We start from the raw sequence: 72,089 nt of genomic DNA on the forward strand, positions 1-72,089 counted from the left end.
TTATTTCACTCTTCGATTCGGTCTTTAGCTGGACAATTCGTATTCTTTTCGTTACTGAAACTAGTTTCGAAAAAGTATTATTCGCACGCCCCTACTTCGGCTGAATAATCATCTTTCCCGCCACGCTGGCTAAATTTCTCCGATCACACACGTTCTCAAAACGAAGACGTATGCAAGCGCACCGGATACAGATTTCCTTTCGGTTCACGGAACGTTCTACGAGCGTCAAGGAGAGCGCGGAAATGACGGCGACGGTCGCCGCCTTCTTGGCATTCTATGTTCGCGTGTTGCGTAGTCCCGCCCGCCGACTGGCATGCACGAGCGACTATGTGGGACGCACTTATCTCTGTCGTCCCGTCGACTCCGGCCTAAGCCGGCTACGTTATGGAGCGCGGTGGAGAGCTTCTATGTGCTACCGGTGCTATCACCCGAAGGCCGCGCGGCTGAATGACACGTCGTCAGAACGTGAGTATTCATGACGTAACCACAACACGCTCTGACGGTGTTTCGCGTGCGGTTTCCCTATACATCGACTTTGGTTTCACTTCGTACGTGCCGCGAGCGACTACATCGACGTCCGCAAGTGTGTGAACGTTGCACGTGTGGTTTCGCGCGGCCGCCGTTCCTGTGTATCAACACTTCTGCTGCTGCGAACTGTCCGGCGTACCCCTGGTACAGCCAAGGAGCCGAAGATGAACTGAAAATTTTAAAGCTCATGGAGGTTGTGCAAAGCTGTGCTTCGCGTGTTATGGACCGGTGCAAATTTTCAGTCGATAACGACCTAATCAAAATGTGAAGTCGACTCTCACCCGTCCACTTATCTTATCTCTGCCGCCGGTGGCTTCGTATATACCCGCGAGTTCGATACCGAGGGCATCGCGAGCAAATAGGCTGTGCAACGCCTGAAGTGGGGTCGGTGCATCGCGTCCCACAGAGGTGCGAAAAACACCAAATGCGCTTGCCGACAGCGAGGAGGCTTTTCCGCGTCGACTTTTTTGTCTGCGCGCTGCTGATGGCGCACCTCTTCTCGTCTGAGGCGCACAACTGGAGCGCAGTGAATGCCACTTGCCCGCAGAAGCTGGAGCGATGTGAATGCATCGTCAAAGGACAGGGGGCACTGACCTCCTGCAGGAGTATCGACCGACCCCAGGAACTGGACGCTGACATGGCCCAGTTGGAGGGCGTCATACACAAAAGACTCACTTTTGACCGTGTCCAAATCACCGTGCTCCCTGCAAGATGGTTCACCAACCACACTATGACCGAGTTGTCGATCAAGAACTGCCCGCTAAGCGACATCGACGAGGCAGCCGTCAGCAGCATAGACAGGCTGTCCCGCGTGCTCATGGAGAACGTTCACCTGGAGACTCTACCTCGCGGTCTGTCCGCGGCGAGGCGCTTGCGACTGCTCCGGATACGAAACAGTGGAATCAAATACCTACAAGGCGTGCTGACTTTGCCTGAACTGACGAAGCTCGATCTCAGGTACAATGCGATTGAGGTGATAGATGAGGAATACCTGTCGGGTGTGCCAAACCTCCAGCACTTGCTGCTGGCGAGCAACAGGATCCAGTACGTGTCACCCATACTTTTCAAGGCAACAAGAATGTTGAAGACCGTAGAATTTCGTGCCAACAACATCACCGCAGTCAGGGCCATGTTCGACAACCTGCGTTACTTAGAGGTAAGACGTTTATCTTATGGTTGCTAACGGATGCCATTAAAAAAAAAAGGAACATCAGTGCAGAATCTGCCGAATGACGTATATAAAGCACCAAACCAAATGCGTGATTTGTTGCCGAAACAAGATAAGATTTTTTGAATTTTGTAACGGAAAGGTTATTTTTATTTAAAAAGTCAGGCGACACAGATTCAATGTTGACATGTACCGTATAACTGAAGTGAACTGCTCATTAAGACTTGAAATGGGTGTATCCGTCGCATGCTCAAACATACCCTGCAGATGACATATATCGATAAAGACAACACAAAAAAACGTGCATCACTCTTCGACGTGAACCATTACCACTGAGACCTTGCCAAGCCCAACGTACCGTAACAACCGTGAATGGGAGATAAGGGGCCAGCAAATGAGAGTGTTTTGGCGGGCTAAGTTGTTTTCGTGCTGTTTTTATTGTGAAAGCAGGATTCGAGCATTCAGCGTAGCGTGGTCCGGTAGTTACGCTTTATACCACGTGACTACTGACGTCATACCAGCGCGAGAGCTGGGCTACCAAGTCGGCTGTTCACCGTAGCCTGGCTCGTAGCCACGCCGGGCGTTTCGCACTTCTCCCACTAGGTGCGCTGTAGTCTAACAGGTGGTGTGACGTCATAAGCGAGGCGAAGATGGGCTACCAAGTCGGCTCTTCAGCGTAGCGTGGCTCGTAGCCACGCCGAGCGTTTCGCGCTTCTCCCACTAGGTGCGCTGTGGTCTAACAGGTGATGTCGTCTTCCAATGGAGACACTTCGCCTCTCTTCTTTCTTCGGTAAGTAGAGGAAGGGAGGCTGCGCTGTATAAAGCATGCCATTTCAGCGCTTGTAAGACAAGTTCGTCATGCTGTCTGAGAAGCAGAGGAAGAAGGCGGCTCGCCAGTGTGAAGCCAGGAAGCGACAGCGAGCTACGGAGAAAGAGGAACAACGTGAAGAGCGTCAAGCCAGACGTCGTGCTCAATATGCGGCTCGGCGAATGCGTGCTTCCTATCCGGCCACCGAAGCAGAACAAGACGTACGGGGGTGGGACTTAATGTCTGCTCTGAATGGTGAGGACTCTGTATCTACATGCTTATCAAGGTCCTCTCTAACCAGTGCGGAGCGCAAGAATGCAACTAGACGGTTACAACGTGCTCAAGAAAGTGAAGAGGAACAGCAATGAAAGGAATGACGTACCCAAGGATATTGATTTCGCAATCTCCTAGGCTTAACTAAGCCACTGTGAATTTTTTATCCGCAGCAAATGAAGCTGCGAGCGCTCATCTTAGTCAAGTCACAAGGTGTTCCCTCGCCACTTTACTCATACCCGCCCGTGCGTACACATTCATTTGCTGATTCTTTATCATCGCTTCTGGGAAAGATGGTTATGCACCGCTCTTGAATTCTCAGTGGTAACGCTTGAACCTACTTTTTGTATACTCCACTGATTTTAACGTAAGAACTGTGATTTTGCCTTGTCAGATGCTTTTCCCTATATGCCCCAGCTGTCGAAGGTATAGGCTGCGTGAAAAAACGACAACCGCGCCCCAGGTGGCAGGTTTGTAAGTACATAGGGAGAGGATGCGTCCGATCCAGCTGCTCCCGTACTTCCATCGGCAATCGCGCGTGGTTAATCGATCCCTTTTCTCTATGTCACTTACATTGTGGTACATGCAGTATTCGTTGCCGACGCTCTAGGAAACAGTTCGGGCATCTGTGCCGAAGACCGGGATCCGCCTTTTGCGCGAGTTTTCTGCGCATGCGCGAAGTCCCAGCGGTGACTGATGGAAACACATTTGGCAGCGTCGACGGCGTTTCTCGTCGCCGCCAGTGCACGGGGGCTGGCGGCACGGTTACCATCACAGGCTTGGCAAAGCGATGCCAACCACATCTGCCGCGTATACGGTTGCCACTCTTGAGGCGTGCCGGGATGCAAGACGCGGTTTTTCAGGTTTCCTTCGGCGAGCCGCGACCAACAACGAAGTGAAGCTTGAATTAGGGCACTAAAACTCAAGATGTAAATGGGCGGCCTTAGCAACCGACTGCGCACTCTTGACTGTGCGAAAATCACTTCGTTACAGGTATGTATGCATCTAAAGGGAATGTGCATAATGAAAAGTACCTACTGGAATTTGCACCAAGCCTGTAACCCACCAGTAACAGCAGCGATGGGGATTTGTTCGGTGCGTGTTTGGTTTATGTGCGAAGGGGCCGGGTAGCGCATATGTCCCAGGCAGCTATGTGCGCTAGACCGTAATATTTAGCATGTTTTATCGCGACTGCCGCCTGACTAAAAAAGAAAAAAATACGACGTTTGTTGTTATGCACCACAGTTCGCGAGTGAGTGGTTGAGCTGGTCATAAGGCTGGCGAATGGCGGTTCATCACAACAAAAGCCGTATTTTTTTTTTATTGTTAGCCAGGACTCAGGTGGCAGTCAGGATAAAACATGCTAAATATTACGGTTTAGCAACACAGCCGCCTGTGATATATCTGGCCCTTTCGCACATAAAGAAAACAAACGACAAAGTACATCACCATCAGGCCCCGTCGCGCATGAAGCAAACACGCACCGAACAAATCCTCATTGCATGCTACCACTGATGCGTTACAGGCTGGGTACAAACTTCTGTAGGTACTTTTCATCATGCATATTTCCTTTAGATGCATACATACCTGTAGCGTCTGTTTTTGCTGCTCGGAGCATATGACGCACTTGACACTCTTGCACGACGCACAATGTTGTTTTTTTACCTTACAAGCTTGCCTTCATGCCAAAGCATGCAGATTTTGTTTCTTCGCTGTACACAATCAGCTGCTGTTCGTTAGGGAGCTTGAAAGTCGTCGTCGTCGTCCTGCCGTCTGCAACGGCAAGGAAACCGCCCGGCAGAAATGAGTCTCCTGGAGGGTTCGTGCTTGTTCACTTGCAGTGTGGATCGAGCGCTCTAGGCGTAGAACAGCGTTGGTTCCTGACCGACATGCGCATCCGATATGTAGGAGATAAGCATGTGTCACCAGGTCCTTGATTCCGCAGAAATTGCTTCGGAGGCAGAAAGGTTGTGCATCCTTTCATAACAGAATGACCATTCTCTGTGGATCGAGAACCTTTTCACCACTGCGACCACATCCGTTTCGGGGCAGAAATCGCCAAAAAATGACGCGCGTTTACTGCAGGATTCTGTTGTGCATTCCGGCCGGGATAATACCCTGTTAAGGGAGTGTGTTTAAGTACCTCTCTGCCAAGCTTCGTAGATAAAATCCTATAGCTGCACGCTTATAGATGACGCGAGGAGGAAGCGACGCCCATTGCACCATGACGGCGCCGCGGTGACCGCATTGTGCTCGGTAACTCAAGACGCCCTGCTCATATGCGCCGCTCGTAAGTCACAGAAGACGATTCCACCTAGCTCTCCAGCATCAACAAACCCCTGGCTGCTTTGCCCTTTGATATTCCTCTCTATCTCTACCTCCGCGCTCTCCTTTTGATTTTTTTTTTTACAATAAATTTAAGTCTGTCGTGAATCTGCACGCTGAGAGCGTCTCCTTCTGTCACGTCGAACGCAGCCCGTGTCATGGCCCGCGCTACACGCTCTTACCATACCAAGACAGTATATGCGTGCGTTATGAGTGGATTGTGAAAACGCTGAAGCATTCCCCCACACTGCGTGAACATGATACTGCAATTACTCTCACAAATTTCCGCCCCTAAGGCAAAAAAGGAGGGAGCATTCGCTTTTTACCAGCATTGGAATGGCCATTTCGCATGGTGTGCTTTAGTGTCGTCTGCTACACTGCCGTCCATTGTGCTTCTCGCCGCTCCCGCATGATGGCGCCACATACTCGCGCAAAAGGTGGTTTGTTTGTGGCCAGCTTGGCACACAGCACGACTGAAAGTAGTACAGTGCTGGGAATTTTTGTGGCGTATAATTTTGCGTCACTTTCATTGGTGTTGAGTGCTCACTCGACTCCAGCAAAGTACCGCGGACTTGGAAGGTCGCTAACATTTTTTCTATGCACAAATCAGGCAACAAACTGATAATTTCTAACTATAGACCAATTTAATTGATATCTACCTGCTGTAAACTGCTGTAACATGTCATTCATAAGCGCATTATTGAATACTTAGTTAACAACGACATCCTTTCAGAGCATCAGTATGGTTTTCGTGCAGGGTTTTCTATTGTTAATCAGTTAATTCAATTCACGCATAATATTGCCACCTCTCTTAACAATTGTGAGCAGGTCGACGCGATTTTCATTGACTATTCTAAAGCTTTCGACAAGGTATGCCGCCAAAAACTTATCTCCAAACAACTTCGTGCCATTTTTACAGGCTCTTAAGGTGATAAATTACTCGAATGGATAATAGATTGCTTGCACCTCAGGATTCAGTTTGTTATGCTACAATCAAGAAAATACATTACCGGTTCACATTTCCTCGGGTGTTCCACAGGATTCCGTTCCGGGTCCCCTTTTACTCATAATATATATATATATATATATATATATATATATATATATATATATATATATATATATATATATATATATATATATATCAACGATGTCATTCAAATTGTTTCCAACACTCCTGTTAAGCTTCGTTTTGTACGCTGATGATTGTGTTCTGTATTCCAATGTTATAATGTCAATGATCAGGCTCTACTAAATAATGTGTTTTCTTCGTTTTTTTACGACTGAGTAAAACTTGGCAAATGGAGATTAATTTTCAGAAAACGGTGACAGTGGCCTTTACAAATGAAAAACAACCATTACACTTCAAGTATGGCAATGCAGAACACACATTAGAAATCGTCCACGAATTCAGGTACAGGGCCATCCACTTCTAGCTATAACACGGTCACTGCTTTCAAAGCAACATTGCGTCGCACGCAGACGCATATCGATGTAAAACGATATAAGCACAGAGGGAGCCGGACGTGTTGCTTCACATGGCCTGCCACTTAGCTTCCTTGCGCGGCCGGGTCGGACGCAATGACGATTAGAAAGCAGGGACCTCGTTATAGCTTAAGTGGACGTGGCTGTACCTTGTCGTAGTGTTCTCCCCGAATCTAAAATGGCATAAGCATGTTGATAATTTATGCGCAAAATTATTACAAAAATTAGGCTACCTGTGAAGAACTTTAAAAGGCGCTACTATAGAATGCAAACTAACAGCTTATAAATCCCTGGTCAGGCCGCTTCTTGAATACGCGTCAGTCGTGTGGTCACCTCACCTTGTGCATGACAAAGATAAACTTACCAGATTAATTTTTAACTGGTACGATCACAACTTTTCCCCTTCACAACATTACCATGTCTTATCATAATTCCCTTGAGCATCAACAAAAATGTGACCGGCTTGTAATGCTACACATAATTGTGCACAATCAGTTTCTCTAGCTGCCCCCATTTCAGTCACTAGTCGTTCTGCATGTGTGCCCGCCGGACGGAACCCATGAACATCACACCATTCAGATCTTTCCTCGATTGTCAGAAATTTTCTTTTTTCCCGCACACAGTCGGGGTGTGTAATTCACTTGATGGTGCGTTGCGACAGCTTCCACCGGCGCAATTCGTTAAACAAGTGCCTTTTCATGTGTTATGGTTTCCTTTTTTTATATGTAAACCACTCCTGCTATGTCTCGAACCTGAGACAGCAGTATCTGTAAATAAATTAAATATTGTCACGTAGTGGTGACAAGGCCGTAGACACCAAAAGAAGACATAGGCTTGATGGTACTGAAATTAACTCTTTATTGGGCTGACTTGCGCCCGCAAAAGAACTAAGCAATTCGGCGGCGGCGATAGCAAAGAGAAGTTTATTTGGTACATTGAGCATACAATTGAAACGCATCGTGGGCACGATATTTGTACAGTAGTCATTACACGCTATTCACTATGCTCAAACAAAGGATAATAATGACCACAGCCAAAGCTGTTCGTAGGACTTCTCTTCTCTTGAGGAAAATAAAACTCAGATGGCTCATCAAGGTGTGGAAATTCTATCCCCTAAAAAAGAAAGAGCAGTTTATCATGGCGACCGATTACAAAATATAAAGGCGCAATATAAGTGTGAGCACTGCGCTTACTCAAAGCCTCGTGTACAAGCTTAAGAAACGGGATACGAGGCTCGCAAGCTAGTACAGCAAGGCAGGCAACTGCAGCCTGTTACCCTGTACAACAAAAAAAAAAACGCGTATGTAAACGCCGCAGAAACCGCGCCTCACCATCTCTTTCTAGCTGATCAGACAAGTACTTCCAGATGATGAGGCGCAGGTTCCGCAGTGCTGGGTACATTGCGCGAGCAGGAGTCCGACGTGCCTCAGCGAGGCAGCGACGGCGCCACAATACATACATGGTGGCGGCGACAACTAAACGTGGAAAAAGGCCACGCTGGCGTCTTGTGCCAGGGCCTACGCGAACTCTAAACATGCGCTGCACGAGGCGCCACATCGTGCGTGCAACAACGCATTCAAAGGAAACATTCTGTAACGATTCTACACCACCACAATTGGCGCATCTATCGTTGGGTACCACGCCCCACCTGGCGAGGCGCTGGCGCGTGGGAAGGACTCCCCAGCGCCTGTTCCACTCAAAATCTACAACATCATTAGGCATTCGGTGTGTCGCCCATGCCCGCCATTTGGAAATGGTTGTCATCCGGGCTTCGTCCGGTGTAAGGCGTGCACACGCGATTTGTTCGCTAGATGGGTGGCGTGTCTGTGAGGCTCGCATCAGGTAAATCGGCGTCTAACGCCTCCTTCATTCCCGCAACAGCGCGATAGAAAGGGGATGGCCTCTCCGCTTGGGGGCCTACATGCCTTCCAGGGCTGAAAACACGACTTTCCGTGCTTAACCAGTAGAAGAGTAGTGAGCGTCCTGGGTACGACTCCCTTGTGAGAAGGGAATCCACTAACCTCACTACCAGCACCCGCGACACAGTAGGGATGCACGGCAGTCCAAACCCCGCGGTTTGTCGGCAACGTTAACAAGTGACGGGCAACCAACGCTGTCCGGCCGTCCCACACAAAGGCGCCTACAAGGGACGCGAGGCGGCCCGCTGTACGGCGCGGAATTACTGCGACGCGAGCAACATAAAAAGCGAAAGCGCACACACGAGTTTTCACAACCGTGGCTTTTGCCCTTAGTGAGAGGCTGAAAAGCACGGCCTACGAGAGAGCACATGTTGCTCGCAACACAACTTCTTCCCAAGTATGGGAAGAAACTCCACTTGTTTCAAACAGTATCCCCAACACACGAGCTGCGGCCACAAAGTTCCCCGCTACAGGCAGTGGATCCCTGAAAGACCCAAAACGTTGCGCATGGCTTTTGCTGGGGTTGAGCTGTGCACCTGACAGCAGGGCGTATTGGTACTCGGAAGCTCTCGCTGTCCCAAACAAAAACACAGTTATTATCCGCATACGCGGAAACCACAAGCGTTTCCTGTCCTACCATTGGGAAGCCCCGGATTCTTTTGTCGGCGACTACTTTTCGCAGAAAAGGATCCAGAACAAGCACGAAAAGGGCCGCTGAGAGCGGACACCCTTGTCTTATCCCTCGTGTTACCGAAAAACTGCCTGCGATAGTGCCATAGAGGACGAGTTTTCTGGTTAAATCATTATATAGAGATGTTTTGAGCTGTACAAAATCAGTCGGTAAGCCAAAGCAACTATGTGAAAACACGACTTTCCGTGCTTAACCAGTAGAAGAGTAGTGAGTGAAAGGGTAGGAGTCCTTTTTTAGTCCTTGGTGAGTACAGCCAGCACACACGGCTTTCTCCTGAAAATGTTAGTAACAAATCAAGAAACCGAATGAAATTGTGCGTGGCTAATTCATGAGTGAATTTTAAATGGGTTGAGCAGTGCCTAAAAGCACTCAAAATATCTTCTACTGCATCTAGATAACAATCGTTTGGTCCAACGTTTAAAAGAACTAAAAGATCATCAACATATCTCACTATTCGCAAAACACGCGCGTCGTCCAGAAAGCTCGGAAGGGTACGGTCAAACTTGGATAAAAATATATTGAAAAGCACTGGTGCAACGTATGCTCCAATGCAAATTCCATTCTTCTGAACAAACAAATTGCTGTTAAATTCAACAAGAGTCGAATATAAATACATTGCAAGGAGCTCTAAAAAACTTTGGCTTGAAATTCCACACCTTGTTTGAAAGGACACTTCACTAGACTCGTTAATAAGTTCTCTCACCGCATGAAACAGTTCGTCGTGAGGAATCGAGTAGAAAAAGCCCTCGATGTCCACTGAAAAGCCCATGTTGACTCCTAAAAGATCTTGCTGGAGTTCTTCGATGAGAGCTGTAGAATTCCTGGTCCCAAGAGGGTCCTCTGGGATAAGGCTATTCAGATGTTGTTGGAGATACTGCCTTTTGCCACGAGCCTTCGCTAACTATGGCCTATTACATTTGGCGCTCGTGTGCTCATCCAACCTCTGACGCCAGTTTTTACGTACGGCTCGCGGTCCCATCGGTAGCGTTGGCCTGGCGGCTCCGTGGCTCAGCGGACGGCATCAACGGTCCCAGCAAAGACGAGGCGTCTTCTAACGAAACAAGCTCTACTACAACATCATGAGGGACGGGCAGAGAAGCGGACCCGGAGAGAATAGACACACTCACACAGCTGGTGCCTAGCGTCACATCTGCGACGCCTCCAAAGTAGTCTCTGTCGCAGCGGAGTCTGCCGCTGCTTTTTATAGGCTTGTCAGTTGAGAGGGAAAGGGAGAGCCCTGCAAGTTCGAACAAGACGAGATGACTCAATCGTAGGTGGCGCGACCGCATCTCCTCCACCTCCTGCAGACAGGCAAGGGCGACGCACTCTCCCTCGAGCGTCGGGCTTGGCCAGCGTTTGGGCACACACGCACACATACTCGGCGCGGGGCACGAACATGCCGAGACGCGCCCGCGGGAGGAAGCGTTGGGCGGCCCACTGGACGGCGCCGAAATGGCCGAAACGCTCGCTGCTTTGCCCGTTGCTACGCGGTGGCCGCGTCAGCTGTGACACTTGTCGGTGGCAAAACGTAATAGGCCCTAAACTGCACCTCTGGCTTATGCATCTTCGCCGAAAATAAAATCGTCAACGAATCGGCAGGGCATTTTTTCATGGATTTCTGTAGGTGGTTCAGATTCACTTCTTGCAGCAGCTTCTCAACAGCGGACCCCGCTTTTGTCGGCTTATTCAAAGCGCGAACAAAATGCGTCCTCACGGATGCTGCATATTTTTCATCGTACTGCCCCATGAGCAGCACTGCAAATTGACCTTCTTTGTCCGATTGTAGAAGAGCTAGGAAGAGCTAGGTGACCTAGATCGCCGCAGACAAGACGGTACAACCCGGCGCTGGTCATGGACGAAATCTTCAACGGCTGGAGGCCGTTCGCCGTAGCGAGGCCGCGGAGAATCAGCGGAAAACCCTTCGAGACCCAGTCGACGGTAGGGACAGCGCCAATAGACATGACCCGGTTCGCCGCAGTGAAAACATAACGACCGTTGGTCGGGGGTACGCCACTCGTCTGCTTTCCGTGTAGACGGTCGGGAATCTATGACGTACTGGATCACGGGGGCTGCTGTTTTCGGCACAGCTACGTTCGCAGGAATCAGGGACGGCGACAAGGGCGGAGAGTATTGAAGAACCTTGGCGTATGTGGGGCGGTGTCACTCAGGTGGCGTAAGAGGAGGAGCAGGGCGAGGTTCACCGCTTGGAAACGGAGGCCGGAGCGCTTGCTGCACCTCGTCGAGGACAACGCTCGCATTGGAGGTAGGAGCTGGTTGAGGTGTGCCGTACATCAGTCGGATTTCGTCGCGCACAATCAAAGTTACAAGCTCTCGTAGCGCCGATGTGTCCATGCAATGCGATGGGAACTCGGCAAAGACGGAGGTGGCGTGAACGGTGCGATCATGTGCCGAAGCTCCCTGCTGAAGCACTTTCTTTATAGTGGATGTTTCCGCAAGGAATTCTGTGACAGTTTTCGGCGGGCTGCGCACCAGGCCAGCAAAAAGCTGCTCTTTGACGCCACGCATGAGGTAGAGCAGCTTTTTGTACTCGGACATCGTAGGATCCGCACGCTTAAAGAGGCGCGTCATGTCTTCGATATACGCCGCGAGGGTTTTGTTAGGCATTTGGACCCGTAATTGGTGAGCGCGTTCGGCCCGTTCGCGGCGATCTGAGCTACCGTACGTTGCCGCAAGATGACGCTTGAACTCATTTCAAGGAGCTAGCTGCTCTTCATTGTTCTCGAACCACATCCGAGCGCCATCCTCAAGGCTGAAGTAGACATTTTGAAGCAGGGCGGCGTCATCCCAGAGGTTGAATGTAGCTACCCTTTCGTAGTGCTGCAATCTGTCGTCGACGTCTTCGTAAGTGTCCCCGTGAAAGGTATTTGGGACGCGGGGGTTCTCCAACGTCACGTAGGTGGGGGTTGCGCCAGGCATCGCGACGACGTCGTGGCTGCCGGTAGTCATGCCCGATGGGGACAACTGAGGTGGTAGGCCACGTTGCCTGCGGCTGGTGCGGTGAACAGGCGTTTTCTCGAATATATGACCAGCACTCCTGCTTAGCGTAGGGGTACGGGACATCAGACCTCACCTCCACCAGATTTGTCAAGGTGTTGGCGACTGGGGCTAGCTTAACAGAGCCGGTACGGGTGGGATTCCACGGTCCGAGTTTTAGGTACGTTGTTGTTGTTGTTGTTGTTCTCCTCTAATTTGGTGGCACATACCCAAGAATTGGGGTGCAGAGATATTAGGTTTTGAGATGTATAACTACATCGCAAAAAAATAAATATAAATAATTGCTAGGGAATAGAGAAGGAAATGTAAATATGAAAAACCAAAATAAAAAAGGGTAATTACTAACGTGCGCAGTAGAAGAATACTAAGATTTATATGTACAGATTAAAAATTCAAAGTATATAAGCAAGGTAGACGTTTTGTTTCTATTAAGAAGTTTTGAATGGCGTTAAAAACAGGCCTGTGGCTGTACCCAAGCATGGTGGCACCGAACAATAATAAAATCTGGCTGCTCAAATTAAGACCCAGCTGTTGTAACCGCTTCTTCGAATACCGTTTTCTCATCATGGTAAAACGGCGGCAAAATAGCAAGAAGTGATCTATTTTTTCCTGTTCCCCGCAGAACGCGCAGTCGGGAGAAAGCGCCAAACTAGACCTGTGCATATAGATATTTAGGGGCGGAATACGACAGCGTAGCCTGGTTAGAGAGACCTTAGTCTGCCTTGATTGACATGATTTCCTATTCCAGGAATACTTGAGATGCAGGTAGTCGTCCGATGATAAAACAGCTCCAGACTGCGTGCTTAATAAGGAACGCCTACGAAATCGTGCTGCTGTTAAGTACGCTGTTGCCGTGAGGATGGGCAACACAGGGCCATTCAGAGATTCTTTAGCTAGTCTATCAGCAACCTCATTGGCTGTCACATTACTGTGGCCTGGTACCCACACTATATGTATGAGGCAAAGATGTGAGGGGAGCAATGAAAGAAAGGTGTTTAATATTGGCGAATCCATATTCGAAGAAAGCGACAAGCACAAGGAATAAGAGTCTGTAATTACAGCCACTGTTGAGTATGGTGGGTCTAGTTTGCGCAGAGCAAGCACCACCGCCAGAAACTCAGCCTGGAAAATTGGGGTAAAATCCGGAAGACGGATTGAAAAAGCCCAGTCTAAAAGAGGACAGTATATTCCAACGCCGGCCTTTTCATGAAATTGAGATGCATCAGTTGCTATTATTATGCTAACGGGAAGACTTTGTAAATTATCTTATAATAATCCGTTTAATATCTGAGGTGATAAGTGTTTTGTATAATTTGGGAAAATGTCATCATAGACAATTTGAACCGAAGATGAACTTACTTTTGTTGGAAGGATGTTAGAAAGGACTACGTGCAAAGGTTGTAACAGTTTTTGCACTATAGTATTACCTGCGGGGTATGAAACCGAGGCCATCAGACTCCAAAAAAGGAGTCTGGCTCGCAACAAAAAATTGATAGGGAGCGGTGTAATTGTGATTCGTATATTTTTAGATACGTCTGGACAGTCAAGAATTGTAATCTAGCTATAACAACGGTGGTATTCTGGCTTCAAGGTATAATACATTGTTCGCCACAAATTTGGGGAGCCGAAGGCATAATCTAAGCGCTTCCCGCTCTAAAAGAACAAGTGGACGAATTTTGTAAGCAGGTGAACCAGAAAACAACACAGATCCGAATTCTATAATTGGTTGGACATACATAACATAAATCATTAAAAGAGCGTCTCGCCGCATCCCAGACCTTGGATTGCTTAACCTGCGCGACATACCCACAGCACGAGCCCCTTGCGCTGCAACATGTTCAATGTGATCCCTCCATGCCAGATCGTGATCGTAAATCACCCCTAGATACTTCAAAGTCTTAACTTGAGGCATCATTTCCTGCTTAAATGTTAGAGAAAGATTTACCGGATCCTGAATTTGGAAAACAAGGAAAGCGCACTTTTTTACGTTTAATGTCAATCTTAAGTCACATAACCAATTCTGAAGGGAGCTTAGGTACGATTGCAGGCGCCTATTGAGGGATTGAATGTCAGGTGCAGCCGTAAAGAACGCGATGTCATCAGCATAGACATACGTGCGAACGTCTTGATGAGTGGGAATAGAACTCATTAAAATGTTGAAGAGCACGAGCGAGAGAACTGCCCTTTGAGGAACACCTCTGGTTTGTTGATATCTGCCAGAATGCACACCATTCAATGAACGGTAAAATTGCCTGTTTTGTAGGAATGTAGATATTCACTGAAATAAATATTGTGGAAAACGTAGAGTTTCTAATCTGTGCAATAAAATTCGGCACTCACTATCATAAGCCTTCTCTATATGAAGAGTCACCCATGCAGCATGCATTTTTTTTTTTTTGCGCCGCGCAAGAAGAATTCGACTCTCAAGGTCGGTATGAGCATTCCATATTGAACATTTTGCGCGAAATCCGATCTGACAGGGACTAAGAATATGTTTTTGTTCCACAAACTCGGTAATCTGTTGGAGTACGACCCTTTCAATTAATTTTACCAAGTTTGATGTTAATGATATTAATCTGATATTGTCCAAAGTATAGCCACCACCATTATGTTTCAGTAAAGGAATCACTTTGAATAGCGTCCAGTCACCAGGCATCCAAGAATGAATAATTGAGTAATTTACCAACTCTAGCAAGGAATTTGGAGACACCTCAAAGAGGATCTTTAACATTTTTGACGTTACTCCATCAGGGCCAGGCGCAGCAGCTAGCAATGTCATTACAATCGAAGAAAGCTGAGAAAATGTAATTTTAGGGACATCCTTAACCGTATCTACTGGGCCTACAAACATAGGTGATTTTGGAAGTGTTGACAATAAACGCTTTTCTAAACCTTTAGCAATGTTTTCTACTGTTTTAAGAGCTTCTTTAGGAGTCGAAACACATGAGGGTAAGTTTTCTGAGACAGAAATTTTTTTCCGTGATTTTAAAAACCCGATAAATGCACGTCGGTTATTAGATTGTGAAAGGTAATTGAAATGCTCAGTATCATAATTACCTTTCGCTTGTGCGACTGCGTGTTTAAATGTAGCTGCAAAACATTTATATTCATGCCAATTTTTGGGGCACTGGTGGTGAAGGAGCCTCTTCCATGCAGCCTTACAGAGGGGGTCCAACCAGTCCAAGCTGTTGAACCGAATGTCGAGCGTTAACTCGTTAACTCAAACAGTGGGAGCGTGGGAATCATGCGGCACTCACCGGGTCTAGATCGCGCTGGAACTACAGAGGGTCGCAGACTTGGCATACGTATATCCGAATGGATTGAGTGTAAGGTCTGGGGGGGAATCGTGCGGTGGCGGTCTTGCTTATGGCGAGTTTACGGGCGTTGGCGATGGTGTTCAACCCGGCTGAGCCTAGTTTACTGAGCAGAACCTCGATTAAGCATCGTCATACACGGTTGGGTGAGGTTTAATTCCTCCATGGCTGTCTGCGAACGCAAAAGAAACGCAGGCGGTGCGCTAGTTTCAGCGCACGACTTCTCCACGGCTCGCTGTGGACCTCAAGGACACCGTAGCTGGCCCTAGACGACACGAAGGTGTCGAGGGCATTTGAAGCGGTAGGTCCCAAGAGGCGAGCCAGGTGGGCAGCGCTGGCGGCAGAGGGGAAGCTATAGGCTGTGAAATAGAAGGCTGTGTTGCACTGTGTGAGGTAACGTTGTATATTTGGGGAGATGCGTACCGGTACGAATAAGTTTGCCAGACGTGTGAAAGAGAAGCAGCAGCAGCTTTCGATAAAATAGAAGAAGAAGGAGGGAGCGCCACAGGCTCCTCGCGCCGCACACGAGGTCAAGTCCCGGCTTTCGGATGACCTTCACGAGTGGCAGCAGATGAGATAACGCTCTAAAATATCTAAATTTTGCCGCAGTACAAGGCGGTCGGACATATACTCAAATAAAAGGCAGTAATAACGAGGCTATAGCGTCCATGGCTGAATTCATTTGTAAGCACCCCAGTTTCAACGTCTCTTGGCTTGCTTTTTTTTTTTTTAATATTACCCTTCAAGCCTCTCTCTCATACGCCTCGATTCGCAGACCTGAACAGTATTTTTTAACAACTTTTGTGGTTAAAGAAGAACAATGCAATAAAAAATACGTTAGGTGGACCAAATTATATCTAAGCCTGCGTAGATATCTCATCCAGTGAGCAAATAACCGCCAGTTAAAATGTGACTGTGAAGGCGCTTAGCACTACCTAAGGCATAAGGCGGCTGCTACCTGAGCGCAATATTTGGTTTCCTGTACCGGCCACAAGGAGATCCCAGTGAATTAAAGCACTCTCCGACTCATTCAGTCTTTTCCACCCGTGTAAACAAGTCTGCACTTTAGGAAACGGTGCTGTGGCTTATTGTCTTGACGCTCAGTTGCATGCAGAACCCAAGGCGGTGGCGCCCGCTGTTATAAACGGGAAATGCAACAGTTGTCAAAAAAAAAATTGTCTTCCTTGTTATGTCAGTGCCCGTTAATAACTCCGTTATGAAAAAAAAGAAAAAAAAAAGACCTGAAAGCCCCATTGGCAACAGCATGGATGATTTATTCCCGAATTCAGAACGAAATGACGCCGAAGACTCGTGCCAATAAAATAGCGATTTTTTACCGCCACGACACGGGTTCCATTGGAAGGCCAAATCTTTCGCAGTCCTTATTTTATTCATGCAGCAATCAAAATTTGCTAGGTATACTGCACTGGCAAGCAAATGTTTTGCTTCGCATTGCTGACTGAAACTGGATACTCAAAGCTGCCTGTTTTGCTCCTGTTACGGCAGATTTTATCACTCTTTTTTTTTTCCTTCTCTTTTAGGCACTCGATCTAAGCCAAAACATGATATCGGACATCCAAGAGCTACTCACATCCAGAATGCCTTACCTGAAGATTTTGAAGCTCGGAAATAACCGGATAAGTATTGTTACTGAAGTCGCACAGTCCAATGCTATGATTAAAGAGCTCCTTCTCAACGACAACAATATCACCCAAGTGAGGAACGGAGCCTTTGCAGCGCTTGACGGCATGACTCGTCTGGATATTAGCAACAACAGCATATCCCAAATGGAGGAGTCAGTTTTACCTACGACCTCCAAGTTGGAGTATCTAATATTATCGAGCGCCGGGTTGATCAACGTCACAGGGGTGTTTAGCAAACAACGCCACATCAAAGACTTGGTTCTATCACTGAACAGCATCGAAGACATCACCGACGCCTTTAAAGGACTGGAAACGCTTAGAACGCTTTCGATGAGAAGCAACCTTGTGTCCCACGTACCGGACGGCACATTCAGGGACAACAGCGACCTGCATGAAATAAACCTGAGCGACAACAGGATTCGGTGGGTGGGAAGAAACACCTTCAAGGAACTCCTGACATTAAGCAAACTGATCCTGAATGGAAACCAGTTGCTGTCTCTCAATGGAAGCGTGAGAAACCTTCCCAAGCTGCAATATCTGGATGCTTCGTTTAACGCAATCCAGTCACTCGAAAGAGGGGAGTTCACTAACAACGGCCGCCTGACCTTCATCCAGCTAGGTGCGAACAACATCAGCAGTGTGCGAGGCGCTTTCACGGGAGCTACAGACCTTGTGGGACTCGTTCTCAGAGGAAATGCAGTGGAGCTTCTGCGCCGCAGTGATTTCCCCGAGCGCTTCAAGGGTAAACCGACCCTAACTATCGACGGTACGCTGTCCTTCCTGTATTCTGACTTGTTTTTGTTTGGCGCTGATATCACTTAAATCTTCCAACAAGAGCATGCTTCTACTGCAGGTCTTGGAAGAATTGTGTTACATAACAATGGAACCCTGGGCTGCCGCTAGGCTTATGTGGCTGTTTTGTTACGTGCCATGTGAAAGTGGAGAGAGACCACCAAGTCTACGGCGGAGGCGAAATACAAAACGTCCGTGGACTGTGCGATCAGCGCACGTTAGAAAAGCCCAAGCGCTTTTAATTAATCCCAATTCCTCCACAACGGTGTCCAAAATCGGTGCTTTTAACTCCAGTATTTCCAATTTACATCAAGCGAAAGTCCTGATAGAATTCAGGACAAAACGTGTGTTTCAATTTCGTTTTACTCTTAGACTTATTTTAGATCCTAAGGCTTGTTGAAAAAAAAAAAATGATGCAGACGTTTTCAACAAAGCTTGCATTTTTGCGAAGCGCCGTTGCCGCTGTTATGTAATCGCAATCTGCACACTACATCTCACAGCTCGCATAACGAATTGTCTCCTACTCGCCGTAGCGTAACGCGTGTTCTCTGTTCCAAGCATTTGCGTATTCGGCCAAGACTTTTCAGGAATCAATCAATCTGATACAACTTGAATAAAAAAAATGAGTCTTTAATGAGACAAAACAACAGAAAACAGTTTTCAATTTTTTATGTTCTATGCTGCCACGAAATTTGTGTTCTTTACAATGGCGTGCTCCTTCTTGTTTCGTCATTCTAGACAACCCGCTGATGTGCGACTGCAGGCTGTCATGGCTTGTGGGTCCCAGGAGCGAAGTTCAGATGAGGAACAATGCGAAATGCGAGGGCCCGCATTGGTTGGCGGGTAGGTTGCTGCGCAATCTCATGGAAGATGACTTGGTGAGGTGGGAGGCCGACTGCGAGACAGGTTGTCGGTGCGGCTGTCGCGAGGACTCTGTCGGTGACCGAACCATACTCGTCAACTGCTCGTCGGCGGCGCTGAAGCGCGCTCCGAACGTCTTCCCGGAGACCACCACCCAGCTGGAATTGCGCGGCAACCGCATCGAAGCGCTTGACGGCGCTCTCGTAAAAGGCGCTCCCCACCTCCGAGTTCTCTCGCTTAAAAGTAACCTCCTTTCGAGTGTCAATGTGACTACGATACCTGAAGAGGTGCGGTCAGTCGACCTCAGTGACAATCGCTTGAAGCGATTTCCTTACACCTTGGTGTCAAAGCGAAACCTGACGACGTTGTGGCTGTCCGGCAACCCTTTCGTGTGCGACTGCGCCGACTACCGCTTCAGGCAGTGGATAGAGTCCCACGACAGAGTGGTAAGTGTTCCAAGCGAAAGTGCCATGCAGCCAGTGTACTTTCTGGCCAGCCTCTTCAACTTCTCAAAATTATAGCTTCTTTTTTACGCTGAAATTCCTGCGTCAGCCTTGTGCATTTCATTGAACGCTGTTTGAATCCGCATTTTGTGTTTTTTCTTTTTTCGAACAGATTGTGGACGCTGAAGACATCATATGTGCAGAGCACGCGAATCCATTGGTGTCTTTGAAGTCATTCCTCCGTCTGGGGCAGAAGCAACTCTGCCCAGTAGCCGTACCTGGGGCCGTGACGTACCTGCTCCCTGTTTTGGGTGAGTACTGGACGGGGTCTGTGTTTGCGAACTCTCGAGTATTGTGCATAGCGATTGTCCAAACCATCACAGTGGGCGTGAAAAAAGCCCCAAGGCAAGCAGTGCTGAGACGACCGTAGAATCACAGCTTTACACGAAACATAATCGCATAACAGCCTCCGTTGGTTTGTCCGTACAGTAATCAGCACGCCTGCCTAGAGCGCTGGAGCGATGTGCAGCGGAGCAGACAAAGTTAAATTTGGCTCGGCTGCCCTATAAGTGGTACAGTGCAGTTTTCAGTGCATATAGTATGTCTAGCACCATCATTGTCTGTACAACCTGCTCTAAATTTTCACTTTATGCGACGGCACGGTGTTCGAGCGCCCTGACAGAGGTGGTGACGACTGTACAACGCCGCATGCCTTCATGTTTATTTACGTGCCTTCGAATCCACGCGAACAAATACGTTTCGGTCTTATCGCATCCTGTACGGAATCCATTTGAAAACAAATAAGACATTTGACAGCTACGCATGAGCCTTTGTGTCTGGGTAGTTTGTATAATCGGGCATTGACTGCTAGGTCGAAGGTAACAGCGATAACTCTGAAACTCGAAGGTCTACTAATGAAGCTTCACTAGTTTTGAATCATGTATGCTTACAAAGTACAGTGCAGTTGAAGACACCCTGCCAGTGACGTGCACGTGCTGTCTTATCGTTGCGCGATTACTGCTGATAGTAGCATAGTATATGCGCTCCCTGGAAAAAGGTAGAGCAAAAAAAGAGAGGAAATAAACCCCATTGTTCGGCACGTGAGTCCCACGACGGGGTTCTCTGCGAACTTCGTACTCTTTACACGAAGTTAGGTGGGTTCGCAAACGAATTTATGTTATAATTTGCGTTGATATACCCAAGCCTGTGATCATTACGTGTGTAGTTTTTAATGTCTACCAACACTGAGCACAAAACGCTGACAATTCTGCGAAATTAAATGCTCTGCAGTTCCTTTCTTCTGTTACACCAGGGTGTTGTTTGCCAAATTCGATATTTTTCATTTTTGTTTCATAATCCATTCTAACGAACGTTTTCTATATCAAGACACTTTAATATGGTCTCTAATATTTCACTGTAGGTAAGGTATTGACACTTAATTTGCTGAGATGCATTTTAAGGACAAACACACTCTGTGCTTTGAATGATGACGCAGAAAAAAAACACATCAAAGCTCACATGTCGGAAGTCGTAATATATTCACATGCATCCAAGACTCATCTTCTCAATCCTACACGCGCTGTAACTTAATATATGTAGCAAATGTGCATTCGTGTCATTGTTGGGGGCTATAAAAGTGTTGGATTGGTTTAGTTTCGTTTGAAGGGTGTAACGTCCAAACGCGACTGAGGATATAAAAGCCGCTGACGTCTCCGGAAATTTCGGCCATCTGGGCTTCTTTAACGTGCACTGACATCGCACAGTACATGGGCGCCTTTTTTTGTGTGTTCATTGAAACGCGGGCGCCGCGGCCGGGACCGGGACCGAACTCGCATCCTCGGGCTCAGCAGTCCACGAGCCGTGCATTACCGTTGCGTATTTCTTATTGCCACGGCGTAAGTCGCCACATTTTTTTTACTCTTTTGTAGCTACTTAGTTCTGTTGAGGAGTGTTGTGCGAGACAGGAGAAACGTGGCCTGCGCGTGCGCAGTAGAGGTGGCACAGTTTCGCCCACTCCACTGTTATCACCGGACCCACCCGCAACCGTTTCCGGTGACCGGCTGCGTCTCCCGGTGAATGTATTCTTTTCCAGCTGCCTAGACATGTGCTGTGATGGCTTTGGGGATGCGCGCTCGGTTCCCAGCTCCAAGGTTGTGATTAGAATATTGTCTGCAAGTTTATTTTTCTTGCATTCTTTTTTTTTTCGTTGATACTCAGACGACGGCAATATTTTTCAATCATGAGGCCTCTAGCGTGCGCATTAAAAAGAACGCCATCGTACACAGGTGAAGCGGCTGCAGACTCCGCGATAACACAACGAGCTCTGACAGCAGTCAGCGACGCACATGCAACGAAACAAAGAAGTGAATGGTGGAGCGCGGCACAAGGAGAGAAAACATTGCGCCGCACCTTCTTCCTTGACGATCGGAGCTGAACTGCGCGGCCGCACAATCCGATTGGGTAGAGAGCTGTAGACTGTCCAGTGGCCTGTATTAATTATGTGAGCATAATATGTGTGGTGTGTCTGCCCTTTGGTGCCCCCAGAGAAAACAGACGGGGCTATACTCCTCTAGGAACCATTCCGAGTAAATGTATAGAGGTATAGATTAAAGGAAGCGTCCAGTAGCTGCCGCCACCTGACTTGTGCTTTACTCAGAGATCCATAGGGCTCTGGAAAGATTTGACTGTCTGTCTTGAATTGGGCTGGGATTTCTTTGTAGGATGTCACACGCTGTTTGGCCGACCTGAGCTTGGAGTAGCGCACTTTCCGGTTAACGATGAAACCTAGGGCAAATTGGGGTGCCGCGCTTCGTTGCCAGGATGGTCTGAATGGCCGGATACCCAAACCAATGTGACCTGGCCAGTATAGGACAAGTTTCGTGAGATTTTGTGGCCCCGGTGTGGGCCCTTCCTTTTGCAAAACTTCGAATTGAGGTTTTAGGTTCGCTGTTTATATATTCGGCCTCCTTCGGAAATTTCGTCTTATCGATCGTTGCCGATGCTTAGGGACGGCGTGTTGCCGATGCCGATGCTAAGGAGAATGCGTGTCTGTCAGCATTATCTGCCCTGTCCACGTGCACCGTCTCTTTCTGGAATAAAATTTGCTATTAAACTTTTGGTGCTGTTCCCACTCTTCTACAGTTATCGTAGTCTGGATGGATGTTTCTTTTTTCCTTAGTAGAGGAGGGACTATTAAGCTTTCATGCACGTCTTGGAATCGGCAAGGTGAGCGCGCGGGTTAGTTCGTAGCGTATGCCTGCTCTTTTAAAAATGAAAAGACCTGCTTCAGTGACTGATAGTCCTTCATATTGTGCGGAGAGATAAGCTTCCATCATGTCCGCTAAGGTGTTATGCATCTTTAACATAACCTCAGACGTTCAACTCCGAGTCACTGAGCGGGCCGAAGAGGTCGCCTAATGACATCGTTGGTTGGCCGCCTCCCCATTGCAACCTACGTCTAAAACCGCTTCTTCGATAAAATTTTCCTCCTCCGCCTCCTGCATTGACGATCGAAGTAAGGCCTTTTACGTATGGTTAAGACGCCAGCGCCACTAATGCTACCCGGCGCCATGTGTCTCGCATCCTATGCATTCGTAAGTGCACATGGAAGCTCCACCGCTTGTCAGCATTAACTGAACCGCAGCTTGCGCCCGAATGAACGAGATTTCAAATTGATAGAACAGTACATACTTTAGACAAGGCCAGGCGGAGCTTACCGCGTTTGCGGCATTCGGATAAAAAAAATTTTTTCGCTATATCGCTACGCTCAGTCTCAGCTGTACGCACACTGTTAACCTCTCCGTCTTTCATTTCGTCTTAATTTCGCCCCTTCTCTCTCTCCTTGTGGTAGAAAATACCAGTAACTATTATCCGTACTTTCCTTACTGGTTTATTTCTCGTCAATGTTGTCATTGTTATTGAAAAATTCTTGGGGCGCACTTAAGTTTGCTCAGTTTCGAAATTGCGAAAGCGTTTCTCTTACTATCTTCGCTATCACTATCACTACCTCTCAGTTATTTTCGCAAAGAACGTGCACCGCTTAGGGATGGGGCCCTCTTAGGTTAAATGAAGGAGCGGAGCCGATGGAATTTCAAGAAGACGACGAAGTTCACTGCAGAGCGCGGAAGTGTTTCGCAATTGGAACTTGATGAAGACGAAGATGTTTACTGCGTAGTGCGAGGGTGTGTGAGCAGTGTTTGGCACACAGAGAAAATATCGGTATTGTTCGAAACATAAGGGTCGGTTTCAGTGTACTCTTCCTTTTCCTTATCCTATATTGTCATTAAATTAATAAGAAAAGCGATACACAGCAAGACAAAAAATCTGGCAGCCGCCAAAGGTTTGACTTCAAATGCTTCTAGTCTTGCGTTTCGGTCCATCATTTATTTTTATTGAGCGCCACGCAGAACCATTTGGCTGCCCTCAAAGGTCGCAGAGAAGGCGTTTAAGTGCTAGGAGCAAAACAAAAAACTGAAAAATAGTTTAAACGTATAGACATTTTCACGAGGGCGTTTCTGACGTCCTGGCGTGGAGAGTTTGCATTGATGTTGCCTGTTTGGGCTGGACTGTGACTTGCCTCGCGCTTGCATTGTGAAGCGGCAGATATCCATCGATGTTTGCATTTATTTTCGTCGCGATTGACTTACCCTCGTAAATAATGGCATACGCCAATCGAAAGTCTACAGGCCAGTACTGTACTGTGTACGGGTGTACGAACAACCAGCGGAAGAGAACGGTTTTGGGGACTGAAGTGTGCCCACAACACAGGGAGCACTGCCGATGCGATGTTTACGCTGCACCGGTTTCCTGCATCACCCGATCTGCGAAGGCAGTGGATAGCTGCAGTCAACCGCAAAGATTTTACACTGAGTTCGTGGTCGAGGGTTTGCTCACGACACTTCGTCGACGGAATAAAGACTGACGTGAACGCTGTGCCCGCGTTTCGCTTGGGCTTTCCTTTCCTTCGGGCTAGTCCTTCATATTAACGCGAAAGCGTTACTTCGCTGTGTTCACAGGTTTCTGTCCGCAGACCGTGTCCGCAAAATCGTGTCTGCAGCAGTTGAGAGTAATTGAAAAGTGGTAGAGATTAATGAGCAGTGTCAATCGATAGAGGGTGATGTAATGTGTGCGAAGAAATAATTAAGCCAATAGGTTAATTAGGTAAATAATTAGCCGCAACCGCATCCTACATCCGCCGAACCACAAAAGCCCAGTCAGTCCAAGAGAAAGGCTGGCAGTCACGTTGCGGTAAGTATTGTGAATTTATGATCAATAATTTATTTACCAATTCAATTTTTTTTTTTATCTGACATAGAGCGCTGACGACTACGTTCCATGTTACTTGCTGTGAATGTATTTCCTAGGTTTCCAGATGAAAGTGAGACCATAACTTCGCGGTATTTTTAGAAAATTTATTTATTCGATCATTCTTGTTTTTATACAGTACTGCAGCAGAAAAAACGATTCTGAAAGGCGAAAATGGTCTCATTAGTAAATGGCTTGGCGTCACATTTGAATGTATCAAATGCTAAAATAATTATTTAAATCACTCAATTAGGGTGACGTCAAAGATGTGACTTCACGCAACCTGAAGTCGAGCCAAAAAAAAGGCATAGGAAGGGATTGGCGCGCAATTTGAATACATTTTAGTCTTTGGTATTTTCAAATTGAGCGCTAATCCCTTCCTATGCCCTTTTTCGGCTCTACTTCCGGTTGAGTGATGTCACATCTTTGGCGTCACATTAATTCACTTCTTGTTTACCCATTTTAGTCTTCGCTACTTTCAAATTGCGCCGAAGACTAAAATGGGTAAACAGGAAGGGAATTAATGTCTTCGGTACTTTCAAATTGTTCCAGGCATGCTTGCTACATAGACTTCGTTTAAACGTGGCTTTCACGCGCAAGTACTTACATTTAATTGGACAGATGGACTCGCCGGAATGTTCAACTTGTGGCATCCCAGAGACTGTGGACCATATATTATTGGTGTGTCCAGCGTATGCGTGCGAAAGAAGTGTGCTAGCCGCTTCCTTGAAGCGTTTGGACAAAAGGCCTTTGTCGGAGGAACTGCTGCTAGGCACTTGGCAGGACAAGGGGAAGGGTGTCCAGGCAGTGCGTGCTCTTTGCCATTTTTTATGCGCCAGCAGACTTGATTCGCGCTTGTAAAGCAAGCTACTGTGCCTGTATTTTTATTTCATATGCCTTCTGCCACATCGTCACCCATCATGAACTTCTTTCTTCTCTCCTTCCCCTTCCCCAGTGCAGAGTAGCAGGCCAGATTTGAATTATTCCGGCCAACCTCTCTGTAATATATGTGCGCAAAAAGACGAGACAAAGAGGAGAAGTGGACAACGACGGCGCCGTCGTTGTCCACTCCTCCTCTTTGTCACGTCTTTTTGCGCACGTATATTACTGTCCATCATGGTTCACCAACTCGCCCAATCAGCCGTTCTTCTACAACCTCTCTGCCTTTTCCTTTCAATAAATCCATCTATCTATCTATCAAATTGCGCGCCAATCCCTTCCTCCCTTCCCTATTTCGGCTCTACTTCCGATTGCGTGACGTCACATCCTTGACGTCACCTTAATTGACTGCCTTAATTAACCACTTTAGTCTTCGGTACTTTCAAATTGCGCGTCAATTTCTTCCTATGCCCTTTTTTGGCTGGATTTCAGGTTGTGTGACGTCACATCTTTGACATCACCCTAATTGACTAGTTTAATTAACTATTTTAGTATTTGATACATTCAAATGTGGTGCCAAGCCACGCGCTAATGGGACCATTTTCGCCTTTACTTTTTCATTTTTGCCTCTAAATAATTACCGAATTATCTTATTGGCCTGATTATTATTTCGGACACAACACTACGTCACCCTATATCGATTGACATCACCCATTAACCTCTACCACTTCTCAATTAGTACTCGTAATTGCTGCGGACGCGATTTTGCGGGCGCGGTCTGCAGACAGAAATCTGTGAACATAGTGAAGTAATGATTTCGCGTTAGTAAACAAAAAATAGCTACCGCCAACTAGCATATGCCAGTCCTCGACGAACCCGACGCGCTTGATACCAATGCCGACGACGAAGCGCCGAATCCGCTGGCTGGGTTTGTGTTGGCAATTACTTCACATTGGTCGTGCATGCGAGCATATGAACCGCGTATTATGTCATGCGGCACAACAGAGGTGAAATGGAAGGAAGAAGCAGTACGAATACGGCGCCTTGAATGACACAAAACAGATGCGCCGCCGTCCGGCTCAAGTTTAGCTTTCACAAGCACAGTCCAAAATGGCGGCATAACCTGTTTCGAAGCTAGACATCGCCGTATCGGGCAATGGCGCTACTGAAACGACGATTTGTGAAAAGGTCTATTGAGTGAGCCCGTGGAAGAAAAGTATGAAAACCTCGGTTTATCCAGAGCCACGCGGCACGCGCGTATTTGAATCGCGTTCTGCTCTGGTCACGAGGGCGTTGCGCTCCTGGAAACAGATGCTGCAGGCGCTGTCCTGGTCCCTGCCTACTTCAACGCTCGACGGTAAGCACTGAAAGCGATCCGTGTTCGTCCCTAAGGCAGGCGCAACATGATAACGTTTCGAAGAGGGTGACGCCTACGTTTCGCGCAGTTCCTGGGTCCTTCCAGTTCCTGAGTCCTTCCAGCTGGAGCCCAGCACGACGCTTGAGACAACAATTTTAAACACAGGCTGGTAGCGCCTAATTTCATGGGAGACCTCGCTATGATGGAGTACCAGTCCTACACATTCGAAATGCAACTGCCACGGTCATCCTGAATTCTCTCCCTTGCTCACAGCGCGGTGCTTGTGGAGGTCGAGCGGCAGCACCTCCTGGACATGACCTGGCTTCGACAAGCACGGCGAGTAGGTGTTGTACTAGTCTGTACAACACAGAACGTTGCTGAGCTTATCAACCTAACGGAACGTCGCCACGATCTTACGCCTAGCTGCCTTTTCTTCGCCGAACCCCACCATTGCGAAGTTGCTATCCTTGATGATGAAGATGAGCCCGCTGGTCTGCGTAAAGATCTGAGCATATTTCGAGTCGACGCTGTGTTCGGCGCTATCATCACCCGAAACCAGCGCCCTGTATCTCTTGCCGAGTATGGCCTACTCCGAGGTCGTGGTGCACTCAGATACGCCGTGCAGCTGCTTATCAACCAAGCCACAACTCGACTCCACAATCTGACGACAAAGACCGCTGTTCCCATCCTGACGCACCTGCGGCGTCTACGTCACCCTGCCTCGGTGCCACCTGAGGAGTCCGCCGATCGGCATGGACAGCTGGACGGAGATGACGTCGGAGTAGGCGGGAGGCAGAAGACCAACGTTGCCTGCAACCAGCCCGTGGTGGCTGGTCGCACTATCCCTGCCTCGCTGCCAGCTGAGGAGCCCGCCGGTCGGCATCGACAGCTGGACGGAGACGGCGTAAAGCACGAGACCTTCGTTGTCTACAGCTAGCCCATGGTGGTTGGTTGCATCGTTCTTGCCTCGATGCCAGCTGAGGAGCCCGCCGGTCGGCATAGACAGCTGGATTGGACGGAAAGGGCATAAGGCACAAGACAATCGTTGCCTGCAGCCAGCCCATGGTGGCTGCTCGCACCGTCCCTGCCTTGGTGCCAACTGAAGAGCCCGCCAGTCAGCATGGACAGCTGGACGGAAACGGCGTCGGAATTGGCGAGAGGCACAACAGCATCGTTGCTCGCATCCAGCCCATTGTTTCTGGTCGACGTACCATCATCGTTAAAGCCACTTCTTGGATCTGGCTAGACTACGCCTTCAACACCTGGGCCCGGACCTGCTGAAGCCGCGCGGGAAGGTCTCGCTCGCCATACCATCCAGTGTGGGCGCTCCGTGGTCACCGGTGGGAAAGAAAAAGGCCACTGGAGCAGGCGACTTGGGCTGCTTTCGGATAGTCGCTCCAATTATGGGCAAGAGCTCGTCCGCACTAGCGGCGAGCGCTTGCCGAATCTTCGTTGTGGTTGCAAGGCGACCACTGCCGACACGGGACGAAGACCATGAAAAGTGGTCGCGTGTTATTTTGAAGGAACATGCAGCTAACCGTGAATACGCTAGCCGCACTGATGCCGGTTGCTAGACTGCTCTTGACTGTATATAGCCAGCAAGAGAACGATCCTGAAGCCAATTTTCTGTGCTTAGGTGGAAGATGACTACGAAAGCGTCATCTTGATGATACAGTTCAGCTTCAGCTGGCATTTTGTTCCTATAAATACAATGATTATTCTTAAACAGTACTCGTTTTTCTTCTTAGTTGACTAAACCCCTGTGTGCCTTTGACTATGGTGAGGTTTAGTACAAGTTAACTGGCATGCGCCCTTCATTGTGAAGCGCGAGGCAGTGTTACTGCGTCATCATTTTGTGCCTTTGAAAAACGCGCATTGTTTACTTGCAACTATCTAGTATTTCGGTGAAGTGGCCGGCGTAGCAGTTCCCTTTAATAGGATGTGGACTATACAGCTCCGTGTTCAGCGAAAATTACTCCCACGGTAGCAGAGCACCACCGAAGAGCCGGCTCTGGTAAATTTGCCAGCGATGCCAAACTTGACATGTTAAAATTATCAGTTGCAAGTCGTGAGAGCAGGCAGCAAGCTCCAGTGGTCAAGCTGTAATTGTTAGAGCGACAGCAATGTCCTGTACACTTCGAAACATGAAAGCCCAACCTTATGAATGCGATCATGACATAACATGCAAAAAATGTTTCAAAGGTTCCCAGCCAGGTGCGCGATGGGATGTATTGCAAAGAACAATAATGATTTTCCGTTAGACCCGTATGGCATTCCGTACTTATGCGTAGAAAGTGAGGATGGGGTACCATTTGATTTAATTATGCTCATGGGCCTCCACTGTATACGGCGCTCAAGAATGGCGGGTTACCATTGCGATAAAGATGCACGGCCTGCCAGAATTTATTTTCTGGAAAGCGTGGATAGGATTTTGGCAATCCACAAAGTTGCAGCAGAACCTCCCGAGTGGCTCTCAAGACTAGAGCCTTTGTTGTGTATGCGTGAATTTTAGTGTGTCATGTGTAAATAGCGTATGTAAATGGCATTTAAGTGATTTGTGTTTATTTTCTTCTCGTGAAATACAGTGTGTCATACCAGGAAATAAAGAAAAAAAAGGTACGTGGTCGAGCTTTTTTTTTTATGTAGTGTAGGTGCTTCGTTACTTTTCAGCTTTTACTTTTTATCCGAGGTGTTTTTTTTTTTTTCTCCGGGCGACCAGTGCTGCGCGTACAAGTATGCCGCGTCCCAGTACGCCCAGTCTCCAGCGTCATACTGGGCTCATAATCAGGTATGGCACTGGGGCGCTGGGACTCAGCGGCACTGATTTTTGCAATAGGGATGCGGCAGTGGAATATGCTATTTTAATTTTAATTTAATTTTAATTAGCTTTCATATGTGCGTTGATCCACATGGAGTATATTCCCAATATTGCTTTGTATGGTTATGCTCGAGTGGTAACTATACGGGAAGCTTGACGCAACAGATAGTCGAGGCTCGCAGCCGCTGGTGGAAACCCTCCTTCCGAAAGGGAACTGCCCAAAATTCGCTCGTGGTCAATAAAAAAAAAAAACGGGTACATGCGCGCTGCTCGTCTGTGATTCTTTTCGCGCGAATAATCGTATTTTCGCTTAGGACATTATATTCTTTCACAATAGGTATTTATATATTGCTAGAAAATAGCTCTGCCAGGTGCATTGCAGCCGCTCTCAGAATACAACATACTGAATTCAGCAATTATTGCAGTTTTCATGGCCCAGTAATATGGTTGTTGTTGTTGTTGTTGTGGCTGTAGGAAGAAGGAAAAGAAAATGCACGGGCCTGCTACTGGCTCTGTTGCTGAGCCACCTCCGCTGCCTAGTGCGGACAGAAGAGAGAAAGTAGAAAAGAAAGAAAAAGAAGAAGGAGAGAAAGACGCGCGCCGCAACAGCCGTCGTCCACCACCTAAACGGTGGCGGGTGCAGTGACGGCTTACAACAGATAAAATTCGGTGGCTGGCTAGCCCCCGCCGCAAGCGGCGTTGGCCTACCGTATCAGCCCCGTAGGACCAGGAACAGCCACCCTCCACCACCTCACTCCCCAATAATATGGTCGGCGTGAACTTGTCCCTCTTCACAGAAGCGACCCATTGCGCTCGGAGCCTTTTGTCTTGCGGGAACTTCTGGAAACTGACATCATCGTGGCCGAAGGTGCTCGTACACCCGAAGGCACAGCAGTACCGCATGTTTGGACGCGTGTTCAACTCAAGCGACACGTTGAACTTCCGCAATCTCGAAACACGAGCAACACCACAGGCTAAAAACGCACTCGGGCTGCTGGGAGCGCCTGGCCTATCCTCACGGTGACGTCACGCACGCCGGCGCGGGTGAGGTTTTTCTCATCCCTCTCCTCCTCTCTTGCGCCGTTGCTGTCCGCGGGAAGTTTGAACGATGCGCTTTCCATCTGCGATTGCTCTGGTGTTTTCGCAATAATCGTAAAAATAGCTTCACAGGCCTGAACAACAATGAGTCTACTTCAGTACAGCGGAAGGTGAGCAAGTTTGAAGACCACTGCAGTGTCCTTTTAATGTCAATGAGTCGTTCAAAAGAGGCATCCTGGAAGAAAAAGGCTGATATGTAGGCCTAGGAGCATATATATATATATATAGTACAAGGAAGGATGTAAGTGCATGAACAGTGAACCAAAAGGCACATTATCACTTTGTTGTGACTGGTAAACTTCTCACTAGTAACTACAGCAATGTCGCCAGCGGCATCCTTTCTGCACCTCCATACTTTCACATCGAATGTCTCATTAGTGCCTTCTAAACAATGTGTAAAAAAAAACAAATAAGGCTATGTTCAAATTTATTATCACCCCCGGCACTTAGCGAGCACGATTGTAAACACTACAATACTTTGAAACTCGATAGCTTTGGACATGCCACACCATGCATGAACTATATACGAATTTTCAGAACCCCAGAAAAAATTCGATCTTTTCCACGCTGGCGAAAAGACCCTGGCCAGTGACCACGACGACCACGAGTATGATGTTTTATGGCACATTGGCTATTAGGCCTTATGTACCAGTCAGTCGGGGATTGATTTCTTTTTTTTTTTTTTTTTGTTGTTTAACAGCACACTGTTCATGCAATTAGGATTCAGATGGCTTTGTGAATCAGTTATATAATTATCATGAAAAAGAAGCATGCGCTGCAGAGAAATGTTTCGTGAGTATAAATTTTCAATCAATGTGGCCTTTTTTATGTCATTCAGGTGTTACAAAAATATCCCTTAAGTAAACCGCGGTTCTGGCTGAATCTATTTGACCGCGCCTGAGGTTTCTGCGTTGTCACTGTCGCGCTTATCCATGTGTTGGAAAATATCAGTAGCCTTCGTCACAAGTGTCGGTTTCCGTGTGGTCCTTCTTTTCTTGGTCATATTGCCATGAAAATAATGAAAGACAAATGAAACGAAGCAAGAGAAAGAAACTGGCAGCTGCTAAAGGTTACATTTCAAATGTTTCTGGTCATTTGTTTGGGTCCTTCGATTGTGTTTATTGGATACCCCACAGAAATATTTGGCTGATCTAAAGGTAGCAATAAACGCCTTTTTAGTGCCAAAAATTGTTGAAATGTATGGAGTGAGTCCGAGGAAGAACAAAAAATAAAAAGCTCTTTTCATTCACAGCCACGCGACTCGAGCCCTGTCGGAGCCCTACCGGGGCCCTGTCGGTAAGAGCCTGTGGGATTGGCTTTAAGATAATAACCTTTATTGCATGAATTCTGGTTTACCTACTTTCGTACGTGCCCACCGTCAATCTGTTATAGATTTAACTTTCTCCAGTCCTTGATTCTATATACTCAATCGGTCGACAGTTGATGGTGGCACCTCTAGCGACCCTATGCATATTGCTTTTGATGTTAACTGCCGCTTAACTCCGCCGACCTCTCCGTTGAGGTAATATGTTAATTATAAACAATTTCGGTTATTTTTGAGTTCTTCTCTTGCGTCAGTGATTATTGCTACGGAAGAGCTAAAATCACAACGATTATGCCAGGCCATTGCATCCTGTCGTAAGGAGTTTGAATTCTTGGTGCGTGCATCAAAAGGCAATACACCTACAGATGGTGGAATACAGATTGTTCGCGTGATTATAGAAGAAAAAAGGCTGCATTGAGGAGGCAACTTCACAACCAGTACCCCAAAGATTGGCATGATTATAAATTTTTTACCGCTTCATTTAAACGCACAGTCGCACAAGCGAAAGATCATTATGATTGTGAACATTTCCATTACCTTTCACAATCTAATAACCGACGAGCACTTTCGGATTTTTAAAGTCTCGAAAGAAGATTCCTGCCTCAGAAAATTTGCCCTCATATTTTCGACTCCTAAAGAAGCTCTCAAAGCAGTAGAAATAATTGTTAATGGTTTGGAAAAGTGTTTTTGTTAACACTTCCCTTATCTCCTATGTTTGCAGGCCAAGTAGATATGACTAAGTGTGTCCCCGAAATTACGATTTCTGAGCTTTCTTCGATAGTGATGATATTGCCAGCTGCTCCTCCTAGCCCTGATGGAGTAACAAAAAAATGTTAAAGATCCTCTTTGAGGTGTCTCCTTTCCTTGTTAGAGCTTCCTTGTTAGAGCTGGTAAATTACTCAATCATTCTTGGATACCTAGTGATTGGCACTAGCCAAAGTTATTCCTTTACTGAAACACAATGGTGGTGGCTATATTTGGACAATATCAGAGCAATATCATTAATATCAAACTTGGTAAAATGAATTGAAAGGGTCTTACTCCAACGTGTTGCAGATTTTGTGGAACAAGAACATAGTCCCTGTCAAATAGGTTTTCGCTCAAAATGTTCAATATGGAATGCACTACCGACATTAAGAGTCGAATTTTTCTTGCGCGGCGCCAGAAAATGCATGCTGCATTGGTGAAATTGGATATAGCATAGGAGCACTGAACAAGGGTAAAGGGGGGACGCCTCAGTCCGCAGGTCGAGCCAACGTTTCGACAAGTGGACTTGTCTTCGTCTGGGCAAAGGGATCATCACTGGCAGGGGTTTAAATAAGTTTTTCCTCCCAAAAAGAAAAGCTGGTGACGGGGAAGTGCGTGAGAAGAAAGTAGGTCATGGAGTGGGGAGCAAAATACAAAAATATAAAAAATATATTTTTTCAGTATGACTTTCTCAACCTGGAACCAGGGATCCTGTGGCCTGCAAAAGAAATAAAAGCGGCAGTACCAGGAAAACCTCTTTTTTTTTTTTTTCATGTCAGTTGCGGTTCACTGTGCGGTTATTATTCTGTCTTCACCCTTCTTCCCCCTCCCCATGTGCCCAAAGTTTTAAAAATGGTTCCCCTGTAGATATATTCCTTATAAGGGCCCTTTGCAAAGCCTGTATTCAAGAAAGGTATCTGCACCAAACCTGCTTAAGTGGTGACTAATCATCCACTGGGTAATAATAATAATAATAATAATAATAATAATAATAATAATAATAATAATAATAATAATAATAATAATAATAATAATAATAATAATAATAATAATAATTGGTTCACAGGAAGGGAAAGGCGCAGTATCTGTCACACTTGTTATGTGGACACCTGAACCGCGCCGCAAGGGAAGGGATGAAGGGGGGAGTTAAAGTGGAAAGAGAGAGTGGAGCCGGAGTGGAAGGCTACGGAGTAATATCGACCACCTGGGGGTCTTTAACGTGCGCTGACATCGCACAGCACACGAAGTGGCGTCCATGTGCTGTGCGATGTCACCGCATGTTAAAGATCCCCAGGTGGTCGAAATTACTCCGTAGCCCTCCATTTCGGCAACCCTTTCTCTCTTTCCACTTTCACTCCCACCTTCATCCCTTCCCTTACGACGCGGTTCAGGTGTCCACATAACAAGTGTGACAGATACTGCGCCTTTCCCTTCCTGTGAACCAATAATTATTATTATTATTATTATTATTATTATTATTATTATTATTATTATTATTATTATTATTATTATTATTATTATTATTATTATTATTATTATTATTATTATTATTATCCAATGGATGATTAGTCACCACTTCAGCAGGTTTGGTGCAGGTACCTTTCCTGAATAGGGACAGGCTTTGCAAAGGGCCCTTATAAGGTATATATCTACAGGAGAACCACTCTTAAAACTTTGGGCACATGGGGAGGGGGGAAGAAGGGCAAAGACAGAATAATAACCGTACAGTGAACCGCAACTGACATGAAAAAAAAAAAAAAGAAGCTGGGGGGGGGGGGGGGGAGTTCAAGTAGCAAGTGATAAGGAGGAAATGTGTTTGGAGAAACATGTGCAGCTTATGCTATTGCGGAGGGAAATAGAGTGTAGATGTGCTGTGAATAAACTGTACGATTAACGCTATGTGGGATTGTTTTCCTGACCAGTTATGGTGCAGAGGGAATATACTTAAGGGATTCTAATGTTCCTTTAGAGATATTTATTCCTGCTGGTTCCAATGTTTTAAATTTATGAATTATATATGCCTCTCTATATTTTCTGTCCCTTGCAGATTTAAAGCCTGACTGAAGAATATATAATTTAATTTCTTCTAACTAATGGTCTTTCTGATTGAAATGCTGGGAAACTGCTTTCGGGAGGTTTTTGCCTTGTTACCCTGTCTCTCCTATGTACTGTTTATGACAGAAGCAGCATTCTAGAAGGCAGACAACATTTGAAGATGTGCAGTTAAAGCCTGATTTTATGTGAAAAGTGAAATCGCTTGCATTACGTTTAACCGTGGTGTTCTTTTGTATATGACTGTACGTCTCACATCTAGGTCGAGAGCAAGGATGTGGTTGTGTTGGATGCTTGTTGTCGAGTTTAGAATGTACTATAATATCTCAGAGGTTTGCATTGCGTTTGTATGCTACCCTTGGTGCCTCCGGGAATATTTTCTTCAGGCGTTCATTACACGTTAACATGGAATGGTATTTCCGCAGAATATTGTTTATGTTTGGAAGGACATTGGAGCATTTAGTTACAAAAGAAGGCTGGCGTTCAGTGTTGGCCTTTGGTCGTTTCGTGAGCACATCGTTTCGGTTTTAAGTGCTTGCATTTTCGATGGCCATATTAAGGGAATTACTGGGATAGTTCCTCTTGATTAGTGCTGCTTTCAATTAATGTAGTTCGTTTAAGTAGTCATTATCATCGCTACATATTATTCAAAGCTGTGTCGCCTGTCCTACAAATATTCCTTGCAAATATTCCTTTGTCCCCCCCCCCCCCCCCCCCCCCTTCCTCTGCAGAAAGCTTTAAGAATTGTTCCCCCCTTAGATATATTCCTTATCAGGGTTCTTTGCAAAGCTTGTCCCTTCGTAAGAAGGTGTATCTGCAGCAAATATGCTTAAGTAGTGACAAATCATCCACCCGGAATTGTAGTTTTTCCTGGTACTGCCGTATTTATTTCTTTGCAGGCCACGGGATGTCGTTTCAGGATGAGAAATACATACTGAAGAAACATTTTTTTCTTGGCCTACTGCCTACTTTCTTCTCACCCATCCTCCCCCTGCACACTCCTTGACCTATTTTCTTCTCATCGACTTCCCCCTCTCTAGCGTTTCTTTTTCGGAAGCAAAAGTGTATTTAAACCCCTGCCAGTGATGATCGCTTTGCCCAAACAAATAGAAGTCCACTTGTCGAAACGTTGGCTCGACCTGCGAACTGAGGCGTCCCCCTTTACTCTTGTTCAGTGCTCCTTCATACCGTGTGAACCATCTTCTTAATCTCGTTCTACCTGGATATAGCAAAGGCTTATGATAGTGTAGAGCCCAGAATTTTATTGCAAAGATTACAGACTCTGCGGTTTCCGCAATATTTAATTGCGTGGATATCAGCATTCCTACAAAATAGACAATTTTGTTGTGCACTAAATGGTGTGCACAATCAACAGATATCAGATATCGGCAGATATCAACAAACCAGTGGTGTTCATCAAGGGGAAGTTTACTCGCCCGTGCTCTTTAACATTTTATTGAGCTCTATTCCCCCGCATCAAGAAGTTCGCACGTATGGCTATGCGGATGACATATGGATGACAGATGACGTATGGCTATACGGCTGCACCTGACACTCAAACCCTCAATGGGCGCCTGCAATCGTGCCTGAGCTCCCTTCAAAATTGGTTATGCGACTTAAGATTTACATTAGACGTAAAAAAGTGCACTGTCGTTGTTTTCCAAATTAAGATCTGGTAATAATTTATCCAACATTTCAGCAAGAAACGTTTCCTCAGGTTAGGTCTTTGAAATATCTGGGTGTCATTTACGATGATAATCTGACATGGAGCGATCGCATTGAACATGCTGCAGCGAAAGGGGCTCGTGCTGTGGGTATGTTGCGCAGGTTAAGCAATCCCAGGTCTGCAATGAGGCGAGATGCTCTTTTAATGATTTAGATTATGCATGTCCGGCCAATTATAAAAATTGGATCTGTGTTGTTTTTAGGTTCTCCTGCTAACAAACTTCGTCCGCTTGTTCTTTTAGAGCGGGAAGCGCTTAGATTGTCTTGGGCTGCCCAAATTTGTGGCTGACAATGTACTATACTTTGAAGCCCTAATACCACCGTTGTTAGCTAGATTACAATTCTTGACTGTCCTGATGTATCTCAAAATATATGAATCTCATTTCCATCGCTCCCTGTCAATTTTTTTGTTGCGAGCCAGCCTCCTTTTTTTGGAGTCAACTGGCCTCGGTTCCATATACCGCTGGTAATACTAGTGAAAAATTTGTTACAACCTTTAAACGTAGTCCTTTCTAACATCCTTCCAACAAAAGTCAGTAGATCTTCGGTTCAAATTGTCTATGATAACGTTTTCCCCAATAATGCAAAAACACTTATCACCTCGCATATTAAATGGATTTTTAGATTATTTACAGTCTTTCCGTTAGCATAATGATAGCAACTGATCATTCTTAATGTCATGAAAAGGGAGGCGTTGGAATATCCTGTCCGCTTCTAGACTTCGCTTTTCCTGTTCGTCTTCCGGATTTCACCCCAATTTTCCAGGCGGAGTTTCTGGCGGTGGTGCTTGTTCTGCGCAAACTAGCCCACCGTACTTAGCAATGGCTGTAATTACAGACTCTAATTTCTTGTGCTTGTCGCTTTCTTCGAATATGGATTCGTCGATATTAAACACCTTTATTTCATTGCTCCCTTCACATTTGAGCCTCATACATATAGTGTGGGTACGAGGTAACAGTAATGCGATAGTCAACGAGGTTACTGGTAGACTAGATAGATTTAGTCTCTCAATGGCCCTGTGTTGCCTATCCTCCCGGCTACAGCGTACATAACAGCAGCGCGATTTCATAGGCGCTCCTTATTAAGCACGCAGACTGGATCTATTTTAACATCGGATGACTACCTGCATCTCAAGTATTCATGGAGTAGGAAACCATGTCAATCAAGGCAGACTGAAGTCTCTCTAACCAGGCTGCGCTGCCGTATTCCGCCCCTAAATTCCTATATGCACAGGTCTGTTTTGGCGCTTACTCCTGCCTGTGCATTCTGTGGGGAACCGGAAACAATAAATCTGGTTCTTGCGGTTTTGCCGCCATTTCACCATAATGAGAAAATGGTGTTTAGAGAAGCCGTTCCAACAGCTGGGACTTAACTTGAGCAGCCAGATCTTATTATCGTTCGGTGCCACTATGATTGAATACAGCCGCAGGCCGTTTTTAACGGCATTCAAAACATTTTAATAGAATCTAAGCGTCTGCCTTGCTAATATGCTTTGAAATTTTTAATCTGTAAATACAAATCTCAGTGTTCTCCTACAGCGTGCGTTATGAATTCTCCTTTTTATTTTGGTTTTTCGTATTTTACTTTCCTTCTCTGTTCCCTAGCAATAATTCCTTTTTTTTTTAGATGTAATTATACATCTCAAAAACAAATATCTCTGCACCCCAATTCTTGATCGATCCCCTTGTGTGGTTATATGTGCCATCAAATAAGAGGTGAACAACAACAACGAGCCCATTCCAATCGCTTTCTGAGCGGGTAACCCGGGCGCTGCGCTACTTGAACAACTTGCTGAAGGCCCCAAGTCCTGGTCCCAGTCTGCTTCAATGCTCGTCAGTACACACCGAGAGCGCTCCATGCTGCCCCGAGGTACAACGCGGTATAACACTTCGAAGAGGGCGACGCGTACGTTTCACGCAGTTCCTGGGTCCTACGACGTTTGATTAGCTGGTCTGAACACAGGATGGCAGCACCTAATTTCATGGGAGTCGTCGGTTGACCTCCCGCTACCAGTCCTGCGCGTTCTAACTGCAAGAGACACTATCGCCCTGGAGTCTCTTCCTTGCTCCCAGCGCGGTGCTGGTGAACGTCGAGCGGCTACACCTCCTGGACGGGACCCGGCGTTGACACGCTCTGCCAGTAAGTGTTGTACTAGCCTGTTCAACAGAGAAAGTTGCAGAGCTTATCGACCTAACAGAACGCCGCCGCGATCTTACGCTGAGCCACCGCTTCTTCGCCGAACACCACCAGTGTGAAGATGCTATCCCTGATGATGAAGATGAGCACATTGATCTGCGTCAAGATCGGAGCAGATTTGAAGTTAACACTGTGTTCGGCGCCATCATCGCCCGAAACCAGTGCACGGTAGTTCTTCCGGAGTACGGCCTGCTCCGAGGTCGAGGGCCAGTCGACTACGTCGTGCAGCTGGTTTTCAACCACGCCACCACTCGACTTCATGATCTGGCGACAAGGCCGCTATTCCAATCCTGATGCAACTGCGGAGTCTGCGTCAACCTGCCTGGTTCCACCGCTGGTCGGCGTGAACAGATGAATGGAGACAGCGTCGGAGTAGGCGGGAGGCACAAGACCATAGTTGCCCGCACCCAGCCTATGGTGGCTGGTCGCACCGTCATCGTGAAAACCACTTCTTGGAGCTGGCTTGGCCCCTGCGTCCAGCCGACTCGGCGACAAATCCCGCATCCCGACCACCACGCTTTCAAGGTCTGGGCCCGGGCCTGCTGAAGCCGCGCAGGAAGGCCTCGCACGCCATTCTATGCGGTGTGGGCGTTCCGTTGTCGCCAGTGCGAATGAAAATGGCCACCAGGACAGGTGACTTTGGTAGCTTCAGAATGGCCATGGAGCAGCAAGCGCTTACCTGATCTTCGTTGTAGTTGAAAGCGGCCACTGCTCACGGCACGACGAACGTGAGCAGTGGTCGCGTGTTATTTTGAACGAACATGCGACTAACTGTGAATACGCCGGCCGCACTGATGCCGGTTTTTGGACTGCTCTTTTTGACTGTATATAGCGAGCAAGAGAAAGATCCTGGAGCCGATTTTCTGGGCTTCAGTGGAGGATGACTACGAAAGCTTTATCTGGATAACACTGTTCAGTTACAGCTGGCATTTTTTCCTATAAACATATTAATTAGTCCTAAAAAGTTCCCTTTTTTCGTTCGAGGTTCACTAATCCCCTGATAGTCTTTGGCTATCGTGGGGTTTGGTACAAATTAATTGGCATGCGCCCCTCATTGTTAAAGGCAAGGCAGTGTTGCTACGTCATCATTTCATCCCTTTAAAAAACGCGGATTGTACCCTTGCAGCTATAGTATTTCGATGAAGTGGCCGGCGCAGCAGTTTCCTTTAATGTGATGTGGACTTGCAGAAAGCTGTAATAGACATCAGAGCACCAGATGCTTGTAGATTTCTTTCCGTGTTGCCAACCTTCTTACCTCAAAGTCTGCAATCGTTCACAAGGACTTTTTCAATCTATTTTCGAAGCTTATGTGCCTTTTCACCACATCAGTGATGCCTGCTACGTTTGCATTCCCGCTGAGGAAAATGGTAGGGACATTTCGTGCCGAAAAAATAATAGCTTTTAAAACAATAAAGGACATTAAATGCGAATTATGGTGCACTTAGGAGATGCTCTCTATAATTAACTTTGTTCTACTTTCACGCTGTTGAATGTTTTACTAAAGCAGCTCGTATGCGCCCGTTCGTCGCTTGAGACAAACCAAATCTACCTTTGCCTGTTGTTGCTGTGGCTGTAGGAAGAAGGAACAGAAAATGGATTGGGGGGGGGGGGGGGGGGGGCGTCATACTGTTGCCGGTGTAAAGGAGCGAAAAGAGTCGCCAACCACGAGCGATGACAGAGTGACGAGCCAAATCTCAGAAGAAGCGAAAGATGCGCCGCTCTCTCGTTGCTATCATTTCTCTTCACCTGAAATTCTCTTTGGTTCGTAAGAAAACAATTTTGCTCAGCCTGTCAATTTGGCGCATCAAAGTAGCATGAGCACGTACACGCAGGGTGGCGTCAAAGTCAAAACGGCTTTCAGCGTATTCTAGCAAGCAAGCTTTCTGCAAGAATCCATTGCATTGGATAGCTAAATCCTGAATTAAGACCATTTGTCCTATTTAGAATTTTTTCGCTGAAATTGTATGCCTTTCGTACTGACGCGAACTAGTAAGCTACTAAGGAAACTTAAGCTTACAAGCTTTCCTCGTGTCACATATGCGCGCACGTGGCACATCTGGCACGTGCTAACTAGGTCGAAGGCGTGCAAATGCAAGCTCGCTGACCACAATCACCCCTCAGGTCTCCAAGCGCTACATGTGACCGGCAACTATAACTGTCTCCGCATATCTGTGCAGTGGCCTTGGCGATCGGCCTGGCGCTGTCGGCGGCCTACCTGCGCTACCGGCGCGAGCTGAAGGTGTGGCTGTACGCGCGGGGCCTGTGCCGCTCGCTGCAGTGCATCAAGGAGGACGAGCTGGACGAGGCCAAGCTGTTCGACGTGTTCCTCTCGTTCAGTAGCCGCGACGCTGGCTGGGTGCACGCGCAGCTGCTGCCGGGCGTCGAGGCGCTCGGCTTCTCGGTGTGCACCTACGAGCGTAACTTCAAGGGCGGCTTCCTGCTGCAGGACATCATCCGCGACGCCGTGGCCTGCTCCAGGCGCACGCTGCTCCTGCTCACGCGGTGAGCTGCTGCTTTTCCGCGCAGTTGCAATGAGTCTGACCCCATTCGTTCCACGATATCCTATGAGCGCACTTAACGTTGCGAAAGAAACAAAGCAGTGCCGCCGTTGCCATCCGCAGACGGTTCTCAGCTAAAGTATTAGGGAGGTTTAGAATAGGGGACCCTGTCGCTTAGGGGAATGGGGTAATATAGCAGGGAAACAATGCGCACGCTGAGAATGATTTTCTAACCCACTGCTCTTTCATTGCAGTACTCCGCGCGTGCGCATTGTCATCCGCAGTTACCCTATCCTCCTAAACGATAGAGTCCCGGCCCCTATTCTAAAACTCCTTAATCAAACTGTATTTCCACACATGAGCAGAAGTGATTTTTCGGTTCCTTTAAAAGTTTCTCAGTTTGATCTATACGGCAGGGGATGTGACAGAACCGTCTCTTTGCAGTTCTTATAACTCCGTCTCATTAAATGCTTAACCGTCAGTGGTTAGGATGCCCGACTGAACCGAACCACCGGGGTTCGAACCCGGACTGAGCAGTCGCGTTTCGATGGAGACGAAACGCAACAGGCGCCCATGTGCTGTGTGACATGAGTTAGGGTTCAAAAACCCCGGATTGTGTAAAATTAATCCAGAACCCTCCAATGCATGTGTCCCTCAAAGTCTGTGTCGCTTCGGGACGCTGAACTCTATATAGCATATATTACGTGCTTTTCATGCCGCGTTGAATTTTCTCCTAGTAAAATATGCTTTCTTTACACAAATGTGTGAGACGGTGCGCGCCTACCACATCTACTTTTGCTGCAGGAATTTTGTGGAGAGTGAATGGTGTCGCTGGGAGTTCCGGCTGGCGTACCAGCGTGCTCTGGAGGACCACGTCAACCGCCTGGTGGTCGTTCTTGTCGACGAGGTGGCCCTTGGCTCACTGGACGAGGATCTCCGCGCTTACCTTCGAGCCGCAAACTACATTCGCTGGGGCGAGCACAACTTCTGGGATAAACTTTTGTATTCCATGCCCAAAAAGGACGCGAAGAAAAAGCTTATCACAGATCGGACACAAGAGTACCCTATGACACATATCAGCCAAGCTGGATAGCAATAAAATGGCTGTCCACTAAAGGCTAAGCCCCACGGTTCTGGTTCTGGTTTCGCCAAGCATGCAGCTCGTCAGAGTCGTCGCCCACAAATACACACGCGGCTAACCCATCGTATCCCCGCAAGCCGCAAACCCTCCTTCCGGTTTCTCGCGTTGCTCTCCCCCGTGATGTCTTCGGCTCAGCAAGAGCGCGGCTTCGTCTCCGCTTCACCGCATGCAGAGAAATTCCTTCCTTTCGCTGCAGCTGTGAAGCAGAGTCGCAGAATTTAAAAAAGAACATTTTGGCCATCGGTAAAGGAAAGCAAAGGACATTAGGAGCGAACGGGCGCACCGCAGGTAGGTGTAGAAATGAGGTTCGGGGGGTTTAGTTCAGCTTGTTTTTCATACATTTCAGGCCGAGTTCCGGGTTCTGCTCTGGAGTTGTATTCGATAGCAGTTCGAATCCCTTCACTCGGGTTAGAAACTAAAGAAAATATTTAAATGGAGATGAGCTTTGATATTGGTACATATGTATATATACCGGGTGTCCCAGCTAACTTGTGCCAAGGTTTAAAAAATTAAACATTTTAGATAGCCCAGGGAAATCTGTTGCGTACAGCTGCTAGCCGTCTTGCACACCAGAGGCAATTTTTGTTTCATAAAAAGGCCTAATTTAGTATGTTAATTTCCCTAAATTACTAAAATTAACCTTAGACAGTGGTTTGGAAAGTTGGAGAGCAATTTCAGGAACCCCCAGTCAAGTTATTTGCTATAAAGAAGCCTCACGTGTATCTTTTTCCCGAGTTCAAAAGAAAGCCCGCGAATTAGCAAAACAACAACGTGACTAGCGCATTCGCGTGCCGTTCTGCGGTAGACGAAGACGGCGAACTGGATGGGCATGTTGCCTGTTTATAGTTAAACACCCATATTTATCCGAATACACTAGTACTTGACCATATATATTTACAATCTACAATGTACCCTGGCCAATTCCCTACCGTGGGTATGTGCTATTTTGTCTGAGGTCATCATCATCATTACCTAAAGACACAACAAACAACGTGTTCCACATGGCCTCTCGCTTCACAGACAATTTTTGGCGGACCTGCTGCATCCTATGACCTGCCGTTGTTAGGAAAGTCTTCGGGGCATGGCCCCGTACGCAAGGACACCAATTTCGGCAAGTGAACGCCCTTTTCTGTGAATCTCACCGACTTATCTGCTCGCAACCGTGCCGTCAGGGCCCTGCGCTCGCTTGTTCGAGGCAGCTCGCCACTCACAATAGCTCAACGATGAACTACACCGTCGGTGAGGAAGACATTTCGCCTGCTGAGCTTGCATCCAGAGCATGAGAAACCGTTATTTGCCTACGATACCGCTCCCGGCGACTGAAGCAAGAGGCCGCCACTGCTAGGCCTAATCTGGTAGGCAAGCCAAGCCGAACTCCGGCGTTCGCGTCAAGAAGAAACGGAAGCCGCCCCTTACGAAAAGGTGACCCTTACAAAAATGCGTGTAGGGTTTCTATAGAAATTCGAAAGCGTTGTGTCAATACACGCTGTTGAAAGTCTGTTGATAATCGGCAACATCTTGGATGATGCAGTGTTGACCTCTTGTTGAGCGCTTATGAAATAGTGGCCCATGTGTTTCTTAAGAGCGCTTTTGGAATTTGCGCAACTGAAATTCTGTTGATTTCAGGCTCAAATGCTTCAGAAACTCTGCAAGTGACGCTTTTTGATTTTCTGCTACCTTTCCACTCCTGAACAACAGAAAATAGTACACGACCATCGGTTTGCCAGGAGCAGACACGGGGTGATTTTCATTAATGCAAAAGTAGTACAGTACATCTCCTAGCTGCGATAAGTCACCACATTCTATGTTCTGCTCGACCAATCAACAATCCTGTCTGATCAGTGCTGGTTAATGATAAGCATAGTGAGGCATAAAAGAACAAAACAGATCTTGATCTTTTAAGCCCCATTATACTTACTCACTCATTAACCTACACTAAACTGACTAAATTGTTGATTGGTCGAGCAGAACATAGAATGTGTTGACTGACCGCAGCAAGGATATGTGCTGTGCTACTTTTGCATTAATGTAAACCACCTCGTGCCTGCTCCTGGCTAACCGTTGATCACGCAGCATTTTCTGTTAATCCGCAGCGGAAAGGGAACACAGAATAAAAAATGCGCGTTAATGAGAAAGAAAAAATATGCATCTTTGGTGAACCCATAACATCAGCTGGGTTGTTTATTTGCTTTATTTCAATTCATGTGCAAGGTATGACGCCAGGCTGTTCTTTGCGTAAAACGCTGATACGTCCGGGAACTCCTCGCATGTGATGCTGAAATAAAAAATATAAATCATAATTAAGCTGCGGTATATACTAACCTAAAAATAGAGCAAAGACATTTGTGCGCTGCTCCACGTCATAGCTCAAGAAATTTCTTGTGTAAAATGAGTTGTCACTGTCTTTCACTGCTTAGACGGCATCGACCGCCGCCTCCACAGCTCGGCAGCACTACCACATCGTTCATTTCTCCCTGATAAACAATATATGCTGCTGTCAAAGATCCCATTGTGAATATAAATAGCAAAGCGCAGGTCACAAGCATTACTACCCAGAAAACTTGAAGCAAAATTACCAACTATAGGCACTAAAATGAGTGGAAACAAAAACAAACACTGCAAAAATGGCGGAGCTGCACAGATTCAATAATCCACAATGTGTGACAGAGGCATATTATGATCTCGATAATGTGTCCGTCTCAGCGCGAGTAGCGTATCGAAAGAGTACAGCACTGTGCCGAACAATCCGTCAAAAACGGTCACCGGTTAAAAAAAAGAAAAAATGTCGCCACCCCAACTGGCGTTCCGTCGGCCCCAGCGTCCGCGTAGAGACAAGCCTCGTTCTCTCTCTCTCTCCCCATCCTTTTTTTTCCGACGAGGCTGGTTTGCCTGCTAGAAATATTTACATGCGTGCTTCACCTTGTAGCACACACTGTACAAGACTGGCACAAACACGAATAGGAAAAAGTAAAACACTCACCAAAGTGCAGACGCTCCATCCGCCCGCGCCGGCTTTTCGCCTAGAATCCAAAACGCCTGCGAGTGTTGAACTTCTTAAACATGTCCTCCTTGCGCCGAAGCTGCCGCCCAAGAGCGGATTCCTCCGAAGACTTAAATGCGTACGTTCGCGCTCCAATTTGAACAAAACGATCTTCGTGATAATCACCAGCGAAAAACCTACATACGGTGCTTCGCTCACAGTGCAAGATGCGACCACGGTGGCGGGAAAACGCCAACTGAACTGGCACATCGCCGCACTCAGCGTACCCGCGTCTGCGTGCAAAGAAAACGGGGCGCAGAAGAACAGCTTCGGTGAAAAGGGGGAGCCGCCGCCCCCGCTGCGCGACTCCAGCTATGCTGCAGCCAAGGTCATCTCCGTGAAGACAAACCACGGAGAAGGCAGAGAGCACAGACCCAGCGGGAGCAACCCCTCCCCCCGCCCTTTTTTTCCCCCCAGCCGACAGGAAGTAAACCTCGACCCCTCCGGACATGCTGGCGCCGTTCGCGGGCACAGGGGGAGCACGGCAGTGGCCGAATGCTTCTTTGAAAAGAAGAGTCGCCGATAGAAGACGCGTGCAATCCTGTCTTTTTTTTATTTCATACGCGAATGTTTTTGTTATGCGTGTTAACTCTATAGTATGCGTGGGATCAATCCGTGATTATTAGAACCCCTCAATGTTTAAAGTGACTTCATTTTAGCATGGTGTCCACTTTAAGAAAGGAAGGAAAAGAAAAAAATAACAGTAAAATTCTCCAAAGACATACAGCGGTGGAGGATTCCAATACAGACTGCACCTCATTTTGCGGCAAAAGCTACGGGCAAAAATACCTAGGCTTGGGCAGAATGTCAGACCCTGAAGCATATATATATAGTGAACTTTGCAACTGGTTTAAAAAGCTCTGTCCTGCCCTACATGGTAGGTTCAATCTAGGATCCTGTTTGTTAGTATGATGACTCACTGAACTTGTTTTATGATAAATATAAAATATGTCCTACCACTAAAGTTACCTTCTGCGACATACAGAAGCTGATCCATTACGGATTCTGATTGACATTCAACGATGTATTTGTATTATTAGTGGAGGCTTTGCCATCATGAAGTTTTTAGGGCATATTTTCACTGTGTTGCGAAGCTTGAGCTAAGTGTGCACCGTTAATATGTACTTTTATATAACATGAACGAGCACGCAACTGCATGCTGCTCTTATATTTCCCTTTGCAGAATGGGGCCAATAGTTGATTACAAGTGAGACCAAAAATTCATAACGAAATTGTCACATCATGCTTTTATCATTGGTGCCTAAAACTACTTAAAAACATGGGTCAGCATGAACAGTACACGCTAATTGTTTGTGAACGTTGAAAACTGACAACAAAAAGCACATAGAAAAAATAGCACAAAAAGTCTATTGGGTAGAACACAATGAAAATTCTGTTGGCCCTGTAAAGATTGCACTCAGCTGGGGTTGAATGTCTATCGAAATTCAATAAATTCAAAAGGTGGTCAATAGTCCAACAATAGAGTTTCAAAACTCATTTTTGTAAGGGGAGTGCCGCTACCGCACCTCCCACTGCGCGAATATAGAATCATCTGCCGTCCACGAAACTGGAATTTAAACAACTTTATTTCGCCACGGCAACTCAAACTCGCCATGTGCGAGGACGCCAAGATTCTGCTTCAGGCTGCACTAACTGAAGACACTATACCTGTTAATTCCAATATAATGACACGCTCACTCTGAGCACTGCGGCGCGCCTGCAAGCTGCAGTGTATACCGGATTCAAGACTATCAACCTAGGAGGCCACAATTATAAAGTAGCGACGTATGTAGCGGCGCCAGACGACTCGGTCAGAGGCGTAATTTTCCAAGGCTGCAACGGAAGCACGCCGGAAGAGATACGGCAGGGCTCCTTGAACCACAACCCGGGTGTTGTGATCCTCGACGCTCCTCAAATGGGTTACTCCAAAGCGATCCAGACGCATTCCGAGGGAACAAGATTCCGAGCCAGATTTGCTACTGGGGATCCGTCTTTTATGTACACCCTTACCGTTAACTAGTACAAACCTGCTAAAACTGCAGGAGAGTCGGACATCAAGCCGACGTATGCTACAGACCCAAGGCACCTTCTGATGGTGAACCACTCTCATGCAAACCCGACTGTATTGTATGCCACGGGGCACACCACACCGAGAGCTGGAACAGCAAGCACCGCCACGTCGTCCGGAAAACAAAACCACCTAAGGTTAACGAGGGTGCGCCGCAGCATCTCGTAGAGCAACACCCGAGATCCAAGCAGCGATCTTAGAGCCGGGCGAGGAACCACGCAAGGAAGCAGGCCCCAGGCAGATCCAGCTCCTTCCCGCCGCTGACCGGGGCGGCCGATGGAAAGAAGACCACAAGTTCAAACCTTGGCTGAAGCAGTAACAGAACCAGCAAAAGGTTACCTAGCCAAATCCGGCCTCTCAACAGATGAACGCTCTGGAGAAGGAACTCGTAGATTATTTCCAGAAACAATTAAAAGCGCGTGACGAGAAAAACGCGAGATTAAATTATAAGAGATGGCGGAGCTCTGTCAACCTGTAAAGGCCTCGGGCGAGCAAGGACCGCAGCCACAGCAAACAGCTGTGCAAACCCCTTTGAAAACAAACACCCACAACCGCGTGGGTGTTCTAAAAAAAATACCCCCCCTCCCCCCCGCAAAGAATACCCAAAACAACAGAGCTGCCGAAGCCTCTGCAGACGATGGACCGCAGCCAGCTAAGGCCACACCAATAACGCCTGACCTTAATGCACTCACTAAAAGAGTAGGTAGCATAGAGCTCACGGTAGACGACCTAGAGGTTAGAGTAGAATACTTAGAAGCTAAAATAGATGCCTTAGTAGTGAAATTCAGACCATTCCAAAATCAAGTAATAGCTATGTTCCAACAAGTGATGGAGAAGCGAACCACATGGGAGAACAGCTTAACATCATTGCAACAAAGAATGGATCAACGATATGGCCCCCTCGCAACAAATTGAGGTATGGCAGTGAAATTGTAGAGGCTTCCAAGCAAACGGGGGAGTATGCAATGCCACATTCAAGCACAACAACGTGCACCGGACATATGGCGCGGGAAAATTAGCAGGATATACTATGAATATATACAGTTATGAATGTATACCAACTATCGCGAATGAAAATTCTGCTTATGATATAAGGCGTATCTACCGCCAGGATACGATGCCGGCAGAGTTACGGGCGGGTCCACAGCCGTATTATTACAACGCAATATTACAGCAATACAACACAGCATAGAAAATTCAAACGAAGACTACGTCTTTCTAGAGATTGTACTTAAGAAACGAGAAAATACAAATTTGTTTCTGCTTTATACAGCCCAAAGATAAAGGCACCGGTGTACCGGAGTTACTTATCAAGACTAAAACTAGCGACTAAAACCCAGCTGTTAATAGTAACGGGCTTTAACGCACCGCACCTGGAATGGGGATACACTACAGCCAGCCCCAAATGCAACAGGGTATGGCAGGCGGCCCAAAATCTTCCTCACTGTCCTGAATAACACACAAGATAGTACGAGACTAGGCAACAGCATATACAGACCTCGCTAGACTTAACCCTGACTATGAACTGTTAGAGGTGGGACTCGGGTGCCGCTGGACGGATCCTCGGTCGCGTCGACGCCCACTCCACCCAGGAAGAAGTGCCGCTGAGCGAAGGAGCTGGGAGTATAAGGACGAAGACTTCGTTTATTTACATTTTTAGGAGTAGAGAAGAACTAGCGATGCCCGAACACACACACAGTTTTATAGGGTTGTGTTCCCTAGGTCCCCTGGGTGAATGGTGGGCTCGTCGCGGAGGGAGTGTTCTTGTCACTTTATTGTCACTCACATTACCACACTGTCACGTTTGCAGATACGTCCCCTCGAGAGAGTTTAGACTTTGTGGTGAGGAGGATGCCGTTGTGGCGATGTAGTTGGCATGAGAGGGACTCAGTGTCTGCTGGCGCCTGATGGTCCGGTCACACATCTGCGTCGCAAGGGCCGCCACGCGCCGTCGGCAAGACGAATTGGAAAAGCGTAGCCAGAGACGACCCCGTCACTCCGTTTGACTTCTCGAAAGAGATGTCCGTGTGGCCCCCTTGAGCCTGCATTAGTTTCAGGAGGCTTCGTTCCTTGGTTGTTATTTGACGTCACATCCGTCGAGAGAACCAACGCGTCCTCCTTTCCACTTTGGTCCTGGGCGCGGATGCGCAGTTCATGGAGCCGGCTCTCTGCAAGATCAGGTATCGAGATGCGCTACCGTAGCATTCACATAAACGCGGAAAATGCAGATTTGACGGCATTACTGATTTTTACGCAGTTCAGACGAGCACGAAGAATACAAACTATATCATAGCTGTGTAAAACCGAATCCAGCGGCGGACGTACGGCGGCTGTCCGTTGGGTGTACAGATTCGACCATCCGCTTTCGTACGTACGCCGGTACTCCGGCGGGCGGCGTATATCTGATCCGAACAAACGGATGCGGCGCGAGGGGGAAATCGAAGATGGAGAGGGAGAAGAGGCCGTCGGCTGGCTGTTACTAGCTGCGGCCGTCACCCCATTCCCCACTAGCGACCAACGTTCTAGTAACGTTGCTAGCGACGCAACTTGCGTCGCTAGCGTTTTAAACGAGTGACGGCTTGGAGCTGCCCTCGGTAAAGCAGTATGCATGCTTGCTTCCTTTCTTCTTTTTCGCTAGCTGTGAGGTATGGGCTGGTTTGGCTTGAGAGGCAGCGGAGGGAGTGCTAAAGATTTGCTGTGTCGTTTACTTGGCTCAATCAGCCGCTTTTGCACCTTAAAAGTTACGCCTCAATTATGTATACTCCGTTTCATACATCAGGTGCAACGCAGCAAAAGCTACGCAAGTAGTCCGCAAGAAAAAAAAGAGGAGTATCACTACGGCCTCGTTTTGTGACCGAGTGGTTCCTGCGGAAATGGCGCTCTATTCCGAGCATACACGTTTGCAATAACTTGCTTCGCATGCCTAGGCACTTTCGCAGTGTGGATCTTACAGAAAAAATGCGCACCGAAGAACCATTTCCTCGAAAAGAGATGCCCAGCGCTGAGGGCACAGCGAGCGCCATATAGTGGCGCAACTGATAAGGTTGCAGGGCAGCGAAAACGCGACACGAACGAAAACGACATGAAAAACATACAAATTCACCGAATCCGATCTTTTCTACCTAAAAAAGGTGATATTTATGAAGTTGATGGCAAATGTAAGATGTACTAAGCTTGCAGACAAAATAACTATTATTTCCTCTCGTCAAGAGCAGGCACTATTTTTCATCGCGGATGCGAAGAGCGCAAACAAGAGCTGTAGCTTTGGCAGTGTTGCACTTGATGTATCAAACGGAGTATACATACAACTATATATATATATATATATATATATATATATATATATATATATATATATATATATATATATATATATGTAGTGACGTATCCGTAAGCTAAGTAACATCTTGTATAATTTCACAGCTTAGTTCCAAACACCAGCGTTTACGCGCCGCAAGATGCTGTAAAGTTATTTGCTTTTTGCCACTAAAACACTGCATGTGTGTGGGCGCGCGTGTGTGCAAATAACTCATGCGCGGGTACTCAATATATTTGAGGCCCCGCATAACGTCAGTACCCTTGCACGTTTTCATTGTAGTGAGGAAGCAATCACAATCCCTGCAGCGCGCTGCGAAGAAGCAGACTCGCGACTCGAAGTCCCTGCGTTGCTTCGCATACCAGCTCTAACCCCGCCAGACAACCGGAAGAAAAAGAACGAAAGCAAAAGACTGCGAACGCACAAAATCTGCGCTCCCTCATTCCCCCGGGGGAGGAAAATTCTGTTTACTGCTTGAAGCCATGGGGGAGGGGAGAAGACTGTGTGTAGGAGGAGCCATGGTGTGGACAAAACTAAACCCCTCAACAAAGCTGCCGCGAGCGCTTCATCTTGCAAGGAAAAAAAAAAGAAAAAGAAAGACTCCGCGAGATACGCGTACGTGACGTGTAGGCTTCGTCACCTATGTGTCACGTGATTGCGCATCGACGATCTGCAAAAACATTCTCCCTGTTGTTGTGGGGAGGGCATTATTGCAGGTCGTGAACACGCAATCACGTGACACAAAAGTGAAGTGGGGCTACTACGTCACTTCTGCGAGTCCTGTTGGCGTTTTTTTTTTTTGCCCAGTCGAAAAAAACTACAGAACTATGTCAAAATTACGACAAAATATTCTGTAGTTTTGTCGTAACCATCAGATTTTTCTGTAGTTCTGTAGTACTTTTCTGTAGTTCTGTAGTTTTCCTATAGTATATTTCTGTTGTCTGTAGTTCTGTAGCACTTTTCTGTTGTAACTACAGAAATTTGTGATGTTACTACAAAATATTCTCTTGCCACAACAGGTTTCCCGTCAAAAAGCGCACAGAGGTTCTGTCGTAACTGTTGTTTTGTTTTTCCGACTGGGTGTTTTTTTTTTTCTTTTTTTTTTTTTTTTATTCTACTGGGGCAGTGAGAAAAGCGCTTGGCCGTCGGAGCGCGGCTTCGAGCTGGCGGAGGGAGAGCATCTAGCCGCCTGCACTTAACAGCACGCGCGCTTTCTTCTGTATTTTTTTTTTCCTATTAGTGGGGGAGAGGTTGAAAGGAGGGGCGGGTAAAGCACCTCAGTAAAGGGGCTTTAGGGTCGGGCAGGCTAGCCAACGTAGCGTGGTTTCAAACGAGTGACGGCTTGGAGCTTCCCTCGATAAAGCAGTATGCATGCTTGCTTCCTTTCTTCTTTTTCCCTAGCTGTGAGGTATGGACTGGTTTGGCTTGAGAGGCAGCGGAGGGAGTGCAGAAGATTTGCTGTGTCGTTTACTTGGCTCAATCAGCCGCTTTTGCACCTCAAAAGTTACGCCTCAATTATGTACATACAATATATATATATATATATATATATATATATATATATATATATATATATATATATATGTGTGTGTGTGTGTGTGTGTGTAGTGACGTATCCGTAAGTTAAGTAACATCTTGTATAATTTCACAGCTTAAATTCCAAACATCAACGTTTACGCGCCGCAAGATGTTGTAAAGTTATTTGCTTTTAGCCACTGAAAAACTGCATGTGTGTGGGCGCGCGTGTGTGCAAATTAATTATGCGCAGGTACTCAATATATTTGAGGCCCCGCATAAGGTCAGTACTCTTGCACGTTTTCATTGTAGTGAAGAAGCAAACTCACAATCCCTGCAGCGCGCTGCGAAGAAGCAGACTCGCGACTCGAAGTCCCTGCGTCGCTTCGAATACCAGCTCTAACCCCGCCAGACCACCGGAAGAAAGAGAACGAATTTATTATTATTAAAGCAAAAGACTGCGAACGCACAAAATCTGCGCTCACTCATTCCCCGGGGGAGGAAAATGCTGTTTACTGCTTGGAGCCATGGGGGAGGGGAGAAGACTGTGTTGGAGGAGGAGCCATGGCGTGGACAAAACTAACTGCCGCGAGCGCTTCCTCTTACAAGGAAAAACAAACAAAGACTCCGCGAGATACGCGTACGTGACATGTAGGCTACGTCACCCATGTGTCACGTGATTGCGCGGTCAGAGCAAGGTATATATCTGCCACCACGACAGGAGGGAAAGGCGTTCGCCTGAGGGAATCGAGCGGACGTGCCTTCCATGGGCTCCGCCAATTTCGGTTACTTTGGGCAATTCATCGGCTCGGCGTCTTTGAATTTTGTGTCGAATCGACGAACGCATGAAGAAGACCGCAGGAATACCAGTTTTTCGAAGGTGGGACTCTTGTTTCCGATTTTTTTCGGACTTTTGTTCGGTGGACTACGTGGTAAAGCTAGGCCTAACGTGGCCTAGCGTCGCGGCAGCTTGGGATCGCGGCTGCCCCGTCGGGAACCCACCCCTAGCCTCGCGAAGCCGACTAAAGCAAAAAAATGAAAGCTGACGAAGGAACACCGGTAGATCCGGAGGAATTTCAAGTGCCTGGCCAATGGTATACCAGCAAGAAGAGATATGTGCCGCTCGAGAAGACCGTGCAACAAGTTGAGAAGCCGCGAGCTGCTGAGAAGCGTGCTGGAAGAAAAATGGCTGCGAAATTGGTGGAAAAGCAGCATGCTCGCTATACCCGATGGCGCCGAGAAGATCATTCCAAGGCCACGTGGTGGCCTCGTGCGTTTGCTCAAGTTTGGCAACGCAATCTTGGCTGACACAATAATCGTGGCAGCTGGTATCCACCCGGGCGAGGCCGGGGAGGACGTCATCTCGACGAATATTTAACAGCACTCGATCCTCGTGGCAACTACAAGCGCCGAAAGGAAGAGACGCTACGCGAGCCTTACCTACCTCGTGTTCGAGGGGGGGGGGGGGGGGGGGGGATCGAATTGACTGCCTACGTGGCGACGCCGGAAGATTGCGGCAAGGGCGTGGTACATGACGTGCCGCTTACTTATACCGACGAGATCATCATGGAGAGGCTGAGAATCCACGGCAACCCGCCAGTTTTGGGTGTGCGGAGACTCGGCGAAAATTCCAGAACTGTACTAATTCTCTTTGAAGAGAGAGAAGTACCACGATGGGTTCGCTTGACTCCGATGGCGCAGCGGTGTCAACTTTACCGCAAAAAATATGAAGTATGCAATGCCTGCGGAAGACTCGGTCACAGGGAGGACGTCTGTCCGGACCCGAGCAACCTCAAGTGCAGGAGCTGCGGAATGGAGAGGCCACCTCAAGGTCACCAGTGCGAGGCAAAGTGTCAGCTATGCGGCAAGGGCCACTTGCTTGGTGACCGAAAATGTAAGGAAATATACAGGACTCCGTACGAGGTGAAGAAGAAGCAATGGGAGCGAAAAGTCAAGAAGCCAGCGCACGACGACAACAGAGGGCGACCGAAAGTCAAGCAAGAAGGAGGAGGAGACTTCCGCGTTAGAGAAGACTCCTTCCCAAGGCTGGAATCTACCGCCAACGAGACGCCACCGCAGCAGCGAGGGCGTTGCAGTTCTCGTACCATGGGACGCTCCAGGTCTGGGTCCAGGAGACGCTCGAGTTCGAGGGACGCGGCCAACCCATGGAGCAAGCGGAACGCCAGCGGAGACTGGAAAAATATAAGCTTCAACAGCGGGGCCTCCCAGGCTAAGCCTAGGAAAGATAAGAAAGACGAGGAAGTCGAAATTCTTAAAAAAGAAATTGAGGAGCTTAAGGGGGGGATTAAAAAGCTAACGCAAAATCAGAATTCGAAACAGCTGACGGAAAAGCAAGGGCCTCCCACTCCCGCGAAGCAGCTACCACCTGCTCAGCCAGTCGCCCCGCCACAAGCGCCGCCACCGGTGAAAGGGGACGAGCAAATGGTGACTGAGGCGTCTCGCCCGCCCCTGGTGAAGCGCAAAATTAACGAAATAGACCCGTTCCAAGCACTCAAAAATAGGCTTGACGAAAAATTGAATTCATTCATGAGCCAAATGACCCAATTCATGAACCAAATTCAGAGCCAGGTACAGGCACTTGCAGGGGAAGTGCAAAGAGTTCAAACTGAGCTCATAGCCGTAGAATGTCGAGCAAACCCTAGCCCAGCTGCAAAATGGCCAGGTGTGTAAATGAAAACCAAATTTGGCAGTGGAACTGTCGCGGCTTCCAGCGCAAGAGAGCGCTGCTGCAGCAATACCTTCCACTCATAACTGAGACCCCCCTCGCAATCGCCCTTCAGGAAACAGGGAAGGGAGTCAAACTAATGGGATACCAAGTGGTCAACAGCGATAGAGGAGCGAAATCGACGGTGGCGACCTTTGTCAAGCGCAACGTAGCGGTTATAGAACACGATTTGAATTCGAGAGATATCGAGAACGTATTTCTCGAGATATTAACGGAACGAAAGCAGGATCCCAGTCTATTCATTCTTAACATTTATAGCTCACCCAAGCAAAAGAAAATTAGATTTAGGGCCCTTATGCGCAAAGCCATTAAGGCTGCCGGGAATAATCCCTTGTTAATCGTTGGTGAATTTAACGCCAGACATCAAGAATGGGGCTATGCTATTCAGGACACCAAAGGTAGGCAGCTATGGGAGGACACGCATGAGCTAGGTCTCACCCTCCATACGAATCCCGATCATCATCCAACGAGGACGGGTAACAGCTTATGCGCGGACACATCCTCAGACCTGACATTTTCTAAAAACTTGCAGGGTTTAGACTGGCAAAATTCGGAGCAAAATTTTGGCAGTGCCCATTTCATTGTCGTTTCGGTCCTCAAAGAGGGCGTCAAGACGCACAGGGCGTGCCAACCGGCCGTTGCGGAATGGGATCAATTTAGAGAAATCAGGGCAACCGCGCAATTAGAACGGATTGGGAACATTGAGGAATGGACGGAGGCACTCAAGCGCCTCGTTGGTGAGGCGACAAAGACGCTGGTAGGCGACGACGCTCCTGGTTTAGCAGATAGCCGACTGCTCCACATGTGGGACGCTTAACAAAGCATGGAACGCAGGCTGAAAAAGCAAAAGTGGAACAAGAATTTAGAAGACGAATCGCGAGGCATAACAAGGAAATTGAAAGCTACGCGATCAAACTGTGCCAACAAAACTGGCTCAGCAGATGCGACGAAATGGGGGGAGGCATGAACCTCTCCAAAACGTGGGGCATGCTCCGGCATCTGCTGGACCCAACAAATTCAAAAACTCAATCGGGAATAAGATTGGCAAAAGTCAGACACGCCTTTGAAGGAGACCATGCGGCGTTTATGAATAAGTTAGTAAAAACGTACTTTGCAGACAATCAGCGTTCCCCCCTCCCGAGCTACGGTGGCACGCCCAACGAGGCGCTTGACGCCCCATCACGGAGGCCGAGGTAAGGGCGGAAATGTAAGACTAAAAACTAAATCAGCCCCGAGCCCCGATGGGATCACCAATAAAATGCTAAGGAATCTGGACGATGACTTTATTAGTCTTCTAACGGAATTCATTGGAAAAGTTTGGGAAACAAGCCAGTTGCCTGATCAATGGAAAACGGCAAACATAATACAAATACCCAAACCAGGAAAATCCCCGCAATTGGAAAATTTAAGACCAATTTCCCTAACCTCATACGTAGGGAAGTTGCTGGAGCACGTAATACAGACGAGATTAACGTGCTTCATGGAGCAAAACAACCTGTGGCCGCACGAAATGGTTGGTCTCCGACCACACTTGTGCACGCAGGACGTAATGCTCCGACTAAAGCATGATATCATAGACTCGCGATCGAGAGACGCCAAAGTGATCCTGGGCCTAGACCTCACCAAGGCCTTCGACAATGTCAGGCACGAGGCTATCCTCGAAGGGCTCGAAGCGCTCGGAGTAGGGGAGAAAACGTATAACTACATAAAAGACTTCTTATCGGGCAGAAAAGCCTGCATAATATTTCAAAATTTAGAATCTCGTACGATAGAGTTAGGAAGCAAAAGCACGCCGCAGGGCTCAGTGCTATCCCCTTTCCTATTCAACGTGGCGATGAGAGGCCTCCCGGGTAAACTTAACCAAATCAAGGGGCTAAATTTTAGCATGTACGCGGACGATATCAACCTCTGGATTCACCATGGGAGCGATGCGAGTACGGAGGAACAACTGCAGGCAGCGACCGACATCATTGTCGATTACGCGGCTAAAAGGGGACTTTCGTGCTCCCCGCATAAATCTGAGTTGTTTGTTTATAACACAAAGTACCTCCGCTGCAAGAATAGCGAGGAGTTTCATATTCAGGTGGAGGGCAAACCGGTGCCAAAAGTAGATCAGATCAGGATTTTGGGGATAGTCATCCAATCCCACGGCCCTAACGGAGAGGTCCTGAAAAAATTAGAAAGTTACGCGATGCAAACCCTAGCTCTTGAGGAGGGTCGCCACTAAAGGAAGAGGCCTCAAGGAGAGAAATTTACTAAAACTAATCCAGGCGTACGTAATAAGCAGAATCAGTTACGCCACGCCCTACCTGGACATCAAGGCCGGCGAAAAAGAGAAGTTAGACTGCCTGATTCGAAGATGCGTTAAGGAGGCGCTAGGACTGCCCATGGGTACCTCGAGCGAACGACTGCTCGAACTCGGGGTGCATAACACCTGGGCAGAATTGGCGGAAGCAGTGCGAGTCTCCCAATTAGAGAGACTAAGCACGACCGAGACAGGCAGGGTAATCCTTGCAAAAGTAGGCCTCAACCCAGACAGAGGAGTTAAAAAAAAAAAGTCAAAATTAATAGTGAAATCAGGAATGCCTTGGTAGTCCCCCCTTCCCTAGAAATATGCATCCAGAATTTAATGTCGAAAGAAGGGCCAAACGAGCCGAAGCTCTAGAGCGACGGTTCAAAAACATGGGAGCGAAGGAAGTAGTCTATGTGGATGTGGCAAGTGGCAGAACAGGTGCGGCGGTAGCTTCGGTAGTCGATGGTCGAGGGGCGCCGGTATCCGCGGCAGCCATCAGAGGCCGCAAGATAGAGACTGCGGAGGCGATAGCGTTAGCTTGCGTAGGAACGGAAGCCAAGTTCATAATTAGCGACAGCAAAACTGCCATTCAAAATTTTGGGAAGGGGAGGATATCGCTGGAGGCGGCCAAATTCCTCACCCAAGGAACGCTCAATAGGAAAATTCAGTTAATTTGGACACCTGCTCACGCTGCCGTCCCTGGTAATAAGGCGGCTCACGAGCTAGCCCGAGCTCTCTACTTCCGGGTAGCCGTCGAGCCCCCGGAACGCTGGGCATACGACGAGCGCCTGCAAAATTACGGGGAAATAATCGACCATTATAAATTTGGACGTAGACTGGTACCCCCGCCAGATGTTAGACTAAATAATAGAGAAGCTGTCGCGTGGAGGCGGCTACAAACTAATACGTTCATGAACCCAGTCTGGGCGTTTCACGCGCTACCAGACCTTAGGGACAATGATCTGTGCACACACTGTGGGGCGAGAGGGACCCTCGACCACATAATTTGGGAGTGCCCACAATCTCCAGGGATAGGACAAAATATTACAAGTAGAGTACCCTGAGATACCCTGCTGTGAAGCGCAGACCCTGTGATCCAGCACCGCACCGTCCATCTGGCGGAAGAAGCCGCAACAAGCCAAAGGCTACCTGCGGGCCTCTAATCCGCGGGCGCACGACTCTCCGTCTTCCCCGGCACGCGTGCTGGGGGCGGGGAAGAGGGCGCCCATTTCTGATGAAATTAAAAGTTGTACAACCAACCACGGCCGGTCTCGAGGGAGAGCGCGCTTGCATCGACGATCTGCAAAAACATTCTCCCGTTGTTGTGTGCCTAGGCGCGTGCGATGCGCGTTGTTGCGTGGATCTTCTCCAAAGACCGCATGAGGCTAGTCGTCTTGTCTTGCCCCGAATGAACTAAATGCGATTTGTGCATTGATTCAATCGCTGGCGCACGGCCGCTCCACGAAGCCCTTCGATCGTGGCTCAGACGCAGGTTTGTTACATACCGCTTACATGCAAATCGGCTCCGAAATACGATCTATTTTATGAGGGAACGCAAGCCTTGTATTTCGGCAAGATCCCCATGTGCTGACTGCTAGAGTTTGTTCTAGTAACGTTGCTGCTAGCCGTTGGATGTGCGTGCGTGCTGTCGTGCCGCGAGACTACCCCAAAGACCGCATGAGGCTAGTGCTCTAGTGGCTAGTCTTGCCACTAATCAATTAAATGCGGTTTATTTGTGCATGTATTCAATCGCTGGCGCACGGCCGCGTCATGAAACCCGTCGTGGCTCTCAGACGCAGGTTTGTGTTACATATCGTTAACATGCAAATCTGCTCCGAAATGTTATTTTTGCCAGTTATGAGGGAACGCACGCCTTGCATTTTGGGGAGATATCCCCACTTAAACCGTCCGGTGAAGCAAAGGCCTGCATGAAAAAAAAAAAAAAAGCGAACCGTTCGTTGCTGTGCTTCAACCCCAAAAGCTGATACATTACTTTTCTGAGTGCCTCTACTGCGTGCAGACACCTTCCGCCGTGCATGTAGTGAAAATGGTTTGTGTATTTTGCAAGTGGCTTTAAACAGCTCTTGCAGCTGTTGTTTAGGTATTGCAGCAATGTGGCACTTTTCAATACTATCTTGTTTGCTACTTAGGGTCTCTTCGATTTGGCTTGCACTAGCTGCACTAGTTCTGAAAAGTGCTTCAGCAGTGCCAGGCGGTCACGTGAGCGTGCAGTGCCAGTTCCGACACTGTCGTGCGGCGGCAGCTGATCACGTCCAATTTCGAAGCCAGCTGCCGTAGGCCTACAGCACTCGATCGGAAAGTGACGCCGACTAACAGTGACGTTCACTGCGACCAATTGGCCAACGTATGCGCGACTGCACTATCGTTATATCGGCCGATCTTCGAAGATGCCATTCATGCGCCTGGGTACGAGAGAGTTAACATTGTAAGCAGTTGCCACGAGTATTAGTTTAAGTAAGACTGCCTAACGAGACGCATGATTGGTTTCCGCGGACTTCTGTCAAAAAGCGCTAGCTGCTGAAAAGACTCACGTACCTACCTCAGTGCACGCTATCAGACGTCTATGTACTCCGTGGGCGACAAGTTTGATGTCGCAGAGTCGCTGCGCACGCTATCGTGTGGCACACACACTTGGCACGACAGAAACTCGATCGATCGCAACTGATTTCTGTTCGCAGCTACCCGTCTTCTTAGGTCACAACACGATAAAAAACGTGACGTCACGTCGTCTGCTTTTTCAGCCGGCGGCCATGTTTGCGACCCGATCGCATGCCCGGTGGTCATTTGCTCGTGTATGTCGGATTTTATGGCATTGTTCTCGGCGGTTTGTTGGATGACATTCATGTAAAATGGCTGCAAATGAACCGTTCAATGCGAGCTATTACTCGGACCTCATCGGGAGCACTGGCCTCCACTACGACTAAAAGATCAAACTTTGCGATAACATCGATCCGTACATGTTGCGGCCCGGAACGAATTGCAGTGCCGATGTAAGCTTGTTCCCTGAGGTGACACACGGTGACATCGTAACGTGCTTGGTTTTTTTCCGCGAGCTTTGTTACACTGGAGCACATGAAAGCATTCAAGTCTTTGGAATCGCACAATTACTTCACCAGCGGTTGGGTGAAACACCTTTTTGCCAACCACTTCAAGGTGACAAAGTGCTCCTGCTTAGCGAGGTAAGCCCTATGATCTATCATTTTTGACAACATTTGTGAACATGTTGCTGATGCATGATTTTTATGAGCTGTACACAGCTTCGCGAGGTGTACGGTACATTTGAAGATGGCTTGTTCGATTGTGTGCTCGCGACAGCGGCTAAGCACGAGAAAAACGAGCCTGCACTGAATGGACCTCACGGTCGCCTTTTTTTTTTTTTTTTGCACAGGCTCGGGGGTCTCGTTCACAAAGTGAATCAAACCACTGAGCATTACATGCACTGAACTCTGAGCTGCGCGCTCTGTTCAGCACATCTGAGGCACGACGTTAGACAGTGCACGCGACCGCGCGTCAAGCGCTTGAAAAGCAAGCCAGCAGTGTCCCCGTGGCCGCCAGTTTTTAATGTGCGTTGTTTGGATGGTGCTACTAGCGAACTGATCAGATAATGCGTGCAGCGTTACATGCACAGAAACTGTGTTCCTTACTGTTTTTTAAACCATTGTCTCCGGGCCCAAAGCGTAACTAAAACTAAAGCAGTTTTAAAAGGATTGGCCCCTAACATTTGTTCTTGATAATTTATTTATGCAGGTGAATCATTCACAGAGACTGGGCAACCAACATCTTCAAGCATGGCTGCTATGCAGAAAGAATGGGACTGTGATTACTGCTCACTGCACATGGCAGGAGCAGGTGAAGCGTGCTCACACATTGGAGCTTGCTTGTTTACAGTGGAGACCGGAGTGAAAATAAGGCAGTCTACAAGCTGCACACAGAAGGAAAATGTGTGGCTGCCGGCATATGTAGAAAACAAAGGTTGAAATATATCAACTTTACGTCGTCAAGTGGCAAGAAAAGGATGCTTGAGACAACCACCAACCCCTCAAAGGACGCAAGAGTGGTCAAGCCACGGGCACATGTCCCACCACTTTTTGCGCTGGAGCAGGAAGTATTGTACAAGTCCATCCAGAATGCCAATGTTGTGCCAGCAGCTTTTTCTGTGCTGCCTAGCTACAATGGTCCTTTCAAAAACCCAGTGAAAAATCAAGATGCAAACCTTCGATCATTGTATTCAGAGAAGATGCTATCAGATGACCTGGATACACTTGTCTAAAAGGCCAATGACATCCTCCCAAGCCTTAAAATAAATGAGGAGACTGCAAAAGAGGTTGACACCTCTGCAAGACAACAAAATCTAACTTGCTGTACAATAAGAATACAAAATTAATGATTTTCAACTTGAAAGTGCAAATTACTGCCCGTATGTATGTTAGGCCATCTATGATGGGGTCCATCAGAAGAGCAAGACATTGAATTTCTCTTGTTGACATTTATACATAGATCCTGAATGCTGCTCTTAAGCTACATTCATTTAAGAAACAACATTTCTCTAGCCTTCACCTATGTTGCATCCCCATTATGATAAAAGCACCCAACTGACTTCTTAGTTCAGTATGCATTGCACTTGCTCTAGGCTTATACTACTGTTGTGAGAAAGTAAAGGCTTGGGAAACACGAAAAATTGTTTCCTTGCTTTCTGCGGCTGTGCCACTGCACGTGTCGCTAACACGCTTACCTTCGCAATGCAGGCTCCCGTCCGAATCTTCACCTGTGCACTCCTGCCGACCTTCATGGTTGGCACACCGGCCATCACTCCTACTACCATGTCATCACGTCAAGATGGCAACATGGCTGCTTGCCCCTGCACCTCGACATTTGACTGCATCTCGAAACGCCCCTTATCGACAACCAGACCATCGAACCAGCATCAGCAGCCCAGTCGTCACCGACAACGTGAAAAACATCGCCTATAAAACTGCGACATCCACACCCTGCGCACTGTGGGCTCTGCGGCTGTGCACACGTCGCTAACACGCTTACCTTCGCAATGCAGGTTAGTAACAAGTATGCTCTTTTCTCTAGAAAAACGAGCAATAGTTGCCTGGTGCAGCTGCCGAGCCCGCAATGTTGCTTTTGTCTTGCTACTGAATGTGCAAGTGTCATCCGCGTGTTATTACTTTCTGGCGACGTGGAAATGAACCCGGGACTATCAGAAACAGACAAAATCTTGGCTAACTACAGAAGTTGACCGCGGGTCAATCATAGCTCATCATTGAAGTACAGGGTCTCAAAAACCAACTAGCATCAACTGATAAAGTGTTATCAGCCTTAAGTGACCGCATTGCAGACTTAAAAATCAAATGCCAATCCCTCGGCTACATACGAACAGAGCTTAAAGCCTTCAGCTCAACACTACAGACACCAGCCGCCAGCTTTCCGTGCTCGAGTCCCGCCTAGATGACTTCGAGAACCAGTCGAAAAGGAACAACCTGATATTTTATAGCCTCTCTGATCCAAATAGATCAGAAACATACGAACAATCCAAAAAGATTATCATAGATCACTGCCTTCAAAACCTGAGCTTGGAATTAGAGCCTAAAGATATTAAGCGTGCTTATCACCTTGGCCGACATAGCTCAAGCTGCCAAAGGCCAGTAATAGTGAAACTTTTTTCTTTCAAAACCAATGGAATAATTCTAATAAAAGGCCCAAAGCTCAAAAACACCGATTTTAGTATAGGCGAAGACATCTCTCGTCCTGTCCGAAATGCACTAAAGCAACTTATTACATTCGCAAAAAACAAAACCGGACCTTTTTCCTTAGTATATAAAACATTGCACATGGAACCAAAGCGCTATGTTTTTGATGAGCAATCTCAATCCGTAAAAGAAGTCTTGTAGGAATCGTTTCGTCATCCGAAAGCGCACAATCAGCCAGGAACAAACACTCGAAACAACCTTTCATTCTCGGTAATCTACCTAAATGCTCGCAGCTTTCTTCCTAAGCGCGAAGTCTTGTCAAATATTATCTCTTCTTCTGGCAGCAACATACTAATCGTTACTGAAACGCGGCTTACACATGACGTTGCAGATAATGAAGTTCTAGACGGCATGCCGAACTTTAACCTATATCGAAATGGTAGTAAAGGTGTATGAGGAGGGGGCGTTTTTATCTGCATTAACAAACAAATATGTTCAACTGCAGCAATCAATTCTAACCTGGAACTAGTATAGCTAAAGTGCAGCGCTTCAAATGAAACCGTCTTGGCGTCTGCTATAGGACCCAAAGCAGTAAACTAGGGTTCGCCGAAAAACTAAACGACGCGCTTGTACAAGTTACTGCCAAGCATCCTAACGCAAAAATTCTTCTTTCTGGCGGCTTTAACTTTCCGTGCATCAACTGGCAAAATGTAGGGCCACTGATGGCTGGAAACTCAGAAGCAAGAAACTTTGTTGATGTATGCCTTAATTTTAATTTCAGTTAAATGGTCCTTGAACCCACTCACATTACTGAAGGAACATCTAACATCCTAGACCTAATCCTAACAAACCACCCTGAGAATCTAACATCGCTTACCTACCTGTGCAAAATTAGTGATCATAGAGTTATTCACGCCACCTTCAAATTCTCCCCTACACCCCGCCAAACCTTCAGCAAAACTATCCGTGTTTATGATAAAGGAAACCATGATGCTTTTAATAATGAATTATATGCTTTCCTGCCATCTTTCCAATCTACTTTTCATAACCGATCCATAGAAGACAACTGCTTAACCTTCAAAAACAAGATAAACAAATTAACTTGCAAGTTCATTCCTTCTACCAGTTTTTAGGCCAATCGCCAAAAACCTTGGTTCACCAAAACTGTCAAAAGATTAGAAAGGAGGAAAAAACTCTTTATAGGTCAGCAAAAACAGTCTAGTACAGAAGCATGGCAGCGATATTATGCAGCCGAGGACACATACTACACAGCACTCTGTAGCGCCAATAAACATTATTTTTTTTTAAACTGACCTCCCTAAAATCCTGGGCAACATTCCTAGCAAGTATTGGGAAATACTAAACTCACAAGTGACAAGTGCCATTACCGTTACTAACCCAGCAGATGAAGCGATTAGTGACGCCAACTGTGCCGACGAGTTCAATTGCTCTTTCGCTGTGGTTTTCACGACAGAAATTGACTCATCAATGCCCCGCCTATCTCCGTCAGTGTTTCCATCAATGTCACCTGTTACCATCAGTGCACATGTCATCTCAATCCTCATTGACAAAATTAAGCTCTCATCATCTGCTAGCATTGATGATATCAGTTCCAAAGTCTTAAAAAATACTAAGGACATATCCTTCATATATCTGTCTCTTTTATTTTCACAGTCTCTTTTAACAGGAACGCTACAGACGACTGAAAGATGGGGAAGGTCATCCCGGTCCACAAATCAAGTACAAGAGAATTGCCATTAAACTGCCGTCCCATCTCCCTAACTAGCGTACCATGCAAACTTATAGAACATATCATCTACTCCCATATCATAAACTTTCTAGATTCAAACAACTTCTTTCATCCTGCGCAACATGGTTTCTAAAAGGGTTTCTCGTGTGAAACACAACTCAGTTCAGTTCAGTTCAGTTCAGTCGCTCAGTCGTGTCCGACTCTTCGTGACCCTATTGACCATGTCACGCCACGCTTTCCGGTCTCTCACTATCTTCCTAACATCACATAATTTCATCTGCAGTGCCTCGAGGATGCCATCTAACCATCGCGTTCGCTGCCTACCCCTTCTCCGGCGACCCTCAACCTTTCCCAACATCAAATCTTTCTCCAGCGACTCCTCTCTTCTCATCAGATGACCAAAGTAGCTGAGCTTTAACTTTAGAATTTGACCCTCCAATGAGCAGTCAGGGTTTATGGTCGACAATATTGACTGATTTGATCTTCTGGCAGTCCAAGGAACTCTCAAGAGTCTTCGCCAGCACCACAATTCAAACGCGTCAATTCTTCGGCGGTCAGCCTTAACTAGCAATCTTTATTTTCGACCTGCACACTAACCTTGATTGTAACCAGCAAATTGTTTCAATTTCCTTAGACTTCGCAAAGGCCTTTGATAAGGTGCCTCACAAACGCTTACTACCGAAACTCGCCGCTCTAAATTTTCATCCCAACATTCTAAACTGGATTAAAAAGTCCCTAGCTAACCACTCACAGTTCGTCTGTGTTAATAACAAAAGCCCAAACACAATCCCTGTAACATCTGGCGTCCCGCAGGGATCTGTACTCGTCCCTCTCCTGTTTCTAATATATATAATTGACCTACCTCTTCATCTACACTGTTAAATAAGAATTTTCACCGACGACTGTGTAACCTATCGGAAAATTACTAGCATCTTTGATCAAATAGCTCTACAGCATGACTTAACCCAAGTATATGAATTGTGCAACCGCTGGTTAATGACTTTAAACGCGAAGAAGTGCAAACTCATCTCTTTTACTCGTCAGCAAAACCCCCTTCTTTTTTCATATAAGTTGCTAACTCCTCCATAGAATGCATGGAATCATATAAATATCTTGAAATCACACTGTGCAGCGATCTTTCTTGGTGCACACACATAACTAACATCACATCATCTGCAAACAGTTCTTTAACGTCACCTACATCATGCGCCCCAACAAGTAAAACTTCTGGCATATAAAACACATATCAGATCATCAGATCAAAACTTGAATACGCCAGTCCAATATGGAACCCATCTCAGATATACCGAACAAATGCGATCGAATCAGTTTAAAACCGTGCCATCCGTTTCATACATCGCGAATACTTATATTCCATTACCGTTTCATCTCTGAAGGAAAATTCCAGCCTTGAAAACCTTTTAGTTCGTCGCCGCATGCCAGTCTTTGTTTACTGCACAAAATTCTAAACAGTTCACTAAATCAGGCACCTTATATTGTGCATCGTACCCACATATCTTATCGCGCTTCGCATCCGTTTCAGATAACTCTGCCTGTTGCTCGCACAAAAACTTGTTCAGAATCCTTTTTTCCCCGAGCGATTGTGGACTGGAATGCCCTTCCCCACGAAGTCGCTGCCCTCCCATGCCAATCTTCATTTCTTGAAGCTGTAAGAATTTATTTCCAATCACAATGACCTGTGGTTGCATTTTTTCATGTCTGTAATCCCACCCCTTATGTAATGCCTCCAGAGAGAAGTCTTTAAGGAAGTAAAGTGGAGTGCAGAGGAAAGGCAGACAGCTGAAAGGAAAAATGAAATGTAGACGTTGATTTGTTCTTGCAGTCATTTTCACATATGAAGCTATATTTTCAGAATTTACACAAGAGTTAGGATTGCCATGTACGTGTCGAAGACAATGCTCGCAGTCAGCAGAGTCACCTGCTGCTCCACACCTACCCCTGAAACTGAAATTGAAAGTTGTCATGCCTTACTGCTGCACCACCCCCAGTGATGGCTATCTGAAGATCCGTTGTCGGTGCAGATTTCATACATTGACTGAAAAGAGCTGTAGGAGTGCCCACACTATTGAACAGTGTGATTTCCCATGATTTCATATGCAGGTCACCTTGGGAAATACATAGCATAACTGCTTCTTTGCAAGTGGTGCCAATTAGTGGAGGCCAGTAGAATGTGCCGCTTTGTGCTAAATATAAATACTATATAGTATTCACCCTATGCCGCGAAAGAACACAATAGCAATGAAAAGGAAGCGCCTCACCTTTGAGGTTTCTAGTGAAGGACTCAGGATTAATTCTGACTGCATGGGTTTTTTTAGTTATCAAAGTACACGTGCATTTTTCGTCTTGCCCCTACTGAAACTCTACTACCGTGGCCAAAATCCAATTCACATCTTGAGGCTCAAAAGCCGAGTGCCCTACTACTTTAGGCATTGAAGCATGGCCATTTACATAAGCACATATAAACCAAGCAGAAGAGCATAGGAGGCATTGTGCAGCTATCAGCAAAAAGACTTAGGAATCCACATCAGATTCATATTTCATAACCTTGCCTGCAAGAAAGAGAGCAGGGACAGGATGTTGATGAGGTATATTGTTTTTTGAGTATTCATGTCCACTTTTCCTTTGAGCTTGCAATTTTCATCTGTGTCTTTTTATAGTTGGTACTTCTGTATCCTTTTTCCCTTTTTGTATTGGCTTTAAATAAACTTGGGAAAATGTCAAATATGACATGGCATTATAGCAGACACCAAAGAAAATACAAAGAACTATGGGAAGCAAATGGCTGCGCATTACTGTACTATATGCACAGTTAAAAAAATTCAACATCAACCGTATTATGCCACTGCTGGATGAAGGCCTCTCTTTTATTATTTAAACCCGATCCTGTGCTAGCTGCATCACTTGAACCCTGTGAACTTCTTAACCTCATCCGCCCACGTAACTTTCTGCCTCCCCCTTCAAAACTTTCCTTCCCTTGAAGTCCAATTTGTTACCCTTCGCAACCATCGCTTATCCTCTCTACGTACTACATGTCCTGCCCATGCCCACTTCTTGATTTCCACTAGAATGTCATTAACAGGAGTTACTTCTCTGACCCCCTCTGCCCGCTTCCTATTTCTTAACGTTACACCTACCAATTTTCCGCCCTACAGCTCTCTGCATTGTCCTCAGCTTAAGTAGAACCCTTTTGTTAGCCTCCACGTTTCAGCCCCATAATTGAGTACAAGTAAGACGCAACTTATATACTTTTATCTTAAGCCATATTGATAAGCTACTAGTCATAGTCAGAGTACTTGCTATATGCGCTCTAACCTTATTCTCTTGGTATATTTATTTCTCTTTCATGATCTGGATCTGGGGTTACTACCTAAGTAGACATATCTGTCTACCACTTCCAGTGTTTTGCTACCTATAGTAAACTGCTGTTCCTTCCTTGGGCTGTTGAACATTACCTTAGTATTCTGCATATTAATCCTTAGGCCTACCTTTCTGCCTTCCTGTCTAGGTCATCACTCATTCTTTGCAATTCATCCCCTGAGTTACTGAGCCAGGCAATGTCATCAGCGAATCGCAGATTACTGAGATATTCTCCATCAACACTTATCCCTAACTGCTTTCATTCTAAGTCACTGAATACTTCTCCTTAAAGCTGTATAGAGCACTGGGAAGGTCGTGACTCCTTGGCTATTGCCCTTTCTTATGGGGATTTGATTACTTTCTTTATTATGGTTCTTAATTATGGTTGCTGTGCAGCCACTATAGATACCTTCCAGTACTTGCTCATATGGCTCATCTACACTGATTTAGCAATTCCTCCATGACTGCGGTGGTTTCAACCGAGTCAAATGCTTTTTCGTAGTCAATGAGTGCTATATATAGTGGCTGGTTATATTTCAAGCATTTTTGTATCACCTGATTGATAGATGATCGATTGTAGAGTATCCTTGCCAAAAACTGGCTTGATCATTTGGTTGACTGAAGTGTAAGGTTGCCCTGATTCTATTAGCGATTACTTTAGTGAATACCTTGTACGTCATGGATAGTGAGCAGATTGCTGTATAATTTTTCAAGTCCTTTGCATTTCCTTTCTTATGAATTAAAATATTTGCGTTATTTCATGGTTCCGGTACCGTCAATGTCACCAGGCATTGCGTGTGCAGGGTGGCCAGTTTTTCTACACGATATACCCATCCTTCAACAAATCTGTAGTTGCCTGATACTCCCCACCTGCCTTTCCTCTTTTCATATTAATTACAATTAATATTTACAAGCATATAATATTGCTACTTTCACTAGTATCATTCACTACCATTAATAAGAAATTCTATGACATCAGCAGCAGAAATGAAGATAAAAATAAGCACTGCGTTGCCTATACTGTGCTATTGTATATCAGGTGTTTAGGTTTATTGCTGGTGGTGGTACAATCTTCACAACATGTAGGATCACTAATGATGTGAACTCATCCTACAAGAATGAAGTGCAGTGGATTATGTAGCAATGGAAGTACCAAAAATCTTGGTGAACACCTAATTTCAATTTAAGAGTACGAATAGCACTAAAGAGTCCATACGCACCCTTCTTATTGCCATCACATCCTGCTTCCTGAGCCAGTCAAGCAAATGCTCCTTGGAGGCACATTAGTAGCTTGTCTGAATTAAAACTTTAGGATCAGAGGTTTGATTCCAGTACTTGACAACACAATTTCCTTTTTTATTATTGACTCTTAATGCTGCAACTCGACCGGTCCAAATTTTAGTCATGCCGGCACCAACCTTTGCGCCAAATGGCACCTTTAATGCAGTCGCATCAAAAACAGACTTCTAAGTTGAGAATCCCGGGGGGTTGAAATTATCTGGAGGCCTCCACTGCGCCATCCCTCATAGTCTGAGTCGCTTTGAAATGTTAAATCCCATAAACAATACCAAAAATCTATAGCTAATATTTATTTAAGAAGATGTGCGCATGACTGTGGTGCACAGTTGGTACAGCGGAGCATCATATGGTACTCCATTGGGCAATGGATACTTGTCACACTTCATAATCTAATAATCAAGATATAGCCACTACTGTGGCCAGGTGTAGGTTTTCATGGCTACTGAACTGCTAATCGGTCATACTGTCTGTTTTTTCTTGGACCCTTTACGGCCACACTTTAATAAAGGAGGTGAGTCGTCCCATTTTATGCCATATGCCACTATCTCTCTTGAGGTAACAGTGCGGAATGTGGACGGGAGCACAAGATTAGAAGATGCATAACCAGCATGCCTAAGCTGCTATTCTAGCCACTATCTCCTCTTGGCCGCTTCAAGCACGACTACATAAAGATCCAGCTCATTGTCAACTGATACCACTGCTGTTTCCTATGAAGTTTAGATTCTTGAAGATCTAGGAGGTCTAGGGGAGCAGCTTGCATTTTGGATTTGGAAGTACACATACATTTTGATGTGCTTCATTGTAGTTTCTTCACTATTTCAATTGTAGCGACCTTAGTGGCATTCATGGCAGACACCTCAAGGGAGATAAAATGCCAGTGCTACTTTTGCACATCACAGAAAGCTCAGCATGGTCTTGGAGTTCAGTGACAACATTTTGCTACTTCATCGCTAGGGCTCTCTTTTACAGCAAATAAATGTTGCCATAGTCGTCTCTCCTCGGACTGTCACGTTTCTATCAAAAGGCTCCCACCAAAGGGTGTGCGTTTGAATGACATACTGTTAAAGAAACATGGCAGTGCGAGGTGAGATTACTGCAGCCACATTTACTTGCTGGAGGAGTGAGCACCGCTGATAAAAGGACGGCAACAAGGCACACATTATTTTCAATACCTTGTTAAGGGTTACATAATGCACAAGGCACAAAGGTATTTTGTCTTCCTTGATGCACATATCATGAATGCTGCATGAGACACTGCAAAATGTATGTGTACTTCCAAATCCACTTACAACACAGTTGTGAGGGCCATATTTAGTGCTGTGCTACATGGCTTTTGGGCCACACATGGCCTCCTGTATGGCCAGCACTGCATTTTCAGAGAAGGGCACTTTGGAAGGGCTGCAAGTTGTTTGTAACACTCTGCTGAACTTTTACAAGGCAGGTTTGTCAAGCAGATTTGTATATAGACCTTGACACAGAGCAAGGAGAATGTCCTCTGGACTTCTTCATACCGGTTCCGTTGCTGCTTTTACCGCGCTAGCTCCAGGTGCACAAAGCAGTCCAGTGAACAATATGGCAACATCCAGTGAACACTAGTTGGACAGGTGTATACATCTGAGAATGAAAGTATCTATATGGGCCAGCCTCATCTTCATTACCAGTTTTGATAGATGGTTCAGCAGGTTTGAAGTCATAGTGACTGCATCAATGTGCTTCTCAGAGAAAGTGGAAATGCCTGTTTGCACAGTTTGTAGATGTGGCATGTTGCTGAAACGTGCCATGAAACACTGCTGAGCCCCAAAGTGCAGTTAGAATCACTGCACAGTAACATGAATAATTTTTAAATAGTAAAATAAGGGGCAAGTCTAAGCACACTTAGTCACGTATACAAAACCTCACAAGCGGAAAGGGAGGAATTGAGACGTTTGCAACATCTGGATCTTCTGAGAGGTCTTGAGGTGAAAACAACAGAGAGAGACGAAACACACCTGTTAAATAAAAGATGATCAGGATGGGGTCCCAAGTAAATGTCGACGCACAAGGGTATTGCTAAATGCACAAAATAGGTCTGTCCACAAAGTGCCCTGCACTTCACCAAAATATGGGCTCCCACGTCCAACAGAAATTACACAGGCCATGGCCATATGCTTCACCCTGAGCGTTACATATACTTCTGACAGTTTCAATGCAACTTATAAACTCCTTGTAAAAGCTAGATTAAAAAACGGTTTAGCTCAGTTAATCATTGGATATCATGCAGCAGCAGGATGTTTTGACAGGATTGTGTTTGCTCCAACTCACTTAATAAACATTATCCTGTGTTAATCAGGCATCCATGCTTCCAGGCCACACATTGCATGTGCTTCACAGATATGGCCAGCGAGAATCTCTCTGTGTGCGGTGCATGCAATTCTTTTTTTTTTGCCGCTATTTCTCTCCGCTTCGGCATGAACCGTGGGGGGCAGCGGGTCCCCCCCCTCCCCCCTTCTTGAGGTCACGTGGCCAAATGGCGGGAAAACACATCCCGCGCGAGCTAAGATGCGCGGCGCCACTCAGTCGACGG

General features: G+C 46.8%; 1 protein-coding gene and 1 long non-coding RNA gene across 3 annotated transcripts in view; both read left to right on the forward strand.

The window, feature by feature from the left end:
* The first annotated feature begins 282 nt into the window (after positions 1-282).
* On the forward strand, positions 283-42,379 carry LOC146206006 (toll-like receptor 6). Of its 2 annotated transcripts, XM_084590638.1 has the most exons (7): positions 283-1,684; positions 17,068-17,935; positions 18,700-19,268; positions 19,438-19,576; positions 38,532-38,708; positions 40,943-41,267; positions 42,068-42,379. In XM_084590638.1, exons 1-7 carry the CDS (start codon positions 953-955, stop codon positions 42,354-42,356), a joined length of 3,099 nt encoding a protein of 1,032 aa, XP_084446764.1. In that variant the 5' UTR covers positions 283-952; the 3' UTR covers positions 42,357-42,379. The 2 variants fall into 2 exon arrangements, with proteins under 2 accessions (XP_084446764.1, XP_084446765.1); XM_084590639.1 differs by lacking the exon at positions 38,532-38,708 and having other exon boundaries at positions 285-1,684.
* A 29,650-nt stretch (positions 42,380-72,029) lies between these two features.
* Positions 72,030-72,089, forward strand: part of LOC146206007 (uncharacterized) — a 2,572-nt gene continuing 2,512 nt past the window's right edge. The window contains exon 1 of the long non-coding RNA XR_014703233.1: positions 72,030-72,089. This exon is cut by the window's right edge and continues 182 nt beyond it. This is a non-coding gene — a long non-coding RNA (uncharacterized LOC146206007).

Source organism: Amblyomma maculatum, chromosome 1, assembly GCF_055883805.1.
Source record: "Amblyomma maculatum isolate TAMU_Amacu chromosome 1, ASM5588380v1, whole genome shotgun sequence".
NCBI lineage: Eukaryota > Metazoa > Arthropoda > Arachnida > Ixodida > Ixodidae > Amblyomma > Amblyomma maculatum.

Bases quoted from the DNA above. Each gene is read 5' to 3' on its own strand.
- LOC146206006 (XM_084590638.1), top strand. From the start codon at position 953: ATGCGCTTGCCGACAGCGAGGAGGCTTTTCCGCGTCGACTTTTTTGTC. The intron at 19,269-19,437 runs GTAAGTGTTCCA...TTTTTCGAACAG, and splicing joins TAGAGTCCCACGACAGAGTG to ATTGTGGACGCTGAAGACAT. The intron at 38,709-40,942 runs GTAAGTGTTGTA...ATATCTGTGCAG, and splicing joins GGCGTTGACACGCTCTGCCA to TGGCCTTGGCGATCGGCCTG.